We start from the raw sequence: 66,485 nt of genomic DNA, 5'->3' as shown, positions 1-66,485 counted from the left end.
CATTATGAGTGCTGTTGTGTCATACAGAGCCCAGCAGTGACATTATGAGTGCTGTTCTGTCACACAGAGCCCAGCAGTGACATTATGAGTGCTGTTGTGTCATAGAGCCCAGCAGTGACATTATGAGTGCTGTTGTGTCACACAGAGCCCAGCAGTGACATTATGAGTGCTGTTGTGTCATACAGAGCCCAGCAGTGACATTATGAGTGCTGTTGTGTCACACAGAGCCCAGCAGTGACATTATGAGTGCTGTTGTGTCACACAGAGCCCAGCAGTGACATTATGAGTGCTGTTGTGTCATAGAGCCCAGCAGTGACATTATGAGTGCTGTTGTGTCATACAGAGCCCAGCAGTGACATTATGAGTGCTGTTGTGTCACACAGAGCCCAGCAGTGACATTATGAGTGCTGTTGTGTCACACAGAGCCCAGCAGTGACATTATGAGTGCTGTTGTGTCATACAGAGCCCAGCAGTGACATTATGAGTGCTGTTGTGTCACACAGAGCCCAGCAGTGACATTATGAGTGCTGTTGTGTCATACAGAGCCCAGCAGTGACATTATGAGTGCTGTAGTGTCACAGAGCCCAGCAGTGACATTATGAGTGCTGTTGTGTCACACAGAGCCCAGCAGTGACATTATGAGTGCTGTTGTGTCATACAGAGCCCAGCAGTGACATTATGAGTGCTGTTGTGTCACACAGAGCCCAGCAGTGACATTATGAGTGCTGTTGTGTCACAGAGCCCAGCAGTGGCATTATGAGTGCTGTTGTGTCATACAGAGCCCAGCAGTGACATTATGAGTGCTGTTGTGTCACACAGAGCCCAGCAGTGACATTATGAGTGCTGTTGTGTCACACAGAGCCCAGCAGTGACATTATGAGTGCTGTTGTGTCATACAGAGCCCAGCAGTGACATTATGAGTGCTGTTGTGTCATACAGAGCCCAGCAGTGACATTATGAGTGCTGTTGTGTCACACAGAGCCCAGCAGTGACATTATGAGTGCTGTTGTGTCACACAGAGCCCAGCAGTGACATTATGAGTGCTGTTGTGTCATACAGAGCCCAGCAGTGACATTATGAGTGCTGTTGTGTCACACAGAGCCCAGCAGTGACATTATGAGTGCTGTTGTGTCATACAGAGCCCAGCAGTGACATTATGAGTGCTGTTGTGTCATACAGAGCCCAGCAGTGACATTATGAGTGCTGTTGTGTCACACAGAGCCCAGCAGTGACATTATGAGTGCTGTTGTGTCACACAGAGCCCAGCAGTGACATTATGAGTGCTGTTGTGTCACACAGAGCCCAGCAGTGACATTATGAGTGCTGTTGTGTCACACAGAGCCCAGCAGTGACATTATGAGTGCTGTTGTGTCACACAGAGCCCAGCAGTGACATTATGAGTGCTGTTGTGTCATAGAGCCCAGCAGTGACATTATGAGTGCTGTTGTGTCATACAGAGCCCAGCAGTGACATTATGAGTGCTGTTGTGTCACACAGAGCCCAGCAGTGACATTATGAGTGCTGTTGTGTCATACAGAGCCCAGCAGTGACATTATGAGTGCTGTTGTGTCATAGAGCCCAGCAGTGACATTATGAGTGCTGTTGTGTCATACAGAGCCCAGCAGTGACATTATGAGTGCTGTTGTGTCATACAGAGCCCAGCAGTGACATTATGAGTGCTGTTGTGTCATACAGAGCCCAGCAGTGACATTATGAGTGCTGTTGTGTCATACAGAGCCCAGCAGTGACATTATGAGTGCTGTTGTGTCATAGAGCCCAGCAGTGACATTATGAGTGCTGTTGTGTCACACAGAGCCCAGCAGTGACATTATGAGTGCTGTTGTGTCATACAGAGCCCAGCAGTGACATTATGAGTGCTGTTGTGTCACACAGAGCCCAGCAGTGACATTATGAGTGCTGTTGTGTCATAGAGCCCAGCAGTGACATTATGAGTGCTGTTGTGTCACACAGAGCCCAGCAGTGACATTATGAGTGCTGTTGTGTCATACAGAGCCCAGCAGTGACATTATGAGTGCTGTTGTGTCACACAGAGCCCAGCAGTGACATTATGAGTGCTGTTGTGTCATACAGAGCCCAGCAGTGACATTATGAGTGCTGTTGTGTCATACAGAGCCCAGCAGTGACATTATGAGTGCTGTTGTGTCATACAGAGCCCAGCAGTGACATTATGAGTGCTGTTGTGTCATACAGAGCCCAGCAGTGACATTATGAGTGCTGTTGTGTCATAGAGCCCAGCAGTGACATTATGAGTGCTGTTGTGTCACACAGAGCCCAGCAGTGACATTATGAGTGCTGTTGTGTCATACAGAGCCCAGCAGTGACATTATGAGTGCTGTTGTGTCACACAGAGCCCAGCAGTGACATTATGAGTGCTGTTGTGTCACACAGAGCCCAGCAGTGACATTATGAGTGCTGTTGTGTCATAGAGCCCAGCAGTGACATTATGAGTGCTGTTGTGTCATACAGAGCCCAGCAGTGACATTATGAGTGCTGTTGTGTCACACAGAGCCCAGCAGTGACATTATGAGTGCTGTTCTGTCACACAGAGCCCAGCAGTGACATTATGAGTGCTGTTGTGTCATAGAGCCCAGCAGTGACATTATGAGTGCTGTTGTGTCACACAGAGCCCAGCAGTGACATTATGAGTGCTGTTGTGTCATACAGAGCCCAGCAGTGACATTATGAGTGCTGTTGTGTCATAGAGCCCAGCAGTGACATTATGAGTGCTGTTGTGTCATACAGAGCCCAGCAGTGACATTATGAGTGCTGTTGTGTCACACAGAGCCCAGCAGTGACATTATGAGTGCTGTTGTGTCACACAGAGCCCAGCAGTGACATTATGAGTGCTGTTGTGTCATACAGAGCCCAGCAGTGACATTATGAGTGCTGTTGTGTCATACAGAGCCCAGCAGTGACATTATGAGTGCTTTCAGCCCTGCTATCAGTGCCCAACTACACAAATGGGTCTGGGGGCTCCTCAGCTGCACTCTGCCAGCACTGTGCAGTGTGCTGCAAGGAATGGCCTCCCCACGCTGCCTGGGCTGCTGCTGGGCTGCTGCTGAGCCTCGCTGTCCTGCAGGATGAGGGACCTCTCTGCGTCGGAGAAGCAGGAACACGTGAAACTCCAGAAGCAAATGGAGAAGAAAAACACGGAGCTGGAATCCCTGCGACAGCAGAGGGAGAAACTGCAGGAGGAGGTGAAGCAGGCGGAGAAAACGGTCGATGAGCTGAAGGAGCAGGTGAGTGCTGGGGGGGATGGCTGGGGTGCTGAGCAGCAGTGTGGGGCACTGGGCAGCAGGTGTGGGGCTCAGCAGTGGATGTGGGGCACTGGGCAGCAGTGTGGGGCTCAGCAGTAGATGTGGGGCTCAGCAGTAGATGTGGGGCTCAGCAGTGGATGTGGGGCTCAGCAGTGGATGTGGGGCACTGGGCAGCAGGTGTGGGGCTCAGCAGTGGATGTGGGGCACTGGGCAGCAGTGTGGGGCTCAGCAGTAGATGTGGGGCTCAGCAGTGGATGTGGGGCTCAGCAGTAGATGTGGGGCACTGGGCAGCAGGTGTGGGGCTCAGCAGTGGATGTGGGGCTCAGCAGTAGATGTGGGGCTCAGCAGTGGATGTGGGGCTCAGCAGTGGATGTGGGGCTGAGCAGTAGATGTGGGGCTCAGCAGTAGATGTGGGGCTCAGCAGTGGATGTGGGGCTCAGCAGTAGATGTGGGGCACTGGGCAGCAGGCGTGGGGCTCATCAGTAGATGTGGGGCTGAGCAGTAGATGTGGGGCTGAGCAGTAGATGTGGGGCTCAGCAGTGGATGTGGGGCACTGGGCAGCAGGTGGGGGCACCTGTTGGCTCGGAGCCCTTTCTGCAGTCACTGTTGCAGCCCGTACTTGGTGACACGGTTGGGGCTGCCCGGTGCTGGGCTGGCCGTGCAGCAGTCGGGCCCCCAGCAGCCCTGAGGTGGGGCTGTGAGTCGGTGCTGCTTCCAGGTGGACGCTGCTTTGGGCGCCGAAGAGATGGTGGAAACTCTGACAGAGAGAAACCTGGACCTGGAGGAGAAAGTCCGGGAGCTGCGTGAGACCGTTGGGGACCTGGTAGGTGGGGGCACTGGGTGGGGGGCGGTGGGACCCCACAGCGGGTTGGGAGCTGCTCTGTGCTGCCCAGCAGCGGCGCCACGGCACATCAGCGCCTCTGCAGGCATTGGAGGCCAGGCTGAACGTGGCTCTGGGCAGCCTGGGCTGCTGGTCGGCGACCTGCACCCATCATGGGGTTGGAACCGGATGAGCATCGCGCTGCTGTGCAACCCAGGCCGTTCTGTGGTTGATTCTGTGCTTCTCTGTCCCTCCTCCCCAGGAAGCCATGAACGAGATGAACGACGAGCTGCAGGAGAACGCCAGGGAGACGGAGCTGGAGCTGCGGGAGCAGCTGGACATGGCGACGGCGCGGGTGCGCGAGGCGGAGAAACGCGTGGAGGCCGCCCAGGAGACCGTGGCTGATTATCAGCAGACCATCAAGAAATACCGGGAGCTGACGGCGCACCTGCAGGTACTGCTGGAGGCCCTGAGCACGGGGCTGAGCCTGGCTGTGTCCACAGAGGGCTGGCCGTGAGCTGGGGCTGCGTGCTGCTCTGCTGCCCGGCTGCGTCCGGGTGTGGAGCCTTCAGTGCAGGAAAGGCAGGGAGCTGCTGGAGAGGGAGCAGAGGAGCCACAGGGATGAGCAGGGGCTGCAGCATTGATCACAAAGCCAGGCTGAGGGAGCTGGGCTTGTTCAGCACGGAGAAGAGAAGCTGTGGGGTGAGCAAAGTGCAGCCTGCAGTGCCTGAAGGGAGCCTGCAGCCAGGAGGGGAGGCAGCTCTGTGCAAGGGGAGATGGCAGCAGGACGAGGGGAAACGGCTGGGAGCCGAGGGAGGGAAGAATGAGGTTGGATGTCAGGGGGAGTTCTTTAGAGAGAGAGAGGTGAGGTGCTGGAACAGCTGCAGAGAGGCTGCGATGCCCCGTCCATCCCTGGAGGTGTTGGAGGTTGGATGGGGCCCTGGGCAGCCTGGTGTAGCTTTAGATATGGAGGTTGGTGGCCCTGCGTGCAACAGAGGGTTGGAGCTTTGTGATCCTTGAGGTCCCTTCCAACCCAACCATTCTGTGACTCTGCTGCCCTGCAGAGGTTCTGTGCTGTGCTGGCTGTGCCCACGGCTCCAGGCAGTGCTGGCTGTCCCTCTGCTGCACGGGGAGCATCTGCTGGAGCCCATACTGAGCACATGGGTGTTTCAGCATTCGCTCTGCTGAGCTCTGCTGCTGCAAACTTGGGAACCTGGAGCAGCTGGAGCACCGTGGGTCACCCAGCACAGCTCTCAGCTCTCCTTGGCGTTGCTGGTGGCTCAGAGATGGGTGATGAGTCCATGGGGCTCCTCGGCTTCCACACAGCTCAGCAGCATCAGCTGTGTTCCTCTTTCTCACCTTCCCCCACTGCTGTTGCACAAGGAGCCCCCGGAGAGCAGCCCTGCAGCTGCTGTGGGTGCGCAGGGGCCGTGGGGCTGCGTGGTTTGAACCTCTGTGTGAGCGCGCTTCTCTCCGTGCTCAGGATGTGAACCGGGAGCTCATGAGTCAGCAAGAGGCGTCCGCAGAGAAGCAGCAGCAGCCTCCTCCCGAGATGTTCGACTTCAAGATCAAGTTTGCAGAGACGAAGGCCCACGCGAAGGTAGGGCAGCAGGAGCGCCGGGTGCCGGCTGCAAACCGTCCTCGGGTGCTTCCTGCTGCGTGGAGCTGTGGGGTGCTGGGGGGGCGCCCTTCTCCTGAGAGCTGTACAGCCCTGAGCCTGTTCTGTGCTGCTCTGTGCTGCTCTGCACTGCACTGCGCTGCTCTGTGCTGCTCTGTGCTGCTCTGTGCTGCTCTGCTCTGCTCTGTGCTGCACTGCACTGCTCTGTGCTGCTCTGTGCTGCTCTGCTCTGCTCTGTGCTGCTCTGTGCTGCTCTGCTCTGCTCTATGCTGCTCTGTGCTGCTCTGTGCTGCACTGCTCTGCTCTGTGCTGCTCTGCACTGCTCTGTGCTGCACTGTGCTGCACTGCACTGCTCTGCACTGCTCTGCACTGCTCTGCTCTGCTCTGCGCTGCTCTGCTCTGCACTGCACTGCACTGCGCTGCTCTGCACTGCACTGCACTGCTCTGTGCTGCTCTGCACTGCTCTGCACTGCTCTGCTCTGCGCTGCTCTGTGCTGCTCTGCTCTGCTCTGCTCTGCGCTGCTCTGCACTGCACTGCACTGCTCTGTGCTGCTCTGCACTGCTCTGCTCTGCTCTGCTCTGCGCTGCTCTGCTCTGCACTGCACTGCACTGCGCTGCTCTGCTCTGCGCTGCTCTGTGCTGCTCTGCACTGCTCTGCACTGCTCTGTGCTGCACTGCTCTGTGCTGCTCTGCACTGCTCTGTGCTGCACTGCTCTGTGCTGCTCTGCGCTGCTCTGCACTGCACTGCTCTGTGCTGCTCTGTGCTGCTCTGCACTGCTCTGCGCTGCACTGCACTGCTCTGCTCTGCTTTGCTCTGCTCTGCTCTGCGCTGCTCTGCTCTGCACTGCTCTGCTCTGCTCTGCTCTGCTCTGCACTGCACTGCTCTGCTCTGCACTGCACTGCTCTGCACTGCTCTGGTCTGTGCTGCTCTGCTGCTCTGTGCTGCACTGCTCTGCTCTGCTCTGCTCTGCACTGCACTGCTCTGCTCTGCACTGCACTGCTCTGCTCTGCTCTGCGCTGCACTGCTCTGCACTGCACTGCTCTGCTCTGCTCTGCACTGCACTGCTCTGCACTGCACTGCTCTGCTCTGCTCTGCTCTGCACTGCACTGCTCTGCACTGCTCTGGTCTGTGCTGCTCTGCTGCTCTGTGCTGCACTGCTCTGCTCTGCTCTGCTCTGCACTGCACTGCTCTGCTCTGCACTGCACTGCTCTGCTCTGCTCTGCGCTGCACTGCTCTGCACTGCTCTGCTCTGCTCTGCTCTGCACTGCACTGCTCTGCTCTGCTCTGCACTGCACTGCTCTGCTCTGCACTGCTCTGCACTGCACTGCTCTGGTCTGTGCTGCTCTGTGCTGCTCTGTGCTGCTCTGCACTGCTCTGGTTTGTGCTGCTCTGCGCTGCTCTGTGCCGCTGGCTCTCAGGCAGCCGTGCACCATCAGCACCCTGCGCCTTTTCCTCCGCGCTGCTCTCAGCTGCCGCCCCGTCCTGCGGCGCTGCGTGGGGTTGGCGTGAGCCGGGCGCCGGGTCGGAAGCACTGAGCAGCTCTGCGCTGTGTTGCTGCAGGCCATCGAGATGGAGCTGCGGCAGATGGAGGTGCAGCAGGCCAACCGGCACGTCTCCCTGCTCACCTCCTTCATGCCGGACAGCTTCCTGCGCCACGGCGGGGATCACGACTGCATCCTGGTGCTGCTGCTCATCCCACGGCTCATCTGCAAGGTGGGCTCCCCGGGGCTGGAGGGGCCGTCCTGCAGCCGCTGTGCTGTTGGGCTTCACCTTCCGTCCTGGGATTTTGAGTGTTTATTTGTGTGAGGACCTTCAGCGGGGCCTGGGAGAAGGAAGAGGTGGAGGGAGAGGAGGAGGAGAAGGAGGAGGAGGGAGCAGAGGTTCCTGCCCTGGCTGCCAGCTGCTTGCAGCACTGGGGCTCAGCCTGACCTTTTGGGCAGTGCCAGCATTCCGCCAGCACGGGCGCGGTGGGGGCTCCCAGCCGGTTCCTCTCCGCGCTCAGAGATCCTCCCAGGAACGGTGCTTTTTGGGGACGGAGGTGCAGGGGATCCACCCCGTACCCAGCAGACCAACTCAGGGCAGGCGCAGCACGACTCCTGAAGCTTTCCCCTTCCCCACAGGCGGAGCTGATCAGCAAACAGGCGCAGGAGAAGTTCGAGCTGAACGAGAACTGCGCGGCGCGCACGGGGCTGCGGGGAACGGCAGGAGAGCAGCTGAGCTTCGCAGCGGGGCTGGTGTATTCGCTGAGCCTGCTGCAGGCCACGCTGCACAAATACGAGCAGTGAGTGCACGGCCCGCCCCGCTGCCCCATCCCCAGCCCCCAGCCCCCAGCCCAGCCGTCCGGCTCCCATCGACGCCGCATTGCTGTGCGGTGCCGCGGCGTGGGGATGGCGGTGAGGGGCTGCGCTCGTCCTGCAGGGGGCAGCTCCCAGGAACGGGGCTCGCCGAGGCAGAGCTCTGGGAGATTCCTTTGCTGCTGAACGCTGTGCGCTGCTGCGAGGTGGCGGATCTGCCTCCAGCGCTGCGTTCTGCCCCCAGAGGCTGCGTTGCGCCGCGCCGGGGGCTGCCTCACGGAGCTCCCGTTTCGTGCTCTGCTTTCCTGCGGGCGTCTTGACTTCTGCCCAGCTGTTGTGCTCCCCAGGGAGCTTGGAAGTCGGCTCCCAAACAGCACAGCCCCGCTGCTGTCACAGGTGAGCTGACCGTGCCTGCGTTCCCCCCCCCCCAGAGCCCTGAACAAATGCAGCGTGGAGGTGTACAAGAAGGTGGGGATGCTGTACCCCGAGATGAGCGTGCACGAGCGCTCCCTGGACTTCCTGATCGAGCTGCTGCACAAGGACCAGCTGGACGAGACGGTCAACGTGGAGCCCCTGACCAAAGCCATCAAGTACTACCAGGTGGGCGCCGTGCACCAGCCTGCCTTGGTGCTCCAGGGGGCATTTCACCCCTGCAGCATGCGGCCTTTGAGCCCGCGGCCGCCGGCTGGGGCTGTGCTGCATCCCGGGAGGTGCAACAGAATTCCCCTGCGCTGGGATTCTGCACCTCTGTGCTGTCGGTGGGTGGTTCAGAAGGGCCCCCCTTAATGCAGCTCCTTGTGAGGGCTGGGTGCTCGCAAGGCCTGCGCTGCTCCTGCTGAGTTTTCGCTTCCAGTTAAAAATGAGGGCAAACTCAGCCTTTGTGGGTTGGCTTTTTTTAATGCATTTCCACACTTGGTTCGTGTGCCTGCATGTGTGGGAGCACTCAAGGGACGCCGGTCTGTGATGATCTCTTTTCGTGCAGCACCTGTACAGCATCCACCTGGCCGAGCAGGGTGAGGACTGCACCATGCAGCTGGCCGACCACATCAAGGTGAAGTGCTGCAATGCAGCCGCTGCCCCCCGCATCCCATGGGGGTGGCCTGGGAGTCCCTGCAACCCCCCCAGCCTCGCTGGCTGTTCCCTGGCAGCTGCTGCTGCTGGCACAGCCGTGGGACAGGGGGGAGGTGTGGGCTGTGGGCCCTGCAGGGTCCCTCGCATCCAGGAGCTCCTGGGCTCCGTGTGGAAGCATCACACCCCACGGGGTGAAACCAAACCTGTTTGGCCCTCAAACTGTTCTCCTGGAAAGCCTGGGGTTGCAGCAGCATGGGGTGCAGGGGGTCCGACCCAGCACTGCAGCCCAGAGCACCGTGCTGCCCTGCGCTGCTGCTCACGGCGCCCGCTTTGTGCCCACAGTTCACCCAGAGTGCCTTGGACTGCATGGGGGTGGAGGTGTGCAGACTGCGCGCCTTCCTGCAGGTAGGAGGGAGCGAGGGGTGGGCTGCGCTGGGTGCCCCCATCCCCAGCAGATGGCTGAGCTCCTTTTTCCTCTCTTAGGCCGGGCAGGAGGCGTCCGACCTGGCCATCCTGCTCAAGGACCTGGAGACGTCGTGCAGCGACATCAGGCAGTTCTGCAAGAAGATCCGGCGCCGCATGCCGGGCACGGACGCACCGGGCATCCCAGCAGCGCTGGGCTTTGGGCAGCAGGTGGGCTGCGTGCTGTCTGTGCTCAGGGGGGGTGCCTGGGCTTCATGGCCTCCCCTCCATCCTTGAGTTTCCTCCTGCTTCCCCCACGTTTGCCCTCCTCCCAGTGATGGCTGCTAAACGTCAGCCCTGTCGGAGCCCGGCCAGGGGCTGCTCTGCTCCATGGCTGCAGTGCCTGGGGTGGTGCGGCCCCTTTGCTTCCCCCCCTCAACCTCCCTCTGCCCGGCCCCAGGTGTCAGACACGCTGCTGGACTGCCGTAAGCACCTCACCTGGGTGGTGGCCGTGCTGCAGGAGGTGGCCGCTGCCGGCGCGCAGCTCATCGCCCCGCTGGCTGAGAATGAGGGGCTGCAGGCAGTGAAGCTGGAAGACTTGGCCTTCAAAGTCAGCGAGCAGGTGGGCAGCTGTGCTCTGCCTCCCCGGGTGCCCTGCTGCAGCGAGGGGACCGAATCCCTGCTGCGCTGCAGAGCCTGGAGCAAAGCGGGATGGGAAATGCTGCACCGCAGCCGGCTCTGCCCTGCAGCCCCTGTGGATGTGACACGGTGTGGGGGGGCGGCAGGGGGCTGGGAGCTCTGCTGAGGGCCTCCTGCCCTGCCACTTCCCCCCAATTCCTTGTAGATCTACGGCACTCAGGGCATCAACCCCTACGAGTGCCTGCGCCAGTCCTGCAGCATCCTTATTGCCACCATGAACAAGATGGCCACGGCCATGCAGGAGGGAGAATACGATGCCGACCGGCCACAGAGCAAGGTGGGCCGGGCTGTGGGGTGGGCTGCGGGCTGGGCTGCAGGGGGGGCTGCAGGGGGGGCTGCAGGGGGGGCTGCGGGCTGGGCTGCAGGGTGGGCTATGGGGTGGGCTATGGGGTGGGCTGCGGGCTGGGCTGCAGGCTGAGGGGTGGGCTGGGCTGCAGGGCGGGCTGTGGGGTGGACTGCGGGATGGGCTGCGGGCTGGGCTGCAGGGTGGGCTGCAGGGGGGGCTGCGGGCTGGGCCGCAGGGTGGGCTATGGGGTGGGCTATGGGGTGGGCTGAGGGGTGGGCTGTGGGGTGGGCTGTGGGGTGGGCTGAGGGGTGGGCTGTGGGGTGGGCTATGGGGTGGGCTGAGGGGTGGGCTGAGGGGTGGGCTGAGGGGTGGGCTATGGGGTGGGCTGAGGGGTGGGCTGAGGGGTGGGCTGTGGGCTGGGCTGTGGGCTGGGCTGCAGGGGGGGCTGCAGGGGGGGCTGCAGGGGGGGCTGCGGGCTGGGCTGCAGGGTGGGCTATGGGGTGGGCTATGGGGTGGGCTGCGGGCTGGGCTGCAGGCTGGGGGGTGGGCTGGGCTGCAGGGCGGGCTGTGGGGTGGACTGCGGGATGGGCTGCGGGCTGGGCTGCAGGGTGGGCTGCAGGGGGGGCTGCGGGCTGGGCCGCAGGGTGGGCTACGGGGTGGGCTATGGGGTGGGCTGAGGGGTGGGCTGTGGGGTGAGCTGTGGGGTGAGCTGCGGGGGGGGCTGTGCTTGGCGCCCTGCAACCCAATTCTATATCGTCTCCCTCCGCTCCCCTCTGCAGCCCACCCCACCTGCTGAGCTGCGGGCAGCCGCTCTTCGGGCTGAGATCACCGATGCTGAGGGGCTGGGGCTGAAGCTGGAGGACAGGGAGACGGTCATCAAGGAGCTGAAGAAGTCCCTCAAGATCAAGGTGAGCCGTCAGTGGGGCAGCCAGCCAGCGGAGGGCAGCAGGGCTGCTGTAGTGCTCAGCGTTGTGCCCCCGCTGCCGAGCTGCTGCCTGTGGAGCTGCTGCTTCACACCCCATCCGATCCTCAGCAGTGCTGCAGCCCGGTGCCTCGCTGTGGGCGCTGCTCTGGGCACCGGCGTTACGGCAGTGTGGGATTTCTGGGCAGCCCCTGTTAGGGACCTGCAGAGAGCTCTCCCCTGTGCTCCCCCAGGGCTCTGAGCTCTGCTTTCTTCCCCTGTGCTGCAGGGTGAGGAGCTGAGCGAAGCCAACGTGCGCCTCAGCCTCCTGGAGAAGAAGTTGGACAGCGCGTCCAAGGATGCCGACGACCGCGTGGAAAAGATACAGACGAAGCTGGACGAGACCCAAACACTGCTCAAGAAGAAGGAGAAGTAAGCGTGGGGTGGGGGCTGCGGGGGCTATGGGGCTGTTAGGGGTCCCCTGTGGCCCAGAGCCACCCATTCTGCTCGAGGCGATGTGGGGCGATCTGTGGGGCGGCACGGGGCGAGCCGTGGTCAGAGCTGTGAGCGCGTGGGCTTCTGCAGGGAGTTTGAGGAGACCATGGACGCCCTCCAGGCTGACATCGACCAGCTGGAATCCGAGAAGGTGGAGCTGAAGCAACGCCTGAACAACCAGTCCAAGCGGACCATCGAGGGGCTGCGCGGGGCCCCCGCCTCCGGGGTCGCCTCCATCGTGTCGGGCATCGCAGGAGGTGCGTGGCAACGAGCAGCTGTGGGGGCGCTCACAAAGGGAGGGGGAGTGCAGCGGTGCCCCCCGGGGGGCTCTGCTGTCCTTGGGGACGTGGAGCCCTGGATGTGCCGTCAGGGTCGGGGTGATGGGGACAGGAGGTGCTGGAGCGGTGGTGGCGCCGTGGGGAGGGCCGGCAGCTCCGTTTGGGGGCAGTGAGGGCAGCTGGGGCGTTGGCAGCTCTGTGTCCCTCAAGTGGTGGCAGGCAGAGCTCCATGCAGAGCTGGCATTACCGGTGGTGCTGGCTGCAGGGCAGCGCGTGGCAGAGCCATCAGCTCCCTGTGGCCGAGGGCCCTGCAGCACTGTGGCGGCTCCTGGCCCATCCGGCCCCCCATGCTGGGTGATGCCATCGCAAGGAGGGCACGGCAGCATCGCCCTCTCGCTGCACCACGACCACCAGCAGCTCGCTGGGGAGCAGATGGCGGCTGCCTTTGGGTTGCAACCTCTCCCTGTGTCACTGCAGCCATGAGCTGCAGCTCCGGGCATCCCGCAGTCACTGCAGCAGGGGCACGGAGTGGCACAGGACACGGCTGGGGGCACAGCTGCTCTCAGCTGCCAGCCCCAGTCCTCAGCATAATTCCTCTTCTTGTCTCTCCTCTGCCTCCTCTCCCTGCACTGCAGAGGAACAGCAGAGAGGTACGGCAGCACGGCAGCGCGGCGCTCCCGGCAGTGCATGCAGGGCGGCGGGCACACAGCATGCTGGGGGTGGGCAGCAGCTGCAACGGGGGAGGGTCGCAGTTGGGGGCAGAGGGCTGCACCGAGTGTGGGACTGCAGGATGCGGGGCGACGCGACTGCAGCGACGGTCCCTGCAGCGCCCGCAGTGCGTCCCTGGGAGACGGGCAGCGGGAGCAGCTGGGGCTGCTGTGAGCACGGCGTGGTGCGAGCTGTGCCTGAGCAAGACCTGAGCTCAGCCCCGGTGCCTCGGGCGGCCCAAATCGTGGGGCCGAGCCCTCGGTGTGCCCAGCACCCCCCGTGCTGCATGGCTGACGCCGCGTGCCTTCCTGCAGGCGTGGGAGCTGGGCAGGCAGCCGGGGGCGGCAGCACGGGGCCGGTGCAGGTGAAGGATTCCCCCCTCCTCCTGCAGCAAATCGAAGCGCTGCAGCTCTCCATCAGGCACCTCAAGAACGAGAACAACCGCCTCAAGGTGAGCACGGGGCGGCGGGACGTGGGGCTGGCGGAGCCACCCTGCCACGACCCCCAGCTGGGGGGCAGGATCTGGCAGTGCTGGGCGCATTGGTGCTGAGTGGAGCTCTAGGAGGAAACAGAGCAGCAAAGAACTTCATTAAGCAAATAGCGTTTTGCTGGCAGTAATTCACAGACGTGTAATTATGCAGCTGGTGATGCGTGGCTGCAGGGCTGTGATTTGACCTGGTGTAGGGAACCTGCTTTGGCAGGGGGTTGGACTCGATGATCTCTGGAGGTCCCTTCCCTTCCTGCTGCTGTGGGGGAGCCCCAAGCCCGGCAGGCACTGAGCTGCACTGCAGGGCCACCCCCCTCCATCCCCTACCCCACAGTGTGAGGCAGCACTGCCACCACGGGTCCCCCACCGTCGGGAGCTCCGCCTGCAGCTGTTTCTGAGCGCCACTTTGTCTTCTTCTCCTTGCCTTTAACGCTCATTTTCCCTGTTCCTTTCCTCCCAAACACCCAACCTGCTCCCATCACCCCCTGCCCCAATCACCCCCTATTCCTCACCCCCCCTCCCCGCCGTCCGTTCCACTGCTGTCCCCTCGCAGGGCGCACAGATGAAGCTGGAGCTGGCCGGCCTGAAGCCCCTGCAGGTGGCCAAGGTGTCCCTGCCGCAGAGCAAGCATGGGGAGGGCCCGGCCACGCTCACGCTGTACCGCAAGAGCACGCAGCTGCTGGAGACCCTGTACCAGATGAGCACCAACGCCAAGGTGGTGGACACCAAGCAGACCAAGTCAGGTGAGCCCAGCGGGGACGCGGTGAAGCCGAGCCCGAGGGCTGTGAACGCCGTCGGTGCCATCCTCGTGCCGGGGGGAGCAGCGGCACCGTGCGGAGCCCCTGCCCGCCCCTCAGCCGGGCCGGCCGGGCGCTGGGACCGCTCACGGTGCCGCGCAGCCCCCCGTGCAGCCCCGCCGTGCTGGGGGCGTTGTAGCGCCGGGGATGGCACGGCGCCGGAGAGGCGCTGCTCGCTGCTGCAGCTCAGCCTCCCCAGGAGCCCCACGGCCGCCAGCCTCCCCTGGCACCCCGGGGTGCTCTGAGTGCAGGGCTTGGTGAGGGCCGCGGCCACGCGTTCACCCCATACCTCCGCAGGACGCAGCGCGGCCGCGCGGCTGTTGGAGCAGACGGCCCGGCTGTGGGCCGTGAAGGGCAGCATCGAGGCGCTGCGGGTAAGGAGTGCGGGCAGCGCCCGGGCGGGGGATGGGGGGAGCGGGGGCTGCGGGCGGTGCTGGAAGCGGCGGCTCTGCGCAGGACGAGGCCATGCGGGAGATCGTGCAGGAGCAACCGGGCGCCGGCGTCCCCACCAGCTTCGGCGCGTTCCCCTCCTCGTCCTTCCTGAAGGTGAGTTGAGCGGGGCCTCGTGGGGTTCAATGGAGCTCGGACCCCCCCGGCCCCACCGCCGCCGCTCTCTCCCGCAGGCGCAGCGCGAGAAGGAGCAGGGCCTGACTCGTTTCGGCCGCGTGTCCATCCCGTGCGCGCCGGGACACGGCCGGGAGCAGCGCGTGCTGCTCACCCCGGAGCTGCTGCTCCAACTCCAGCGGCATTTCGTGGTGTAGGAGCCCCCCGGAGCACCGCGTGTCCCCCCCGGCAGAGAAACCCCCCCGTTCCCCTCCCGCCCAATAAAGCCTCGTGCAGCCACGCAGCTCCACGCCTTCTTTCGGCCGCACCGCGGTTGGGGTGCCGGGGGGGAGGGCTGCTGGGGGGCGGGAGGTGCCGGGGCTCCGGCCACGTGCGGCACGGCGGGAAGGGGGGCAGGAGCACACGTGCGTGCAGCGAACCGAGCGGAACGCGGGGAAAGCGCTGCGGCCGCTCCCATTGGCCGGGAGTGGGAAGAGGCGGGCTGTAGCTGCAGTGCGCGTCTCTGATTGGCCGAGAGAGTAAAGGTGGGCGGATCCGCGTCTGTCGCTCGCTCATTGGCTGCGGGCGCCCTTCTGGAGGAAGCCTGCGCTGATTGGTTGGCGGGAGGGGCGGTGCCGCCGCCGATTGGCTACGTGCGAGCGGGGCGGGTTTCCGATAAAGCGGGCTTCCGGTGCGGTGCTCTCAGTTCCGGGCGGCGCTGGCGGCACGATGGTGAGCGCGGGGCCTGCGGGGCCGAATCCGCCCGCATCGGGCCGGGGTCGCAACGCCGGGCGGGGGAGGCGGGCGGGAGAGGGCCGGGGGGCCGCGGGCGCGGATCGGATCGGATCGGATCGGGGCCGCCTTCGTCGCAGCGGGCGCGAATCGGGGCCTGGCGGGCGTCCCGGGCCCGCGCTGACGGCGGCGCTCGCTCAGGTGCTGCTGCACGTGCTGTTCGAACATGCCGCCGGGTACGCGCTGTTCGCCGTCCGCGAGGTGGAGGAGATCGGTTTGCTGCTGCCGCAGGTACGGGCCGGGCCGGGATGGGGGTGAGGGTGGGGGTGCGGCGGCCCCGCGTGCCGCCCCGGGCCGTGACCGCGTCCCGCCGTAGGTGGAGGAGAGCGTGCTCACCGTCGGCAAGTTCCACAACGTGGTGAAGCTCGTGGCCTTTTCCCCGTTCAAATCCGCGCAGAGCGCCCTGGAGAACATGAACGCCGTCTCCGAGGGTGAGCGCGGCGCGCGGCTCCCCCGTGCGGCTCCCGGCCCGCCCCGCTGAGCGCCGCTCCGCGTCCCGCAGGGATCCTGCACGAGGATCTGCGGCTGCTGCTGGAAACGTCGATGCCGGCCAAGAAGAAGAAGGCGCTGCTGGGGGTGGGAGACGCCAAAATCGGGGCCGCCATCCTGGAGGAGTTGGGTTATCAGTGCCAGACCGGCGGCGTGGTGGCTGAGATCCTGCGGGGTGAGTCGAGCTGCAGGGCACAGGGCTGCGTGTGGGGATGGGGATGGCGGTAGGGATGGGGCCGGTGACGGTTTGTCCCCCTGCAGGGATCCGCCTGCACTTCCATGCCCTGGTGAAGGGCCTCACGGCGCAGTCGGCCTCCAAGGCGCAGCTCGGCCTCGGCCACAGCTACTCCCGGGCCAAGGTGAAGTTCAACGTGAACCGCGTGGACAACATGATCATCCAGTCCATCAGTCTGCTGGACCAGCTGGACAAGGACATCAACACCTTCTCCATGCGCGTGCGGTGAGCGGGGGGCCGGGCTGGGCAGGGTGGCGCTGCGGAGCCTCCCCACGCTTACCGCAGGTGGCTGCATCTCCAACCGCCTGCAAAGAACGGGGAGGGAGAGCACGGCCTCGGGTAACACCCCGGCTGGGGCGGCGGTGCTGCGGCCGGATTGTGACCGGGGGGACACGGGTGGCCAGGGGGCTGTGGGGTCGGTGCGGGGGGTCGGTGTGGGGGCAGCGCCTGTGCTGATGCTGTCGTGCAGCGAGTGGTATGGGTACCACTTCCCCGAGCTGATCAAGATCGTGTCTGAGAACTACACCTACTGCCGGCTGGCCAAATTCATCGGCAACCGCAAGGAGCTGAGCGAGGAGAGCCTGGAGGGGCTGGAGGAGATCGTCATGGATGGCGCCAAGGCTCAGGCCATCCTGGAGGCGTCCCGCTCCTCCATGGGTGAGTGGGGTTCTGCGCAGCCTGTGGAGCTCCTGGCGGAGCTTGGCTCCCTGACGCTGCTTTCCGCAGGGATGGACATCTCCCCCATCGACCTCATCAACATCGAGAGCTTCTCCAGCCGCGTGATCTCTCTGTCCGAGTACCGTAAGGGCCTGCAGGAGTACCTGCGCTCCAAGATGAGCCAAGTGGCCCCCAGCCTCTCAGCCCTCATCGGGGAGGTGGTGAGTGAGTGCGTTCCCCCCTCCCCCCCCAGGCCGTGGAAGTGATGTCTGAGCGAATCTGTCAATCCACTGAGCCGCTGTGCTGACAATCCTCATTGCTGATCCCGGCTGGGTGCTGCCTGCCCCCCCCGTGGCCCCGGTGCTCCGAGGGCAGCCGTAACCCCGCGTCCCTTCGCAGGTGGGCGCCCGCCTCATCTCCCACGCCGGCAGCCTGACGAACCTGGCCAAGTACCCGGCCTCGACGGTGCAGATCCTGGGGGCTGAGAAAGCCCTGTTCAGGTACTGCCGCAGGGTGGTCGCGGTGATGGCGGCTCCCTGGGCTGCCGGCTGCGATGCGCCGGGCTGCTTCGGCCTCGGCCGCGTGTGAGCTGCCGGCCCCAGCCCCTGAGCGACCGCCGCGGCGCAGCAGCTCGTGCCGAGCGCTGTGTGAGGTCAGAGGGTGGGGAGCGGGGCAGCGGCCCTGGGGGGTGGAGGGGCGGCAGCTCCCGTCAGGGCACCTCGGCCCTGGGCTGCCCCCGATGGCACGCTGGGTTTCTGGCAGGGCTCTGAAGACACGAGGGAACACCCCCAAGTACGGCCTCATCTTCCACTCCACCTTCATCGGGCGCGCGGCCGCCAAGAACAAAGGGCGCATCTCCCGCTACCTGGCCAACAAATGCACCATCGCCTCCCGCATCGACTGCTTCTCGGGTCTGTGGGGCTGGGATGGGGGGTGGATGGGGGGCTGGGATGGGGCTGGGATGGGGGGTGGATGGGGGGCGGGATGGGGGCAGGGGAAGCGGCCTCTGCTGTGATGGGAAGATTTTTCGTCAGCAGCATTTCACGGAGTGAATGTTGAGTTCTGTGGGCTGAGCGGAGGCTGGGATGGGGGGAGGTGGGCGCCGAGCTCGGGTGGATGAGGGGGGCTGAGGCCAGCTGTCCCCACAGAGGTTCCCACCAGCGTCTTTGGGGACAAGCTGAGGGAGCAGGTGGAGGAACGGCTGGCGTTCTACGAGACCGGAGAGCCGCCCCGCAAGAACCTGGACGTCATGAAGGAGGCTGTGGTGGAGGTGAGGCTGCGGGGAGGTGGGGCTGCTGGGTGGGCATCGTGTCGGACGTGATGTGAAGCACCCACCTGACCTGCTGTGGAGGCAAAAAGCTGATTTAATGAGGCTGATCCGACGGCTGTGCTGGCAAGGGGGGGTGGTGGGAGTCCGGCCCTGCGCTGAGCGCTCCTCTGCTGCCTGCAGGCCAACGAGGTGGTGGCTGAGGTCAAAAGGAAGCAGGAAAAGAAGGAGAAGAAGAGGAAGAAGCGGGAGAAGCGGCGCCTGGAGGCTCTGGCTGCAGCTGCGGAGGAGATGGAGAACTCTGTGCAGGAGGCAGAGGTGAGGGCAGAGGCTCCGAGTGCCCTTTGGGGTGGGTTGGTGGTGGCCTCGCTGTGCAGTGGGCTGTTCAGCAGCGTCTGCTGCTCTTGCTCCACTGCCCTGCAGGACTGGGGGATGTTTGGGCCCCAGCCCAGCTTGGGGGGGGTTATAGAATCATAGAATCACCCAGGTTGGAAAAGACCTCAAAGCTCCCCCAGTCCAACTGTTCACCTATTGCCAACAGCTCCCATCCAGCCTTGCCTTCAACACCCCCAGGCTCGGTGCCTCCCCCACCTCCCTGGGCATCCATTGCAGTGCTGCCCACCTTTCTGACCAGCAATTCTTCCTCACGCCCAGCCTGAATCTCCCCTGCCGCAGCTTGAAGCCGTTCCCTCTGCTCCTATCGCTGATGGCACGAGAGCAGAGGCCGACCCCCAGCTCCCTTCAGGCAGCCATAGAGAGCAGTGAGCTCTGCCCTGAGCTCCTCTTCTCCATGCTGAACATTCCCAGCTCCTTCAGCCTCTCCTCAGCCCTGTGCTCCAGACCCCTCACCATTTTGTTGCCCTCCTTTGAACACGTTCCAGGCCCTCCATGTCTTTCCTGCAGTGAGGGGCCCAAAACTGCACACAGCACTCGAGGTGCGGCCGCACAGAGCTGAGCACAGGGATGGATGCTCAGCTCCCTGCTCTGCTGGCAGCGCTGTTTCTGATGCTGGCCAGGCTGCCATTGCCCTTCCTGGCCACCTGGGCACACTGCTGGGTTGGTTGCAAGGAGCCAGTGTTTGTCTCTGTGCTCCATAGGCTGAGCCCTCACTGTGTGTTTTCTCTTAGGAAAACAACATAGAGCCAAAGAAAAAGAAGAAGAAGAAGAAGGAGCAGGAGCAGGAAGCTGCCACAGAGCCAGAGGAGAACGGGCTGGAGGAAGAGGCCTTGCCCAAGAAGAAAAGGAAACTGCTGGCAGAGGGCGCCCCTCTGGAGAAGAAGAAGAAGAAGTCCAAGGACTTGGAGGAGGATTAAAGTGAGGGGCAGTGGGAGCGGGGCCGTGCTCCAGCACTGCGGACTCAGAGGCCAGTTTGGTTTGGCTGCAGCTCCTCAACCCGCCGTCCGATTGCCGGCAGCTGCGTGCCCAGCACTGCAGGCATTGGGCAGCAGCTCTGCTCTGCTCTGCGCCCCGTGGCCGCGCTCAGCCGGGGCTCCTGCTGCCTTGCAGAGCCCTGCAGCGGCTGCAGCTGCGCGCCGTCCGTGGCTGCCAGAGGGCGACAGCCTGTGCAGTGTGACCGAGCCTCAATAAAGGGCTCGGGTTGGTGTTGAGCTGCGTTCCTGGTCTGCTGCTGCCGCCGCTGGGCCTCTCAGAGGGCCCAGGAGCCCCCAGCGCGGTGCCCGGTAACAGCACTGCACCCCACAGCGGCACGGAGCTGCTGGAGCACATGGCACAGTGCTGTGCTCTGTTCCTGCAGCCAGGAGGAGCTGCTGGTGGCACACGAGTGGGGATGGAGCAAGGAGATGAGAGGGCGAGGCTGCCCACCCCCCCCCCGCCGCATCGTTACATTGCAGAGGCTGCTTTATTACAGGGAAGCAATAAATTACCGAGCAGGCAGCGGGAGCGGCACGGCTGCCAGAGGCCGAGCAGCAGCCCTACGCATCCAGGGCCCCAATCACAGCGTGGGTGAAATCCAGGGACGTGGCGTATCCGCCCATGTCTGCTGTGCGCACCTGCAACAAAAGGCGGCGTCAGTGAGGAGGGAGAGGCGCTGAGCTGCCGTGGGCTGCGGCCGTTCCTCTGCCCCTCCGGGGTCGGGCGAGCGCCGCTCCGTGTGCGCCGTCCCTACGAATCTCTGCCCATGCTTACAGCTCAGCCTCGCCGCTCTCTGCCTTGCAGAACCCCAACCGCGGCCCCCTGCCCCAGCGGAACGAAGGGCTGCAGCTTCCTCTGCTCCCAGCAGCTGCGCCAAGAGACGGCTGAAGGAAGAGAGGAGCGCTGGGCTGCTGCAGGAGGGGCGTTGCGTCCCAGCTGCAGCCCAGGGCCGGCCCTGCTCCGATGGGGTGATTTGGGATGCAGGCAGCAAGCGGGGCTGTGGGGAAACGGCACCCGGGCCGGGTGCAGGATGGGGGGAGCACAGGACCCATTTATTTGCATACAAAACACGAAGCACAGTTCGCTAAACGCGGGTCCCAGACGCTCGCTCGCACACGCAGCTGCGGGGCAAAGCCTCCCTTGGTCCCATCAAGAGCTCCTGCAGCCTCATCCCCCTGCAAGGCCAGCAGGGCTCAGCACAGGCTGACCCCCACCTTGCTATGGCTGGGCACAGGAGGGAGCTGCGAGCGGCTGCTGCCCTGGGAAGGGGGGGTTGAGCTGACAGCCTTCAGCAAGGAGCCACTCGTAAGGACAGGGCGCAGGGCCGACCCTGGGCAGCTCGTGAGCAAACCTCACATCTCCCTTTGCTGCACGTAGCACTGCATCTCACGGGACGCTCCGACCAAGCCAACAGCTGCCCTCGCACACCCCCAGCGCAGGGCCTCAGCCCTGGGGTCCTATTTATTGCTAAAGCCTCTGGGGGCACGGAAAGACGTCGGCAGGACCCCGGGTCCCGCTGCTGTGCAGAGCTGCCTGCCTGGGATGTGCCTGGGGGCCGCCACCTCCTCTGGCACCGCTCGGCTGTGGGGAGAAGGGAGACGTGGCCACCGGGGCTCCGGGTGGGCATTGGGCTGGGGAAGAGGAGAGCCCCCTCCTCCCCTGAGGCCCAGGGCGAGGGCAGGGGAAGGAATGGCTGCGGGGCTTTAAACTACGGTGGGGGAGGCCGCTGCAGGGCGCAGTGAGGTCCCAGGGCTCGCCGCGGGCGAGTGGGGCTCCTAGGCACCATAGTGGGGGTGCAGGTTGTCAATCACAGACTTGACGAAGTCAGAAGTGGTGCAGTAACCTCCCAAGTCTCGCGTCCGAACCTAAAAATCCAACACAGGGAAGGGGAGAAACAAGGGAGAAACGTGATTGTGAACTGAGCGAAACCACTGAGAGAAGGGAGAGGACAGGAGAGGAGAGGAGAGCAGCTTCCCTCTGTGCGCCCTGCCACAGAGCCCAGAGGGGGGCAAGCCGCGAAGAGGCCACCTGACGTCCCCCAGCCCTGCTAGAGCATCCCAAGGCAGCAGACCCAGACAAGCAGAGGGGCTGACTGCAGCTGGCTACAGCTCACTACAGCTCACTACAGCTCTACACGACAGCTACACACGCAGGGGTTTGATTCGGTCCCTCGGGTGGAGAAGGGGAGGTGAGAGGTTGGCGCCGTCCCTAAGGGACAACGCGGCGCCGCGCTGCACCACCAGCTCTCCCGCACAGGACGCGGCACGCGCACGGCTCACCCAACACTCACTTTTCCCACTTTGATCACCTTCTTCACCGCGTCCGAGATCAAGTTGGAGTGGAATTCCAAGCTGTGGAGAGGACGGCGGCCGCGGCTCAGCGCCAGCCCCGCTCCCAGCTCCGCTCCAGGCTCTGCTCCCAGCCCCGCTCCCAGCTCCGCTCCCCGCCCCGCTCCCAGCTCCGCTCCCGGCTCTGCTCCCAGCCCCGCTCCCAGCTCCGCTCCCGGCTCTGCTCCCAGCCCCGCTCCCAGCCCCGCTCCCGGCTCTGCTCCCAGCCCCGCTCCCAGCTCCGCTCCCCGCCCCGCTCCCAGCTCCGCTCCCGGCTCCGCTCCCAGCCCCGCTCCCAGCTCCGCTCCCCGCCCCGCTCCCAGCTCCGCTCCCGGCTCTGCTCCCAGCCCCGCTCCCAGCCCCGCTCCCGGCTCTGCTCCCAGCCCCGCTCCCAGCTCCGCTCCCCGCCCCGCTCCGAGCTCCGCTCCCGGCTCTGCTCCCAGCCCCGCTCCCAGCTCCGCTCCAGGCTCTGCTCCCAGCCCCGCTCCCAGCCCCGCTCCCAGCTCCGCTCCCGGCTCCGCTCCCCGCCCCGCTCCCGGCCCCGCACGCAGCGCCGCCCCTCTCCCCGCCCCCGGCCCGTACTTGAGATGCCGCAGCATGTTGGCGGCCGACAGCAGCATGGCCGTGGGGTTGGCGATGTTCCTGCCCACGGCCTGGGCAAAGGGGTGCCGGGCTCCCTGCGGGAGGACAAGCGGGTGACGGAGCGGCCCCGACGCCGCCGAGAGCGGCTCCAGCGCCGCCGGGAGCGCGGCCGCTTCCTCACCATCTCGAAGACGGCGTACTCGGCGCTGTAGCTCTCCCCGGGCACCACGCCTGCACCGCCCACCAAACCGGCCGCCAGGTTGTCGATGATGTTCCCGTAGAGGTTTGGCATCACCAGGACGTCGAACTGGTAGGGATTCTGCACCAGCTGCGCGGAGGGAAGGGAAGATGTGAGCCCTGCGCAGCCGACAGCAGGAAGGCAGGGGCTGCGAGTTGTGCAACAGCAGAATCACAGGCACAGCCTGAAATGCGCTCAGTAACGGCGGGGAGCACAGCTGAGACTGATCAGATGCCGCGGGCCCAGCCCAAGCATCAGCTGCAGGCCCCAGACATCAGCCCTGCAGCTCCTGCCCTCAGCTGGTGGAGAGTAGGGAAAGGCCCGGGGTGCCCAGTTTGTGCTCCCTCCTGCAAGCAGCAGACCTCGGGCCAGGACACAGGGAAGCACCCAGAGCTGGCAGCTGACAGCAGCAGCACTTCTCAGGTGTCAGCTTTTTGTCCCTTGGCCCAGCAGGCAGAGCAGCAGCTGGAGGTTCAGAACGGCTCTGGGTAAGGAAGCGGGATCCTCACCTGCATGCAGCAGTTGTCAATTATCATGGTGTCAAACTTGATCTTGGGGTAGAGCTCTGCCACTTCCTCACAGCACTGCAGGAAGAGCCCGTCACCCAATTTCCTGAGAGACAGAGGACACACCGTGAGGGTTCTGCAGGACAGCAGTGAAATCACTACAAAGTGAGAATCCAACAGCAGTCGGTGTCCCAGCACAGCAGGGAGGGGGGCAGGCAGCCCCAGGGCAGCTCGTGCTGCAGAAACAAAGCGGTGAAGTCACAGCCCAGGGGAGCACACAGAGCTGCCTCCCATGCAGGAGCTTTTTCCTGCTCAGCTGACAGCTTTCAGGCCTCAGTAAGGCCAGCGCCAGCCATGAGGCCGCGCAGAGGGGAAGAGCAGCTGCCAGGAAATGCCCGGCCTCTCTGGAGCCACGCCAGCATCTGGCATCGCTGCGAGGGGACCGAGAGCAGCAAGGCCTGCAGGCGGCCGTGCCCCACAGCACTCACATGATGTTGGCTTTGTGCACGGCCGTCACCTTGGAGCGGCCCTTTTTGGTGGCGTAGTCAAAGGCGAACTTGGCGATGCGCTGCGACTTGGCCCTGGTGATGATCTTCAGGCACTCGATGACCCCCTTGGCGCTCTGCACGTGAAGGGAGGAGTGAGCAGCTGGAGCTGTGAGCAGCTGGACACATCCTGCAGCCCTGCCTCACCCAGCCGCGCCGCCAGCAGCCCGGTGCCCTGTGGCACCGACCAGGAGCCTCCACCTACTGCTGGATCGCTCAGCGACAGCTCCCTCAACTTCCACAGGGCCTTTTTTTCAGGCCTGACCCCTCCTGCAGCCCAGCAGCGTGCCTGCTGCTGTCTGTGTGCACCCAGATCACCAACTGCTTGCGCCCATCTGCCAGTACTGGGCACTGCTGGGCGTTGCTGGGCACTGCTGGGTGTTGCTGGGCACTGCTGGGTGTTGCTGGGTGTTGCTGGGCAGTGCTGGGCACTGCTGGGTGTTGCTGGGCACTGCTGGGTGTTGCTGGGCAGTGCTGGGTGTTGCTGGGTGTTGCTGGGTGTTGCTGGGCACTGCTGGGTGTTGCTGGGCACTGCTGGGTGTTGCTGGGCACTGCTGGGTGTTGCTGGGCACTGCTGGGTGTTGCTGGGTGTTGCTGGGCAGTGCTGGGTGTTGCTGGGCACTGCTGGGTGTTGCTGGGCACTGCTGGGTGTTGCTGGGCACTGCTGGGTGTTGCTGGGCAGTGCTGGGTGTTGCTGGGCACTGCTGGGTGTTGCTGGGCACTGCTGGGTGTTGCTGGGCACTGCTGGGTGTTGCTGGGCAGTGCTGGGTGTTGCTGGGCACTGCTGGGTGTTGCTGGGTGTTGCTGGGCAGTGCTGGGTGTTGCTGGGCACTGCTGGGTGTTGCTGGGCACTGCTGGGTGTTGCTGGGCACTGCTGGGTGTTGCTGGGCACTGCTGGGTGTTGCTGGGTGTTGCTGGGCAGTGCTGGGTGTTGCTGGGTGTTGCTGGGCACTGCTGGGTGTTGCTGGGTGTTGCTGGGCACTGCTGGGTGTTGCTGGGCACTGCTGGGTGTTGCTGGGCAGTGCTGGGTGTTGCTGGGCAGTGCTGGGCATTGCTAGGTGTTGCTGGGCACTGCTGGGCATTGCTGGGCAGTGCTGGGCAGTGCTAGGTGTTGCTGGGCAGTGCTGGGCAGTGCTAGGTGTTGCTGGGCAGTGCTGGGCATTGCTAGGTGTTGCTGGGCACTGCTGGGCACTGCTGGGCGTTGCTGGGCATTGCTGGGCAGTGCTGGGCATTGCTAGGTGTTGCTGGGCACTGCTGGGCACTTCTGGGCACTGCTGGCTGTTGCTGAGCACTTCTGGGCATTGCTGGGTGTTGCTGAGCAATGTAGGAAGCCCTGTGTGCCCAGGCACTGAGGAGAGGCCCACAGCCCACCACATCCCCCCCCGTGAGGCCAGCAGCAGCTCAAGGTGGCTCTCGTACCTCGTGCTCCAGAGAGCTGTACTCCCCCTCCGTCTGCTCACGGATGATGACGAGGTCCAGGTTGTTGTGACGTGTCTTATAGCCCGGCAAGCTCTTCACGTGGACGACGTTTGCAAACAAGTCCAATTTGCGCCTGCAACAGGAGAGCAGCAGTCAGCACTCGACCACGAGCTATTCCTGGAGCAGGGGCTGCTCCTGGCAGGCGCTGGGGGTGTCAGCAGGGCACGGTGCGAACTGCAAGCTGTCCCCTGGGGTGTCACATAGCCACTGCTCCAGCTACCCTTGATCTCAAGGACGCAGAGCTGGCTCTGGCCGCCCCGTGTCAAGGCGGCTCGCTGCGCCCACTGCTCTGCCACCTCCCTCCCCTCCGAAGGCCCCCAGGCAGTGGGGTGGCACTCAGAAGAGGCAGCTCCCAGCCGCAGCTCCTCAGGATCTCTGGCTCCCCAGTGACACGTGGACCCATCTGCCCTGCACTCTCCTTCAGCCCCGCTTCAGTGCCACAGCGCCAGGACCGGTGCAAAGCCGTTTCTTGGTGCTGTGTCCCTTCCCAGCCCCGGCAGCCAAGCAGGTGCTGGGCTCACCTCAGTCTCATGTCGTAAGAAGCCAGCTCTCCCTTGTACTCCATGGGGGTGTGGATCTTGCCTGCAGGGACAACAGCGAGCAGTAAGAACACAGAGTGCACTGACAGCTGCTCGGGACAAATCCGAACCCAGGTGAGAGGGTAGCAGGGAAGGGAGGCTTTCCACAAAGCCCAGGACAGGACAAAGATGCAGTTGCATTACACAGACCCAGAAGAGGCCCTTTGTTTCTGCAGGCCACGCCAGGAGGTCTCCTTTCAGAAGCAGAAGTTGGATATAACCTCTGCATTGATGAGCTACACAAGTAAACTGCTTCTTTGTTAAAGAGAAGCATTTCTTCACTTCTGCCCTCTGAAAGCACCTACAGCTTCTGAGATTGGTGCAGCTCTCCTTGCTGGACAGGCAGTGAGCGCAGCTCCTCACCTATAAGGGCCACTTTGCTCTCCTTCATGGAGTCCACCACCTCGTCCAGCTTCTCCTCCGAGGCCATGTTCTGCACCTCACTCAGGTGGTGCTCATCGAAGACCACGGGCACGCTGGCAGCCTGCACCACACACAAAGGGCAACAGCCTCAGCAGGGTCCTTTCCAACACACTACAGGAGGCAAACGACCGCGGGGCTCAGAGCGTTGAGGCACGAAATCCCACCAGGCAGAAGCTCCTGGGGGAGGAGAGCGAACCGAACGCAACGTGCTGCACCTCAGCTCACTGCCTGCATCTCAGCTGGGCCTGAAATGGCGGCACAGTGGTGTTGCTGCCACCTCTCACATCAGCACTCCCTGCCCTCGGGGTCGTTTCGGTTTTCTAACACAGCAGACAACCCTGTTTGTTCTCCATTCTGTGACCAACCCACTCTGCAGCAGAACGCCGCTCAGTTCTCCCTCCTGCCCTGACTCACAGCTGGCAATGCCTTCGCCATGGAGAACGAACCGTTTGCAAGAAGCAAGCTGAACCTTGGCAAGGGAAAGACCTCAGGCTTCTCACAGCCCAGGCTGCAGGATGCAGGCAGGCTGCCCCCCTGGCTCAGCAGCACCTCTAAGCAGTTCTGCAGCTGCCACCCTTGGCCCTGCTGCTCCGAGAGGCGGCAGACGTTACCTTGAACACCTCCTTGACGGCGTGCATCAGCTCCGGGCCCACGCCGTCCCCAGGCAGCATGGTGACCTGGAAGGTGCTCTCTGACTTTGCATTTTCTGACTGCAAGGAGAGAAAACGACACTGCCAGGTAATCCCACGCCATCCCCAGCCCGCATGCAGGAAGGCAGAGGAAGGTCGCTGACAGCACGCAGGACGTCTGCACCCTTTGCGCAGTCATTCATTACACAGCCCCTGCCCCACTGCCATCCCAGACCCTTCCTCACACAGCATCCCCTGCTCTGCTCCCCCTCTGCACACACAGGAGCACTCGCTGCTGCAGCTCACAGTGCACTGCTGCTTTGCTAAGTGTTCCTTCGCCTCTGCTTTCGTCTGCAGGATCACCTCATGTTCCCATGCGAAGCCCCGTCCTGCTGTGTGCTGACGCTGCCCTGCTGCTTTTTGCTAATTGCACACTTCATTAAAGCACCCCAAGCTTATTGCAGAATCACAGAATGGCCTGGGTTGACAAGGAGCACAGCGCTCATCCAGCTCCAACCCCTGCTGTGTGCAGGTCAACCAGCAGCCCAGGCTGCCCAGAGCCACATCCAGCTCTGCCTTGAATCCTGGGGCATCCACAGCCTCCTTGGGCAACCTGTAACAGTGCCTCACCACCCTCTGGCTGAAAAACTTCCTAACATCCAACCCAAACCTCCCCTGGCTCAGTTTAAAGCCATTCCCCCTTGTCCCATCGCCATCCACCCTTCTGTGCTGAAAACCAAGCCTGAATGTATGAAGCAGAGTTGGTCTCAGAGGTGATTCCTGAGCCACTCCCCATCACCACCATCACCACCATCGCCCTCCCACTCAGCTGGCACCTATTTTTACACAGTGCTTCTACTAATCCATGCCTCTTTAGCCCCTAATTCCCTGCAGAGCCGGCAGAGAGCTCACAGAACTGACTGCAGAGCATGGATGGTGATGGGAAGGGACAAAGTCACACAGAGACACAGAATCAGAGAATGGCCCAGGTTGGAAGGGACCTCAAGGATCACGAAGCTCCAACCCCCCGCCACACGCAGGGCCACCAACCTCCCCATTGCACAGCAGCCCAGGCTGCCCAGGGCCCCATCCAACCTCCAACACCTCCAGGGATGGACGGGGCATCACAGCCTCTCTGCAGCTGTTCCAGCCCCTCCCCGCTCTCACAGCACACAACTTCCCCTGACACCCAACCCCAAGCTGCCCTCCCTCGGCTCCCAGCCATTTCACCTCGTCCTGCTGCCATCTCCCCTTGCACAGAGCTGCCTCCCCTCCTGGCTGCAGGCTCCCTTCAGGCACTGCAGGCTGCTCTGAGCTCACCCCGCAGCTTCTCTTCTCCGTGCTGAACGAGCCCAGCTCCCTCAGCGTGGCTTTGCAGGGAGGTGCTGCAGCCCCGATCATCTCTGTGGTCACCAAACGAGGGAGCACAGCCCGAGCTGCAGTGCAGGGCAAAGCAATCTCGGTGCTGACCCTGTGCCTCATATCGCTGTGAGCCACCCGCACTGCGCTCCTCCCTCAACGCCTAATGGTAACGGCGGTGCATGATCTCCTATTGCTCTACGTTAACGACCCCCCAGTTGTTACAGACGGGACACAAAGACAGAAGTCGCTGAGGCCGTCAGACGGTGAACGACGGCGTTCCGGGCCGCAGATCCGGCCGCGCACTCACCTTGGCCCGCGGGATCTGCTGCAGTGCGGCGGAGGCGCCCAGAGGCCGGCAGAGGCCGCGCGGGGCGCGCAGGAGGCCCTGCGGGGAGAGCGGCGGTTAAACGGCGGCGGAGCGACCCCAGCGCATCGCGCTCCTCCCGGCCGACCCCGGAGCCCGCATCCAAACCCGGTCCCGCATCGCCACGCCGCGCCCCGCACCGCCCCCCGCAGCCCCTCACCGTGACCGCAGTCCGCCCTGCACTGAGCGCCGCCATCTTGCCGCCCCACAACGCCCCGCGCCTGCGGCAAGGCGGGTGGAGGTGGAGGTTACAGCGGCTCCGTCCCGTGCAGAGCGCCCCCTGGCGGCCGGGAGGACGCAGGGCAGGTATCTGCCGCGAGGCGCCCCAGCGCTCCCTGGGAGCCCGCGGGACCCCCCCAGCCCATCTCCACGCCACACCATTCCCTGCTCCCCCCCTCCCGGGGGTCGTTTCCGCACCAGGACGCAGCACAGCAGGCTCTCGCTCTTTATTGACCAAGAATTGAGGGGGGGGGACAGCAGGAGAGGGCAGGGAGCTGCCGGCAGCCACAGCACAGCGCTGCCGCAGTGCCCCCAGCCACGGACCCCTCCTTGCGGCAACGTGCTCTCAGCGAGGGGCCTGAGCTCAGGACAGGGGGAGCTGAGCTCCTGTCCCCCCAGCAGGAGGGGAGCACTGGGGTTCACTTCTTCAGGAGCTGGGCACGAGCCCGGTTCAGCTTCTCCATCACGGCGCTGTCAGTGGCGGCAGAGCACTTGGACAGGACGAGGTTCATCTCAGCCTCGTTCTTGTGCTCGATGGCAGCGTCAGCCGCCTGCTCCAGGTCCCTGGGGGCAAAGCGGGGGCTGAAGGCACCATTTCCCCCCCACGCAGTGAGATAAGGTTAGGGTGAGAAAACAGGGCTGTGGGTGCAGGGCTGCCCCCCCTGGCAGCAGAAGGATGAGTGTTTCCTTATCCCTCCAGAGCACCCCAAGCCCACAGCCCTGGGAGTGCTGCTGCACCACCATCCCCCTGCTGCCACGAGCCCCAGCCATGCCTCCGGCTTCTTCCTGCCCCCCCAGGCTCAGACAGCCAACGTACCCCACGAGGATGAAGGCCTTGACCCGCTGCTCAGGGGTGACACGGGGTGCGTACTTCTTGGCCTCATAGCGGTTGTGGTGCTTCACAGCAATCTCCACAAAGGGCTGAGGAGGAGAGGAGTGGGGTGAAGGGAGCCTGCTGTCCCACACCAGACTCCCCCCAGGGCAGCTCAGCCCCACGGCGCGGTCCAGCCCACAGCCTCCTCCATGACAGCACTGTGTGGACAGAAAGAAGGGCTGGCAGGGAGCGTGGACAGGTCCTCCTCCAGTGAGGAAAGCTCTTACCAGGTACCCAATGGGCGACTTCTTGCTCTTGGAGAACTTCTCCATCTCCTCCCAGTCCCCGCGGGTGGCCAGGGCACTGATCTTCAGCCACCAGTACCTGGGGACACCAGGAGAACAGCTCCTATGGCTGCCAGCACGCTGCAGCCCCCGCCTTAAGGCCCATGTGGGGCACCAGGAAAATCCAACTGTGCCCCCAAAGCTGTGACCCAGAGCTGCAGTCCAGCACTGCCCTCATTCCAGACCCACCGCTTGTCGGGGATCTTGAACTCCCTGTACAGCTGCTCAGCTTTCTTGTGGTGACCGTCCTGGATCAGAGTGGAGACAGTGTTGTGCAGAGAGAGGTCGAGGTAGGGCTTGTCAAAGTCCTCCTGGAGGTGTCGCTGGAGCCGCAGGAGCTTGATCTGATCCTCTGTGGCCTGTGGAGTAAAGCACCAGACTGAAGGGTCTCTGACCCAGCAAATGACAGCCCTGTCCCACCCGGTAACCCATACAGCAGCTGTGATCCCAATGAACCCAGAGCTGCCCAGCTGCACTGAGAGCAGGAGAGCTGCTCTTCGCAGCCCTGGTCACGCTCACCTTGGCAGCAAACTCGTTCTTGGCCTTGTAGTACTCATCCACAGCATTCTGCAGGGCTCCCACCCGCCCTTCGATGCGCTGGAGACAGATAACAGACACATCACCCCACGGCAACACAGATGCTGCACTGCAAGGGCACAGGGCAGGACCTCCACTGGGCTGAGGGGCTCGATGATGCCCTGCCGTGATCGTCACACAAGATAGGCAGAGGGCTGGACCCCTCTTCACCCTAGGGGGAGCTGGAGCTCTCCATCGCATACAGCAGGGGCTGATGACTTCCAACACAGGGCCCCAGGGCAACAAGCCCCAGCTCTTTCACTACGCTCCTCCCATGCTGCCAGACACAGACCTTCTCCGAGTAGCTGGAGTGAACGTGGAAGTTGCCGAGCTCCTGGTGGTTGTCATCCTGGTTGTACAAGTCCTTCAGCGTCTCTCGCTCCTGGTGCTTGCAAAACTGGGAAGCAAAAGGTGGAGGTGAGGGCTCGCAGGTACAGTGAGCTGCCATCTGCCGCATCACATGGCTCCCAGGTCCCCAGCCAAGGAAGTGGGGACTGTGGGCAGGGCACACAGGGGTTGGGGAGGGAAGATTTAGGCTGGATATCAGGGGGAAGTTCTTGACAGAGAGAGGTGAGGTGCTGGAACAGCTGCCCAGAGAGGCTGTGGATGCCCCGTCCATCCCTGGAGGTGATGAAGGCCAGGTTGGATGGGGCCCTGGGCAGCCTGGTTTAGTATTAAATGGGCAGGTTGTTGGCCCTGCGTGTGGTGCGGGGTTGGAGCTTCGTGATCCTTGAGGTCCCTTCCAACCGTGGCCATTCTGTGGGATGCCCTCAGCCAGGTTGCACACGGCTGGCAGCCCTCACCTGGCGGTAGAGGCTCAGAGCCACCGGCTGGTTCTGCAGCGTCATGAAGAAGGTGCCACGGTTCAGCTCGTTCTTCAGGTGCAGCACGACGGTGTAGACTGGGGCAGAAGGAGCATTTTAGGACAGGGACAAGGACATTTCCCCAGCACAGTTGCCCAGGGCAGCACTGCTGGGACACTCAGCCAGTCCTCAGCTCTGCAAGGGTTGCGAGCGTGCATCCACGTGCAGGGCAGAGCCCTTTGCTCCCCCCTTGTCCTGCAGGGCTCAAGCAGCTCCCACCGCCCCATCAGTACAAAGCCATGAACGGGCTCCCCCGGATTCCAAGTCCCTCCCAAGAGAGATTTGCTGCCTGGATGCGGGCAGACCCCTCGGTGTTGGGTTCTGCGGGGTCCCTCCTGCCTCAGGACCCCTCTGTGTGTGCAGGAGCCGCAGCCCTGCCCCTTACCCAGGTCCGTGTCCCCGCTCTCGATGGCTTTGCTCAGGGCCAGCTTGCTCCGCTTCATCTTCAGCAGCAGTGGGACCTGCTCCCCGGAGCGTGGCTCGTACTCCAGCAGCTGAAGCCACCACAGGGGGTGTCAGCACGCAGCCAGGGTCGCCCCGAGCCCTTGGTGCCACCACCCCAGCACGTGCCACAGACCTTAATGGCCAGCTCTGTCCTGCCGCAGTCGTACGCTCGGGCGGCGATCTCAGAGTAGGAGATGCCTGGCGTGTCACCCAGCTTCTGGTTGATGGCATAAGCCACCTCCTCGTCAGACTTGTCCTTCTGCTGCACCTAGAGCGGAGCGGAGCAGTCAGCACGGCCCCACGTGGCACAGGACCCCCCAGAGCTTTCCCTCCTTGCCTTGTAGCAGGCCCAGTGGGCCAGGATGCGGCTGACGCCCTGGATCTCCGGGAGGCGCAGGTACTCACAGATCCGGATGGCCAGGGGGTAGAACCGCCGCAGGACCAGCCTGGAGGGCACAGGGGGGCTCAGCAGCGTGCTGTGCGAGCAGCCGTGCAGCTCAGCCAGCCTCAGGGGGGTCCCAAGCTCTCAGAGCTCACTCAGCCACCGGCCGGGGGAGCAGAGACTGCACAGATACCGCAGCAGGGCTGGGCACGGCCTGGGCTGCTCAGGGCTATCAAGCCCGGTTTGGAGCAAGCCTTACCTGTCCAGCAAGACCTCGATGGTGAGTCGTTTGTATCTGCACAACAGTCAAGGGCATCTCGGACCCTGCAGAGCGCAGGCAACGCGTGCTGGGTGCCCACCCCCTCCTGGCAGCACCTCCACGGCTGGCACTTGAGCGCAGGGCTGGCTCAGCTCCACGACGGGGGCTCAGCATCACAGGCTGGGCACAGCAGCGTGCAGTGAGTGCAAGAGGCTGACCCTGCTCTGGGGCCCAGGGTGCAAGCTGCAGCCGAGCACCGCGGGGCCGGCTGATCTGAGGCCGGCTGATCTGAGGCCACCCCTCCCCATCCCGTTACATCCCAGCTCCCCGGCCAAGGCTGGCACGGATGGCAGGGGATTCGCACTGCCTGCCAGACTCCACAGTCGGCCCTCCTGCCTGCCCCACGGAGGATACTGGGTGAAGGTGAGGGGGATGCCGATCTGGTAGTCCCGGATGGAGTTGAGCACCCGCAGGTCCTGGCACATGCGCACAAAGCTCTCCGGGGGGAACTTGTCGATGAAGCACTTCCCAAAGGAGGCTGCCTGCAAGAGGAGACCAGTGTGGGATCTGGGGATGGACGGGCCGTGGGAGAGCCTCCAGCAGGAGGGGAACAGCTTCAGCCTCACCCAGAGCCCCCATGCCCTCTTCACTCACTCGCAGCAGGGACTTCTGGGTCTCCGGCTCGTGCTCGTAGCCGGCTGCCTCGATGCACTGGCTCACTGCTTCTGGGAGCAGTTTCTGGTCCTTGATCTCCCTCAGGTACTCATCTGCCTTTTGGCTCTCCTTCTGCAGAGAAGCACAGCCTCTAAGTGAGCTGTGGGATGTGAGACACTGCAGCCAGGGTGAGCGTCGGGTGCCTGGAGCCCCGGCAACCCAGGGACAGCAAGGGCTGCCTGCACTGCCTGCACAGCAGCACCGTGCCCCTGCAGGGACCTCCAGGCCACCCCTTTCCCATCACACTGGATGTAATGCTGGGTTTGCATAGGGGCAGCCCAAGGGAGGAGGCAGGTGTGCAGCAGAACGGGGTGCCAAACCTCGTACTCCTTCTGTGCCTCCAGCAGGAGTGCTCCTGGTGCCATGGAAGCGATTTTGAAGATTTCCTGGCTGGCTTCTGCAGAAAGGGGGTGAAAAAAAATAAAAGCCAGCATGAGAGGCTGCGCCAGCCCAGATGCACCCAGCCAGGTGCTGCTCCCACCCAACCCTTCTGTAAGCTCTGGGACCTGAGACCCTGTGCCAGTGCCCTCCCTCTGCAGGGCTGGGATGGCCTCACCTGGGATTTCGTGCAGGAACTCATGGGAGGTGCGGGATAAGATCCGGACCCCATCTGGCTCCGGCACCAGGTAGGAGTCCTCATCCAGGACAAATCTGTGCCTCCCGCTAAGGGCTCGTGGGAAGAAAGGGCTGCTCTACCAGCAGCAGGTCAGCCACAGGGATGGCATGGAACAAACCCCTGATCGCCCATCCCCAAAGGGCCGCGACTCATGACCCTTCTTTCCAGCCACTTTGGAGGAACTTTTGTCCCACTGTGACGGCTCTCAGCCTTGGGCAATCAGCGGGGGGCTCTGGCACAGCCCTACCAGCCGCAGGAGCTCTTGTGGCCAAGCTCTGCTCTCAGAGCTGGGAGGGAGGCGGGTTGCTCTCCGCCAGGAAAGTCAGAGAAGAGAACCAAGGGTCTGGGGGCCCCAACAGAGGAGTGGCTTCCACCAGTGGTGGCCCGAGGAGGTGCACAGCAGGAGCGACGGCCCGTCCTCCCCAAAGGATACCGGATGCACTCCGTGGAATTCCCAGCCACCATCAGCTGCCGGTCCCAGGCCAGCACCACGGCGCGCTGCCGGCTGCGGGGACGCGTGCACCTGCAGGGAGCCCCAGTGCGGTCAGGGAGAGCCCACCCAGCCCCATACCTGGAGTGGGGACCTGAGGGACGGCCCCTAGCACAGCCACGGAGCCAAACGGGGCCTGCAAAGGGCCGAGCACATGGAAGTGTGCAGAGAAGGTGCAGCCCAAAGCAGAGGGGGGGAAGGTCAGGAAGATGCTCACCAAACCATCTGCTTGGGTGCGGAGCGGATGGTGCTGTTGAACTCGCACAGCTTGTCCTGCAGAAGGAAAGAGAAAAGAAGAGTCGAGGAGGAGAAGGAGGAGCCATGCACCGAGGAGGCAGCAAGCTGCACAGGCATCCTGCAGAAGCACCTGGCCACTTCTGCAGCCCCAGAGGGAGCCAGAGCCGTGGCTGCTGCAGACAAAGGTCAAGGATGTCGTGCAGTAGTTAGACTGAGCATGAGAAACTTTCATAATCCCAGAACGGCCTGGGTTGCAAAGGAGCACAGCGCTCATCCAGCTCCAACCCCCTGATGTGTGCAGGTCACCAACCAGCAGCCCAGGCTGCCCAGAGCCACATCCAGCCTGGCCTCGAATGCCTGCAGGGATGGGGCATCCACAGCCTCCTTGGGCAGCCTGTATCAGTGCCTCACCACCCTGTGCAATAACCTTCCTCCTAACATCCAACCTAAACCTCCCTTTTCCCCTTGTTCTATCACTATCAACCCATGCAAACAGTCATTGTAGACTTTCAGCCACTGTTCTGGCAAGCAGCCCACCTGTACATAAAGCAAGTTGCTTGTGCTCAACTGAGACCAAAAAAATGAACAAAGTCCAAAGAACATTGATTTGCTTCAAAGAGTACGGAAGGCAACCAGCACATCACCAGTGTGAACCACAATGGACCACTTGTACCCAAGTGGCCACGCCAGCTACAGTAATATGGCTGAGCCTGCTACAAAACAATATCAGAACCACGAAGTTTGGGCATGGATGCAACAGAATCTGGTGTGGAAAAATTAGGAGCAGCCTGTTTATTTGGGAGGTATTTGGACGTAGAACGGAAGACACGAGGCCGGTAAAATGTGGATTTGGAAAAGGAAAAAGTGAGGAGTACTGTATAAAACTGGGTGCAAAAAGAGTGGGTTTTCTGACGGCAGAGCACAGGTGCCTGTGAACAGCAGCAAGATGGGGCTGCAGCGTCCACAGGCACGTAAGGAGAAACTGCTGGGATGCCATCAGGCCTGCGAGAGGCAGTGGGGGAGCACAGAGCAGGGCGGGCTCCCACCGACACCAAGCGGCGGGGAGGGAAAGGGGCGCTCACCTTCAGCGTGGCCAACCCCATCCAGAGGTAACCAGTGTCAGTGAAGAGCGCCAGGCAGCGGTAGTTGAAGGACACGGCCATCTGCAGGTAGGCCCCCGCCGAGGGGCTCATGCCAGGGGGTGTCTGGGGTGAGGAAAAGGACAGGGATGGTGAGGGACGCAGCCACGTGTTGGCACCGACGCCGCACGAGGGGCCGAGAGCTGCACAGAGCGTGGCCGTCCCCTGCCGTGCTGCGTCTGCCTCATCTCCACGGCTTTGTCCTCGGCCAGGGTGTGGGGAAAGGAGCCGCCAGGAAGCACTGCAAGCTGCAGATCGCCCCGCTCCCCATCGATGCTGCCGTGGCTTCACTCACCACCACAGAGCAGGAGGTGTTGTCCAGCAGGTACAGGTCCTGGCCGACCGCTAACAGGACGACGGTCACTCTGTCCTGGGTCAGCACAGCCCAGCAGGAGGGTGGCTTCTGCAGACCTGCAGGGACCAACGTCAGGGACCCTGTGCCAGGCAGAGCGAGGAGCAGCAGGGGAGGAGACTCACCTGGCACCTCGGGCATCCGGCGCAGCTTCAGGTCGTCGATGTTGGTGGTCAACGAGAAGCGGTGCGCTCCAGTGAGGATGGCCACGCCGGTGCCGTACTCCGTGTGGAAGACCTTCGCCTCCAGCACGTGGTTCTGCAGCACCTCCTGTGCCACGGGGAAGAAGGGCCCAGGTTGGGGCATCAGGGCACGGCACCATGCTGCTGGGAGAGAGGCACTGGGGTTCTGGGGGCAAAACTGTCCCAAGGAGGGCGGCCCAGCCCTGTGCCGTGCAGCCAGCAGCATCCCAGCAGATAAAGGTCGTGCTCCTGTGCTTGTGGGACACGTGCCAGCTCACACCCAAAGGAAGAGCTCTGCAGAGAGGCTGGGGGAGCTCTAGGCCCTACTGGGTTGGCATCATTCAGGGAGGCCTTGCAGCACTTCTCCAACACACAGATCCAACTTTGTGGACCTCACGGCGACGAGCTCCCAGCCCTTCTTTCCCCACCCCACTCACGTTGCCCATGCTGAAGTGACGCTTGAACTCGCAGAAGAGGTTGTAGATGAGAACAGTGCCATCCTCCTGGATGCACAGCAGGTCCTCGCTGGCTGTCCAGCCCAGCTGCACCAGCTGGCCACTCTTCCACTGCAAGCAGGAAACTGATCAGTGTCTGCTGCTCACCTCCTGGCTGCCAAGCTGCCCCTCCAGGGGATGCAAACGATGCCATTGGCTGCAGTTCAGCATTTGCAGTTCTGGTGCCCCTGACTGCAGCCCCCTGCAGGCACAACAGCTTACTCCTCCTGTATCTTCCCCAGCTCTAGACATTGGTAAGGGAGGACACTCCCACAGCTCCAGCGCTGCTTTCCCCATCCCCACCCCGTGCTCTTCTTCCCAGTCTGGGTGCCTTCCCTCTCCCTGCAGACTCCCAGCACCTTTGCAACGCAGCGCTGCTTTTGAGCAGCTGCCGAACCGAAGCTTTCAGGGGCTGCAAGAACTGCACAGTGGTGACTCCTGAAAGCTCAAGGTGCTGAGGATGCGTGGCAGCACTGTGCTTCCCTGCAGGCAGCCCAGAGGAGCTGCCCCAAGGCACACAGGCGAGCGGCACAGGCTGAGGTGGTGGCCGGTCTCACAGCCCAGCCACGAACCTGCAGCACCAGATGGAAACTCTGGGCACACAGAGCTCCACAGCCACCCTCCCACCCAGGCCCCAGTGCTGCCAGGGGCGCAGCTCAGCGCCCTCCAAGGGCTGCGGCCAGGGCAGGGCCATCTCGAGGCACATCGCGCACCTCTAGGAGGGGCACAGGGCACAGCCTTGGGGACAGGGTGGCAGCAGACCCCGCGCAGCTGGATTCCGCCAGCCCCGCTCAGGCACTCACCGGGACGCTGGCCAGGAGCAGCCCCGAGGCCGAGTAGATCTCCAGCAGCGGGCGGGCGCTGGAGGATTTCTCCTTCCTGGCGTTGTTCTTCAGCAGAGCTGCGGTTGGGACGGGGCGGCCCCTGAGCCGGCTGCGGCCCCCCGGCCATTGTTAGGCGCACCGTCCCGCCCGGCCCCGCGGGGTCCCGGCCCTACCTATGGGCCCGCCGTACGGGGCAGCTGCCACCAAGCAGTCCCGCAGCTCCTCCTTCAGGCCCCACTCCATGGTGTACAGCTCGAACTTGCTGCGGGCAGGTGAGCGGACACACGAACAGACACACGGACAGTGCAGAGCAATAAGGGGGGTGCTAGGGCCCGGAGCCCGGCCAGAGCCCGGAGCCCTGAACAAATCCCAGCCCCGCACCGGGCCCCGGGACCCCCCACGCCCAGGCCCCAGACCTGCCGCACAAGGCCCAGATCCCCCCCACGAGGCCCAGCCCCCCCCTCACCGGTAGAAGGCCTCTTCGCCCAGCGGGTTCCAGTTGGCCGTATAGCAGTCCATGGTGCCGGCCGGGGCCGAGCCCTCCCGGCGGCTCCGCTCAGCTCGGCTCGGTTCAGTTCAGCTGCGCTTCCGCCCGCTCCGTGACGACCGACGCTACGGCGGCCGCCATCTTGAGCGAGGGCAGGACCAGAGAGAAAAGGAAACGCCGCCATTTTGAGTGAGGGCAGGAACAGAGGGAAGGGGAAACGCCGCCATCTTGAGTGAGGGCAGGAACAGAGGGAAGGGGAAACGCCGCCATCTTGAGTAAGGCCGCCGCCGCCGCCATCCCAGCGCAGGCTCCGTCCCCTCCTGTCCCCAGCCCGTGTCCTGCTGACGGTCTCACCCAACCACCAGCTCACACCCCCCGTCCCCACTCACACCCCTGTGCACGGAGCTCAGTGGGAATCTGTTCCTATGTTCTGAGACAGCAGTGTTCCTGCCACCCACAGGCCCTGCCCTGCAGCTCCACACTGACACGGCACAGCGCTGCTGGTGGGGGCACAGTGTGAGGCCCAGCAGACCCCAAAAGCATCGACTGTGGGCAGCCATGGGGCAGTGATGCCATGCTGGACTGGGCAGGCCCTGGGGATGCACAGAGCAGCACAGCGCCATGCTGGGCCGAGCTCACGGTGAGGGGCCACGTGGAGGCACGGCGCTGCACACAGGAACGGCCACATGGCATCCACAACACGCTCATCACACCCTTCCCACAGTCTCTCTTTATTTCTCAGTGCTACAAGAACATGGAAGGCCCTATGGGCGGCCGGGCAGCTCGAGGCGGTACTGAAAGACCTGGAAGGAGACCAGGCTGGCAAGCAGCGAGGGACTGCTGGCACCCACCTTCCTGAAGCCCTGCTTCTCGTACAGCCGCTGGGCCACCACCTGCACTATGGAGGTGTACAGCATCACAGCTCTGTAGCCCCGCGCCTGGGCGAAGCGCAGCACCTCCCCGCACAGCGCCTTGGAGATGCCGTGGCCGCGGTGCTCCTTGCTGACCGACATCCGCTTCAGCTCTAGGGCCTCCCCGCGCTGAGCCGGGTCTTGCGGCGGGGCCACAGCCACCATTCCCACCACCGCCCCGTCGGCCTCCACCACCCAGAAGCAGGAGTCGGGCGCCCGCATGTAGCTGCTGTCGATGTCGCACAGATCAGTGATCAGCGCCTCCTGAACGTAGGACGTGCTGAAGGAGCGCATCACGGGCCAGGTGGCCGCCAGCACCAGCGCCACGGCTGCCAGTGCCAGCAGCCAGCTGCCAGCTGCGGCACGCACGGCCGTGAACAGGGCCAGCAGCCCCAGCTGCACCCGCGTGGAGCGCAGCATATGCCTGTAGATGGCCGGGGCGTGCTCGATGATGCCATGGGCAAACAGGGAGCGCACGGCAGCGTAGTCCTCGTCGCGGTACAGCCGGATGCGGTACGGAGCCATGGGCACTGGGGCCTGCAGGTCAGAAGCAGAGAATGGTTGGGGTTGGAGGGAACCTTCGTAGAGTCGCATTGTGGTTTGAGCTGGAAGGGACCTTCATAGAAGCCAAAGGATGGCTCAACCCCCTCCCAAAGAACACGGCCACCCGCAGCTCCATCAGGCGCTCAGAGCCACACCAGCCTGACCTGAATGCCACCAGGGATGGGGCACCCAACACCTCTCTGAGCAATCTGTGCCTCACCCCAAGCAGCCCGAGCTCAGGGCTGGAGCTGCAGCTGTGCCAGGGGGTCCCTGGGCAGGAAGGAGGAGCAGCGGGCAGGGGGCTGCAGGTCTCCCTTCCCGGGGGGGCTCTGGAGAAGCTCCCCCTGCCATCCCCTGGTCGGGACACAGGAGGAGGCAGCAGGGCCCGGGGTGCCCAAAGCCCTGAGGGCTGCAGGGTGGGACGAGGGGGGAAGCAGCGCTGCCCAGACAGGAGCCGGCGGTGACGGCGGGGGCAAAGGGGCACGGGGAGGGAAGCGGGCACCGAAGGATTGCAACGGGGGCAAAGGGGCACGGGAGAGGCAGCAAGCGCTGCAAGCAACGAGGAACTGCTGGGCTTTGTGCCTGCGCTCGCGGGGGGGCCGAGCCGCTTCAGCGCCGGGCATTCAGAGCCCGTGCCGAGGTCGGGAGCCGCGGACGGGGCCGAGCCCGGGGATGCCGCAGCCCCGGGGTCCCGCCGGGGCCCAGCGCTGCCCTACCGGAGACCCCGCAGACGGACCCGGGCTTCCCTCAGCTCCGCCGCCCCCCGGTGCGCCCCGCACGGCGTGTGCGTGGCTCCGCGCAGCCCGAGCGCCGTCCCGCACCGCCCCCCCGCTCTCCTTTCCCTTCCCCCCTCCAGCAGCCGCTCCGCCGCCGGATCCCGCACGCTCCGTCCCGCACCCTTCTTGCCGGGAGCGGCGGCGCGGTCCTTACCGGTGCGCAGGGCCGGGCAGCGGCGGACGGGCAGCGGCGGTCCCGCAGCACCGAGCCGGGCCCGCAGCCCCGCGAGCAGCCGGGATCCCGCAGCGCCCCCGCGGGGACCGGGGTCGAGCGCAGCGCGGCGAGCGATGCTCGGGCGGCGGGGGGAGTTCGGCCCACGGGGAGCTGCGACCCCCCAGCCCCACGTCCGCCCCCCGGAGGCTTTGCCCAGCTGCGGGAGTGCTGCGCTGCGGGTTCGCCGTGCGTAACAGGGCTCAGCACCTTTAAACCGACGAGCAAAGGCCGTCACTGCCGAAGGAGCAGCGGGGAAGGCGGGGTGGGGAGGTGGGTAAGCAGACAGTGACCCCGCGGGCAGCGCTCCGATGTTCTTTGATTATCGCAGCGTTCAGGGGATCAGGCACGAATCCGACCCCAGCTCAGCGAGGGGACACGGCCCGGGTCCCTGTGTGGGTCCCAGCTCAGCTGGGGGGTGTTGGGTTTTTGAGGCTTCCCAGGGAGGCTGAGCCCCCCCTGGGGCTGAGAAGCAGCAGGGCTGGGGCTGAGGGTGGGGGGCACGTCCCCAGCCTGGCACCACGCAGCACAAGGGTCCCCGTGTCCCCATAGGGTGTCACCAGTGAGGCTCAGCCTTGTGGTATGAGGGTCCTCCTGGGGCATCGCCCACATGGCTCAGCTACATGGGACGAGGGTGCCATGGGACGTCCGTATGGCTCACCCACATGGGATGAGGATCCCCGTGGGTCTCGGTCCACACAGCTCAGCCTCATGGCACAGGGGTCCCCGTGTCTCCATAGGGGTTCACCAGCACGGCTCATCCAAAGGATCCCCGTGGGGCACCGTGCACACAGCTCAGCCACATGGGATGAGGAACCCGTGGGTCACAGCCCAGCATCTCGTCCTGCAGGCAAACGGTGCCATTTGCAAACCTGCCTGACTCCCTCTAGCCTCCGCACCCACTGCCCTGCATCCAGATGGGGCGCAGCCCCTGCCTGATGACCCCGAGGATGTCGGTGAGGTTCATCCACCTCCAGCCACTGCCCCACGTCCTCCTGCCCCGCACACCATCCGCCTTCCCCTGCCCACACTGCGCTGACACAGCACAGCAGTGCTGGTGGGGGCACAGCAAGAGGTCCGGCAGGTTCCCAAAAGCCCCCCAGCACCAACAGTGTGTGGCTGCAGTGCGGTGACCCCATTCCGGGCTACGGAGGAGCCGTGCTGGGCTGAGCTCACGGCGTGGGCATGAGCCACATGGAGGCACGAAGCCACACATGGGCACAGCCACGACACACGTCCCCCACCACATCCTCATCTCCAAATTGGAGGGATGTGGATTTGATGGGTGGGCCACTGGATGGATAAGAAACTGGTTGAAAGGCCGCAGACAGAGGGTGCTCAGCAATGGCTCTGTGTCCAGGTGGAGGCCGGTAACGAGCGGCGTCCCCCAGGGCTCTGTGTTGGGAGCGGTGCTCTTCAACATCTTTATCAATGACAGCGATGTAGGAACTGAGTGCACCCTGAGCAATTTGCTGATGACACCCAGCTGAGCGGTGCGGTCGACACGGTTGAAGGAAGGGATGCCATGCAGAGGGACCTGGAGAGGCTGGAAAGGCGGAACCAGGTGAACCTGGTGAGGTTCAACACGGCAAAGTGCAGAGTTTGGCACTTGGGCCGGAGGAATCCCAGGCATCCATACAGACTGGAAGGAGCCGTGCTTGAGAGCAGCCCTGTGGAGAAGGACCTGGGGGTCCTGATAGATGAAAAGCTTCATATGAGCCAGCAGTGTGCTCTTGTGGCTCAGAGAGCGAATGGGATCCTGGGCTCCATCAGCAGAGGGGCGGCCAGCAGGGACAGGGAGGTGATCGTCCCCCCCTGCTCTGCTCTTGGGAGGCCCCATCTGCAGCACTGCGTCCAAGTGTGGAGCCCGCAGTACAAAAAAGACAGGGAGAGGGGCCAGAGGAGGGCACAAAGATGAGCAGGGGACTGGAGCAGCTCCACTATGAGGACAGGCTGAGGGAGCTGGGCTTGTTCAGCATGGAGAAGAGAAGCTGTAGGGTGACCTCAGTGCAGCCTTTCAGTACCTAAAGGGAGCCTGCAGACGGGAGGGGAATCAACTCTGTGAAAGGGTTGATATGTGTAGAATGAGGGGAAATGGCTTGAAGTTGAGGGAGGGGAGATTGAGGTCAGACATCAGGGGGAAATTCTTTACCCAGAGAGCGGTGAGGGGCTGGAACAGCTGCTAGAGAGGCTGTGATGCCCCATCCTTGGAGGTGTTCGAGGCCAGGTTGGATGGATAGCCTGGTTTAGCGTTAAACGTGGAGGTTGGTGGCCCTGCATGTGGCAGGGGGTTGGAGCTTCGTGATCCTTGAGGTCCCTTCCAGCCCTGGCCATTCTGTGATTGATTCTGTGCACATCCACAGCACGCTCATCACACCCTTCCCACGGTCTCTGTTTATTTCTCAGCGCTACAGGAACAGGGAAGGCCCTATGGGCGGCCGGGCAGCTCGAGGCGGTACTGGATGACATAGAAGCAGATGAGGCTGGAGAACAGAGACGGGAGGGGGCAGCAGGGCCCGGGGTGCCCAAAGCCCTGAGGGCTGCAGGGTGGGACGAGGGGGGAAGCAGCGCTGCCCAGACAGGAGCCGGCGGTGACGGCGGGGGCAAAGGGGCACGGGGAGGAAAGCGGGCACCGAAGGATTGCAACGGGGGCAAAGGGGCACGGGAGAGGCAGCAAGCGCTGCAAGCAACGAGGAACTGCTGGGCTTTGTGCCTGCGCTCGCGGGGGGGCCGAGCCGCTTCAGCGCCGGGCATTCAGAGCCCGTGCCGAGGTCGGGAGCCGCGGACGGGGCCGAGCCCGGGGATGCCGCAGCCCCGGGGTTCCGCCGGGGCCCAGCGCTGCCCTACCGGAGACCCCGCAGACGGACCCGGGCTTCCCTCAGCTCCGCCGCCCCCCGGTGCGCCCCGCACGGCGTGTGCGTGGCTCCGCGCAGCCCGAGCGCCGTCCCGCACCGCCCCCCCGCTCTCCTTTCCCTTCCCCCCTCCAGCAGCCGCTCCGCCGCCGGATCCCGCACCCCTCCGCTTCCCTTACCGGTGCGCAGGGCCGGGCAGCGGCGAGCGATGCTCGGCGGCGGGGGGAATTCAGCCCACGGGGAGCTGCGAGCCCCCAGCCCCACGTCCGCCCCCCGGAGGCTTTGCCCACTGCTGCGGGAGTGCTGCGCTGCGGGGCCGCCGTGCGTAACAGGGCTCAGCACCTTTAAACCGACGAGCAAAGGCCGTCACTGCCCAGTGGAGCTGGGGGTGGGAGTCGTGTGTGGGGGGGTGGGGGGGTAGGCACACACTGTGATCCAGCGGGCAGCGCTCCGATGCTCTTTAATTACTGCAGCGTCAAGGGGGGCAGGCGCGAATCCGCACGTCGAGGGGACACGGCCGGGGGTCCCTGTTTGGGTCCCAGCTCAGCTGGGGGGCGTGGTGGTGTCGTGGTCCCCCAGGGAGGCTGGGGCCCCCCGGGGCTGAGGAGCAGCGGGGCTGAGGGTGGGGAAGCGGGCACGTCCCCAGCCTGGCACCACGAGGGTCCCCGCGCCCCCACGGGGCATTGCCAGCCAGCATGACTCAGCCGTGCGCTATGGGGATCACGGGGCACCGTCCACACGGCTTGAGGATCCCGTGGGAAGTTCGTACGGCTCAGCCAAACGGGACGGGGATCCCCGCCGGGCTCCGTTCACACCGCACATCCTCACGGCACAGGGATCCCCGCATCCCCAGGGGCGTCACCAGCACGGCTCAGCCTCGCGGGATGAAGGCCCCCGCGGGGCAGCGTCAGCCGCACGGCACGGCCGTCCCCGCATCCCCGCGAAGCACCACCGGCGCCGCTCAGGGCAGCTCGTAGCGGTAGGTGGTGACGGTGCAGTTGGCCAGGCGGCCGTAGGCGGTGGGCAGGACGTAGCGGCTCTGCCGGCGGAACCCCAGGCGTTCGTAGAGGGCTCTCGCCTCGTGCTGCAGCATGATGGTGTTGAGCACCACGGCCCTGCAGCCGCGCTGTTGCCGCGCGAAGCCCAACGCCGCGCGTCCCAGCGCCGTCGCGACGCCCCGGCCGCGGTGATCCTTGCGCACCGCCATCCGCTTCAGCGCCAGCAGCCCGGCCTCCCCGGCCGGCCGGACGCCCACCGTGCCCACCACGCGGCCGTCCGCCTCCGCCACCCAGAAGCGGGCGCCGGGTTCGTCCATGTAGGCGCCGCGGATGTCGCTCAGGTCGGCCGCCAGGCAGCGCTCGATGTAGGCGCGCCACGCGCGGCCCAAAGCCTGGCGGCCCAGCGCCAGCAGCAGCGTCAGCGCCAGCACGGGCAGCAGCAGGGAGCGGGCGCTGGCCAGCAGCAGGCAGAAGACGCAGCCCAGCACCAGCAGCACCCAGGGCTGCCGCAGGACGTGCAGGCACAGCGCCGGCGCGTATTCGCTCATGGCGGTGGCGAAAACCTCCCGCGCCGCCTCGTAGTCCTCGTCGCGGTACGGCCGGATCCGGAACCCCGCCATGCTGCGCTGCCCTGCGGCGGGAGACGTCAGACCCCCCCCCCCCCCCGTTCCCCCGGCCCGTGGTGTGCGGCAGGGCGGATGCTGAGTGACCGTGGGGCGAGGGCACGGCTTACTGTGGGCTGGGAGGAGTGCCAGCACTGCCCGGCCCAAGGAGCCCCCGTGTCCCATGGAGACCCTCGTGCCCCACAGAGCCCCCATGACCCATACAGCCCCCGTGCCCCATAGAGCCCCTCATGCCCCCTACACACCCAGAAAGCCCCCACGACCTACGGAACCCCTCACCTTATGGAACCCCCAACACTCCGGAGCCTCTCCACTCCCCCTCTGGAGCCCCCATGCCCTATTAAACCCTCACACCCCATGGAGCCCCCTGTGCCCCACGGAGCCCCACAACCCCGCAGAGCCCCCACCGTGCCCCTATGGAGCCCCCTGTGCCCCACTCACCCCAACCGCCCCCCACGCTCCACGCAACCCCCTCGCCCTGAGGAGCCCCGACCCCTCAGTGCCCCCCACACCTCCCGGCGCCCACGGTCCGGCCCTGGGCACCACCGAGCCCTGCCCCCCCCCCCCCGCCCTCCCACCCACGTGCGGACCCCACGCCCCTGCGTGCCCCCGATCCCCCCCCGCTCACCGCCTCGCCGCGCCCTCCGCCCTCCACCATCGCCAGCCCGGCGCTGCGGCGCCCGCTTCCCATTGGCCGCCGCTCTGCCTGCGGTCCCGCCCCTCCTCCGCCAACAGCCAACGGGCGCCGAGCGGGGGAGCGAGGGAGGCGGGCACGCGGGTCACGTGAGCGGGGTATGAATGGGAGGGCAGGGGGAGGGGCGGGGCCCGCGCAGTCGGAGCCGCCGTTGGCCGTCAGGGAGAGGGCGGGGCCAATGGGAGGCGTGTCGCGCGGAGGGGCGGGGCCCGAGGGAGCGCGGGGCCGCGGGTTCGATACCCGCTGCGGGCGGCTCAGGGCGCGCGGCGCTGGGCGCGCAGGCGGCGCAGGCGGTGGCGGTGCAGCCGCAGCTGGAGGTCCGGCGGGCCCCGGCCCCGCAAACGCCGCCGCGCCAGGCGGAAGCTGCAGGGCGTGGGAACGTTCTCGAAGGAGACGCGGCACGGCCGTGTGGCCGCCTCGTAGCCCTCGGCCCGCGCCGTCACCTCGTACTCGCCGGGGTTCAGCAGCCGCCAGTAATCCCCATCCACAGCTGTGAGGGGAGGGCAGGGCCCCGCTGGTGACGTCCCATCTCCATCTCCATCCCATTTACCCCATCCCCTCCGTCCCTACTCCCTTGATCCCACCTATCCCATTTATCGCATCCCGCCTCACCCCATCCCCACCCCGTCCCTGTCCCTGCCCTCCTCCCCATCTCCGTCCCGCTGTACCTGTCCGCACATCGTGGTTGATGCCATCCACAGAGATGATGGCGTTGGCGATGCCCTCCCCCGTCTCTTCATCCCGAACCACCCCCTTAATGCCACGGTGCACCTAGGAACCAGAGGGCCAGGGGTCGGGGGGGCACCTCACACTGCACGGCACCCATGTGGGGCACCCTCAGCTGCACCAGGGCTGTTTGGACCCAATGCAAGCCCTGGAGCATGGCCTGGCACCACGGCACGGCCCCATGGCACACAGCAACCCTCTGAGCACACACACCTCCTGCTGCCCCAGCCCCAAGCAGGGAGCAGGGAAGGTGCTGCAAAGCCCAGGGGATACCAGGGGACCCCCGGCCATCCCCTGCAGCCCCCACCTGCTCCATGTAGAGCAGCAGCGACTCGCGGTTGTTCTCCCACTCGGTCGGCAGCTCGGAGACATGGGGGAATTTGTCGCACGAGAGCTCCACCGTGATCTCAAAGCAGTTGGTGTGCAGGTAGCTGAAGTCATTCATACCTAAGGGAGGGCGGCGGTGCATCAGGGGGGGCAGGGGGGCTGCGGGACCCCCCCGGCCTCACACTCACTGCCGGGCACTGTGTGCCAGTTGGCCCCGTTGATGATGTTGCCGGAACGCATGAAGTCGTCGTAGTGGCAGAGGCGGCGCTCCTCGCTGGCCATGGCCAGGTTGGAGGTGGCGTAGACGGTGGCCAACCAGCGGAACACGCCGTCATCCGCCGTGGGGGTCAATTCCTGAGCCTTCCAGTAGGTGCGGGTCATGTCAAAGGGGTAGGTGACCACCAGCTCCCCGCCATGCAGGTTGGCGCTCAGCACAAAGGGGTAGCGCTGCATCCAGTCGATCACCGCCCGCGTCTCTGGGGCCACCTGTAGTGACACCGCATCGTAGGGGCACAGCTGGGACCCCCAGCCCAGCCCTGTGCCCCGGGGGTCACCTATGGTGACACTGTGTCATCGAGTCACAGCTGAGACCCCCCCACTTCAGCCCTGTGCCCCCAGGAGTCACCTGTGTGATGCTGCATCGTGGGGGCACAGCTGGGACCCCCAACCCAGCCCTGTGCCCCCGGGAGCTGCTTGTGGTGACACTGCATCATAGAGGCACTGCTGGGACCCCCAATCCAGCCCTGTGCCCCAGGAGCCACTTGCAGTAACGCTGCATCATGGGGGCACAGCTGGGACCCCCAGACCAGCCCTGTGCTCCGGGGGTCACCTATGGTGACACTGTGTCATCGAGTCACAGCTGAGACCCCCCCACCTCAGCCCTGTGCCCCAGGGGTCACCTGTGTGATGCCACATCATTGGGGCACAGCTGGGACCCCCAACCCAGTCCTATGCCCCAGGGGTTACCTATGGTGACACCGTGTCATCGAGTCACAGCTGAGACCCCCCCACCTCAGCCCTGTGCCCCCAGGGGTCACCTGTGTGATGCTGCATCGTGGGGGCACAGCTGGGACTCCCAACCCAGCCCTGTGCCCCAGGAGCCACTTGCAGTAACGCTGCATTGTGGGGGCACAGCTGAGACCCCCCCACTTCAGCCCTGTGCCCCCAGGGGTCACCTGTGTGACGCCGCATCATTGGGGCACAGCTGGGACCCCCAACCCAGTCCTATGCCCGCGGGAGCTGATTGTGGTGACACTGCATCACAGAGGCACTGCTGGGACCCCCAATCCAGCCCTGTGCCCCAGGGGTCACCTATGGTGACACCGTGTCATCGAGTCACAGCTGAGACCCCCCCACTTCAGCCCTGTGCCCCCAGGGGTCACCTGTGTGATGCTGCATCATGGGGGCACAGCTGGGACCCCCAACCCAGCCCTGTACCCCAGGGGTCACCTGTGTGATGCCACATCATTGGGGCACAGCTGGGACCCCCAACCCAACCCTGTGCTCCAGGGGCCACCTGTGCTAACGCTGCATCGTGGGGGCACAGCTGGGACCCTCAACTCACCCCTGTGCCCCAGGGGACTCCAGTGGTGACACCGCATCGTGGGGACACCCCCAGGACCCTCACAGCATCCCCGCGCCCCACAGCGCCGTGCCCTCACCGTGGCGTTGGCGAAGGTGTAGTACTCAGGGATGGGGATGTAGTGGTTGGGGAACTGGTGGGGCACCAGGTCGTTGTCCTCAGCGTCCCACAGCGCCGTGTTGAGGTCGGCGAAGTTGTGGTTGAGGTCGATGCCCTCATAGGTCCAGCGGCCCATGGCCCAACCCGACAGCTCCGAGCCCTATGGGGCGCGCGGGGTCAGCCGGTGGGCAGCGGGATGAGAGCCTGGGGTTTGGGTTTGGGGCCCCTACCAGGCGGTAGGCGGTCTCGTAGCCGTCGGGGTTCATGGAGGGCAGGAGGTGGATGCGAGTGCCGGTGACCAGCTGCACCACGCGGGGATTGCCGCGCCGGAACTCGCGGCACAGGTATTCCATCAGGTTGAGCAGCAGCTCCCGGCCCAGCACCTCATTGCCGTGCATCCCAGCCACGTAGCGGAACTCGGGCTCGCCTGTGGGTACGGCCCGTATCGGCTCTGGGTCCCGACCCCCCCCACCAGCCCCACATCCCACCCCACTTGACGTACCCACTTCGTGCCGCCCCGGGTTGTCGGAGATCTCCATGACGTACATCTTGAGGCCCAGGTAGCTCTTCCCGATGCTGTAGATGCGGGTGATGTTGGGGCACTCCTCGTTCACCCTCTTCATCAGCTGCGGGGAAAACACTCGCGCTGGGCTCTGGGGGCAGCCAGGCCTGCAGGGACCACGCTGGGGGGGGGATGGATCCCAACTCACCTTCCTCATCTCCTTGTAGTTGTGGTGCCGGAAATCCAGCTTGTCGGTGGGCGCAGGTTCATTGGGCCACTGGTAGATGTTGTTGGGGTCTGCGGGGCGAGGACAAGGGCAGGGTGAGGGACACCCGGAGCAGCCCCCCACCCCGTGCGCCAGGCCCGCTCCCACCTGGCATGGCACAGCCCAGCACTTCGGCCCGCAGGCACACGGTGCCGTTCTCGAACCAGCTCTGGGGGTTGATGCGGATGTACCGTGCCACCGCCGGGCACGGCAGCGCGTTCAACACCGGCGTCTCAGGGTCTTTGTTGGCTGGGAACACCTGGGGGGGATCCCAAACCCTGTGTGAACGCGGCACCGGGGGGTGCTGGGATGTGGGGATGGGGCAGAGCCGCCAATGGGGACCAAAGGGTTACGGGCTCTGCGCTGCGTGGCCCCATCCTCCCCTGGCCTCGTTCCAGCCCCTAATGAGGAGCGGACACGTGGCAGTGAGCTGAGCCCGGCACGGAGGGACCCGAGTGGGGCAGAACCGTGGGGCTGGGGTATCACACTGCTCCGTGCCCCCCTGCAGCACAAGGACCCCCAAGGGATGAGCACGGGGACCCCAAACCGCTCCCGGCAATGGGGCCTCATCCCGACTCCTGGCTCAGCCGTGACCCAGGGACCCCGACCCCGCTGTCAGCCTCTGTTCCTCCCATGGTTGTGGAGGGACCCACCTGCAGCCACCCACCCGCACGGCTCCCACACGCCTCCCTGGGCCCCACGCTGCCCTGTTCACCTCTGGGCGCAGCACACAGTGCCACGAGGCCCCGCTCAGCTCCGCGTGTCCCCCCGCGCCCCCGGCCCCCCCCCCAGCGGGCAGCAGCACAAGCAGCCTTTGTACGGAGGGGAAGTGCTGCAGGATGCACTGCGGGATGGGAGGCCAAAGGCAACAGCAGAGCCCGGTGCAGCCGTTAACCCGCCGAGCCCCGCCGTGCGGGACGGGGTAAAGATGGGGCTCCTACCGCCTCCTCGGTGCCGTTGCGACACGGCTGCCACGTGTGCGTGTCGTTGCTGAACTGCACCTTGTAGGAGGTCACCCAGTCGTACCTGCGGGGGGGGGGGGGGCACGGTGTCGCCAGCGCCCAGACCCCCCCCCCCAAAGCCCCCCATCCCGTGCCTTACGTCCAGATGGAGTTGAGCCCCTGCGTGATGACCCCGGTGAAGTTGGTGAGGCGTCGCGCGTCCACCTCCAGCCACTGCCCCGCGTCCTCCTGCCCCGCACACCAACCGCCGTCAAAGAAATCCCCGTCGTAGAGCCCCGACTGCGGGTGGAGGGCGCAGGTGGGATCGGGGTCCAGACTGGGGCAGCTCCACAGCGACCGGTTGGGCCTGGAGACCCTCGTGGGGTCACGGTGGAGCTCCCTGCTCCGTGCGGAGCACAGCGAACCCGGCAGGGAGGGGTGCAGCACAAACCTGATGCACGTGTGCCATGCACACACGCCATGCACGCCTCAAACACGCCTCAAATACACGCCATGCACACCTCAAACACACCTCAAACACACGCCATGCACACACCTCAAACACACCTCAAACACACCTCAAACACACCTCAAACACACGCCATGCACACACGCCATGCACACACGCCATGCACACACGCCATGCACACACGCCATGCACACACGCCATGCACACCTCAAACACGCCTCAAACACACACCATGCACACCTCAAACACACCTCAAACACACGTCATGCACACACCTCAAACACACCTCAAACACACCTCAAACACACCTCAAACACACGCCACGCACACACGCCATGCACACCTCAAACACACTGCACACGCCACGCACACGCCACGCACACGCCACGCACACGCCACGCACACGCCACGCACACCTCAAACACACCTCAAACACACCTCAAACACACCTCAAACACACGCCATGCACACACGCCACGCACACACGCCACGCACACACGCCACGCACACACGCCACGCACACCTCAAACACACCTCAAACACACCTCAAACACACGCCATGCACACACACCCTACCTGGATGTTGAGCCGCCCTCGGTGGGCTCCCAGCCCGTAGCGTTTGTCGCTGGAGGAGCGCAGCTGGGAGTCCTGAACCCGCAGGGACTCCAGCCCCAGAGGGGGGCACGCTGGGGGGCAGAGGGGCACGGCACGCTCAGTGAGCCCACGGTGATCCCCACTGCGCAAACCCCGTTTCCCACTGTCCGTTCATCCCTTCCATGCAGGGTGGCGGTGGAGCAGCAGCACTGCACCCCTTCACCATGCAGACCCATGCCTCCCACACGGGGGGGGGGTCAGGATGGCATCACTTCGGTGGTGCCCTTGGGGGTCCCCACTCCCCCCAGTACTCCTGCAGCCTCACGCACCCCCTCCCCTGTGCTTCCCGGCTGCAGGGGCTGCGTCTGCACTCAGCACGTGTGCACAGCACAGGGGGGTGCGCGTGGTGCAGGGCTGTGCACACACACAGGTGCACACACACACGCATGTGCATGCACACACACACGTGCACCCATGCAGCCCCCCGCCCCTCCATGCCGTGTACATACGCTGCTCCTGGGGGGCAGGAGGGCTCTTGGCTGGAGCTTTGGGTCTCTTCTTCAGCACTTTCTTCCGCACCACTTTGACCCTCACCAGCTTCTTCTTTCTGGGCACGGGGGCTGCGGGCACACAGATGGGGATGGGGGGGTCGGGAGGCTCTCAGGGCCCCACGGTGGGTCCAGGCTGGGGGGGGGGCTCAGCAGGGGCAGTGCCCACCACACAAATGCACAACCCTGGGTAACCCAGCACCCAGGTGCACACGCACAGATGGGCTCCCATGGACACACACACGGCTCTGGAGCTCACAGGGACACCCTGGGACGTCCCTGCACCATCAACCAGGGCAGCACTGCAGCCTGGTGCACACACACACACACACACACACACACACACGCACACACATGTGCACACACACACACACGTATGCACACACATGTATGCACACACCCAGCCTGGCAGCAGGATGGAACAGAGAGCATCCGAGGAATGCAGCCTTGGCACTGCACACACACACACACACACACTCTGCACTCACACCCATCTGCACACCTGCTCACACTCACACACCGTGCACACACACATTAACTCCCCCCCCCCCCGCACACGCTGTGCACACCCAGCTGTGCTCACACTCGCACACACACACATTTGCACTCCCACTCTTCCTCCCCCCTCCCCACCCCCGGAGCTCCCCCTACCTTTGGGCCCTGGCCCCCCTCGGGTGGGGGCTGCGCTGCTCGGCCCCCCCCGCTCCGTTCTTTTCGTGGGGGTCGGCGCCGTGCCCTTCGGGAGGGCCGTGGCGGTGCCCTTTGTGGGGGCTGCGCCCCTCGGGGTGGTCGCAGCGGAGCCCTTCGGGGCGGCTGTGCCCCTCGGGGGGGCCGTAGCCCTCGGGGTGGTCGCAGCGGAGCCCCTAAGGGGGGTCGTGGCGGCGGCCGTCGGGGGGGCCGTGCCCCTCGGGGTGTTCGCAGCGGAGCCCCCGGGGCCTCCCATCTCCGCGGCCTCTGGTCGGAGCGCGGTGCCGGGGGGCGCCGGGGGGGCGGCGGCGGCGGCGAAGAGCAGCAGCAGAGCGAAGGGGGGGGGCGGCATGGCGGGACGGGACGGGACGAACGGAGCGCAGCTCAGCGCTCAGCCCCGGCCCTCCCCTCTCTCCCTTCGCGGCCCCCCCGCCCCGTCCCCGCCTCCGCCCCTCCTCGCCCCCCACCCCGCTGCGCTCTGCGGGACTCGGCCCTGCGCGGGGCTCGGAGCGGCGAGGGAGGCTCGGCGGAGCGCGGTCGAGGGGGGGCAGCGATGCGGGAATGCGGGGATCGGGGGGAAACAGGGAGCGCATCGATGGACCCCCGCCCCGGGACCCCTTTTCCTGCGCTCTGCTCCCGTCCCTGCCCGTTCGGCGCTGGGGGAGCCGATGGAGCCCCCGCCGCCCCCCTCCCCGGGACCCCGCCGCTCCGTGCGGCTGCCGGGGCAGCGCGATGCCCGTTCCTGCGGCCGCCCCGTCCCCAGCTGCGCCCCACATCCCCGCTCCTTTTCTCCACGGGGTTTCGTTCCGCCCTTCCACAACTGTTTCTGATTACACAGCATTTCTGCGCGCCAACCCTTCCCGCTCCGGATCGACGCCGTCGGTGCTTTGCCGTTCCTCCGCCGCTCTCCCGTCGTCCCCCGGCTGCGGGGTGATCGTTCCAGCTCTGCACCCGGAGACCCCGAGCCCCCCCGCCCCGACCCCACGGCCGAGCACGGGCCACTCACCACGCCGCACCGGTGCTGCCGGCTGAACCCGGGCACCCACGAGGCCGCGCGTGGAGCCGAGCCCCACAGCCGGCTCCGCCTGAGCGCCCGCCGCCCCGACCCGGCCCTGGCAGCGAGGGGTGCCGGGGGACGCGTGGGGGACCCTCTCCACGTTGTGCCCTGGAGCGTGGGGGCATTGCTGTGCCCCCCGTATTGGTGGCCACCCAGGGGGCTGTGGATGTGCCGTGCTGTGGCTGCATCCCCTGCTGCCACCCCCGTGTGCCGTGGCACAAACCCACGGCGCAGTGTGAGAACCAGGCACCACGGTGCCCAGGGGAGCCCAGAGCCACGGCAGAGGGGAACCTGGGGGAATTGGGCGCTACGTGGGGCAGAGCCCACGTGCCGGGTGCCGAGGTGGGTGCCTGCACACAAACTGCCCCTACCTGTGCCCTCAAGTGGGTCTGGGGGAGGGAGAGGATACCCAGGGCTCCCCACAACCCTTCCCCAGCCCTCGGTGCGTGCGGGGAGCTGAGCGTTGCTGCAACGCCTCGCTGCAGCCCCGTTTGTTTTCCCTTGCCCCAACCCAGCTCCCCCCCCCCAAAAAAAAGCCCTGTCATCCCCAGCCCCGTCCTGCCCCCACGCACGATCCTCTGAGGAGCCACTGCTGCGCTGCTGCCATCTGCCCATGACCTCATTTTCCACCCCTAAAGGCCATTCCTGGGCCTGACCTTCTCTTGTGGTTTATTAGGACTGTTACAGCCTCCAGCAGCTGGGCTGGGCTGAGGGGGGAGGCAGGGCTGGGCTCATGCTGGCCTCGTGGCCAACAGCACCCTTTGGTGGCCAGGAGAGCTGCTGGAGAGGAACCAGAGGAGCCACAGGGATGATCAGGGCTGCAGCATTGATCACAAAGCCAGGCTGAGGGAGCTGGGCTCGTTCAGCACAGAGAAGAGAAGCTGTGGGGTGAGCAAAGTGCAGCCTGCAGTGCCTGAAGGGAGCCTGCAGCCAGGAGGGGAGGCAGCTCTGTGCAAGGGGAGATGGCAGCAGGACGAGGGGAAACGGCTGGGAGCCGAGGGAGGGCAGCTTGGGGTTGGGTGTCAGGGGAAGTTGTGTGCTGTGAGAGCGGGGAGGGGCTGGAACAGCTGCAGAGAGGCTGTGATGCCCCGTCCATCCCTGGAGGTGTTGGAGGTTGGATGGGGCCCTGGGCAGCCTGGTGTAGCCTTAGATATGGAGGTTGGTGGCCCTGCATTGATGGGGGTTGGAGCTCCGTGATCCCTGAGGTCCCTTCCAACCCGGGCCGTTCTGTGAGAGCTGTGGGAGCTCCGTGTCCAGCAGCAATGGGGTCGTGTGTGTGGCCAAGAGCCCCATGCTCATGGGTGGGTGGGTTGGCTGGAAAGGGTTGGTGCAGGTGGGGATGGGTTGGCATGGGCTGGATTGACATGGAGAGACATTATTTGGGATCTGTTGGGGTGTGTTGGGATGGGTTGGGATGGGTTGGGGTGGGTTGGGATGGGTTGGGATGGGTTGGGGTGGGTTGGGATGGGTTGGGATGTATTGGGATGGGTTGAGGTGTGTTGGGATGGGTTGGGATGGGTTGGGATGTGTTGGGGTGGGTTGGGATGGGTTGAGGTGTGTTGGGATGGGTTGGGATGGGTTGGGGTGGGTTGGGATGTGTTGGGGTGTGTTGGGGTGTGTTGGGATGGGTTGGGATGGGTTGGGATGGGCTGGGATGGGTTGAGGTGGGTTGGGATGGGTTGAGATGGGTTGGGGTGGGTTGGGATGTGTTGGGGTGGGTTGGGCTGTGTTGGGATGGGTTGAGGTGTGTTGGGATGGGTTGGGATGGGTTGAGGTGGGTTGGGATGGGTTGGGATGGGTTGGGGTGTGTTGGGATGGGTTGGGATGGGTTGGGCTGTGTTGGGATGGGTTGGGGTGGGTTGGGATGGGTTGGGATGGGTTGGGGTGGCTTGGGATGGGTTGGGATGTATTGGGATGGGTTGGGGTGGGTTGGGGTCTATTGGGCTGTGTTGGGATGGGTTGGGATGTATTGGGATGGGTTGGGGTGGGTTGGGATGGGTTGGGCTGTGTTGCGATGGGTTGAGGTGTGTTGGGATGGGTTGGGGTCTATTGGGCTGTGTTGGGATGGGTTAGGCTGTGTTGCTCCCACTCTTTGATGCTGCCCCCCCCCCCCCCCCTCAGCACAAGCTGAAAGCCGGGCACGGCCGGGCTCGCCGGGTGCCCCCCCCCCCCCAACAGCGAGACATCTGCACGCGGGAGCACAGCTTTATTCGCGTCCATCTGGGCCGGATGGCAGGAAGCGCTCGCTGCGCTCGGAGGCAGCGCCCGCCCCGCGGGCTGCGCGGAGGGCCGGCAGGGCGGTGACTCAGCCCCACGTGGAGGCACTTTCGAGGTTTCTGCGGCCCTGGCATCGCTCCGCTCCGTCCTGGCACGGCCGTTGGGCCCCGCGCCCGGAGCCGAGCGCCCGGCACGCAGCGCAGCTCCGGAGCCGCGTTCCGCCCCTGTCGGCGCTCGCAGGGATTTCATGGATTTCCACACGCTGCTGGACCGCGGTCAGGCGGCCGCATCCGCACCGCCGTCGGCTGCCAGCCTCGGCCCTTAAAGGCGCCGGGACCCCGAGAGGGGCCGAGCCCCGACCTTGGCTGTGGGTCGGAGCCGATGGCGCGTCCCAGACCCGCAGGTGGCAGCGATCCTGGGGGGGGTCTGCCGCTCCCACGGGGCTGGTGAGACCCTGCGGAGCCCCGGTGCCTGTGGGGAGCCCCATAAGTGAGCTCCGTGTGGGAATGGCCGGGAGCCACGCGCCATGTGCCCTGTGCCCTGTGCCTGTGTCCTGGCATGCTGCCCCCGCTGCCCCCGCTGCCCTTCCTGTCCCCGCTGCCCTCGCTGTCCCCGCTGCCCGCACTGCCCGCACTGCCCAGCTGGGAGCTGAGCCCACAGCCGAGCTCAGGGCTGCCAGCCAAGGCAAACACTTCGGCAGCCCCTGCTGGCCGCGGGGCTCGTGCCCAAACCGCCGGCGGTGCCACGGAGGATCCTATGCGGTGACCGAGCGGCTCCTCCCCTGTCCCCACAAGTGCCGTCCTAACATGAGGTGACCGCAGCCGTGGGGTCCCGCTGCGACCCCGGTCCCGAGAAATCCAGGTTCCGTGGCCGCCCCTTCCCAGGGAGCGGCTCGCCCCGCACGGCCCCGTTGTGACATCGGCCCCCGCTTTGTCCCGTCAGGGCGCTGAGCTGAAAGGGATGCGGCCGGGGACGGGATTGGTGCCGGTGCCCTGATTGGAGCAGAGCGCGGTGAGTGCCGGCCCCAGCGGGTCTGTGGTGCCGAGGGGGGGTCGGAGCCCCAGGAGCAGCTCCCGACCAGCGCTGTGGGCGATGCCCTACAGGCCCGTATCCCCGCAGGACCCACGAGGACCATGGAGCTGCACCACGCGAGCGAGGTGCTGCTGGAGATGCTGGCGTGCGTCGTCCTGGCCTATCACCTGTCCCACGCCAACGTCTTCTTCTTCTACCTGCTGCTGCTCCTGCCCCTCATCTTCCTCTTCGAGGAGCCCATCGGGATGTGAGGGCGGCTGCAGTGCCGCTCGCCGAGCAATAGAGATCCGTGCCCGTCTGTGCTGCGTGCTGGTGGCTGCGGGGTGGGGAAGGGCCGCCCCTGAGGCATGCTGCGCGCCCCTGCGAACCCGGGCACCCGGGACAGGGATGGGGACGGGAGAGGGGTCCTGACCACGGGTGGGGACGGGCTGGGACGTAGGGATGGGCGGGGACACGGGGCAGGAAGCAGCCCCAGAACGGTGCGGGTGGGTGCAACCGCTCTGCCCCTGCAGCCGCGCCACCCTCAGCTGCGCCGCCCCGGTGCTGCTCCAACCTCATCCGTGGCACGGCCCCAAATGCCCCGGGGACCCTCAGCCCTTTGGGGTCCTGAAAGGGAGATCCGAAGGGGGAGCCCTGGGGAGCGGGGCTGGGATGTGGGGAAACTCCACGTGTGGGCATTGGGGTGGTGAGCGGCTGCTGGGTTTGGATGCGGCAGCACACGGCGCTGGGACGCACGCTGTGGGGGCACTGCGTGGCACACACACGGCGGGTGGCACCGACGCCACGGGGACGTGGAAGAGGGCACGGGTGGATGCCGTGGGTGCTTTTCCACCAGTGGGACACCTGCACGGTGGCACCATGGAACACAGGCACTGTGGGACAAGGACACTGCGGGACCTGGGGCACCGTGGGACGTGGGCTGAAGGGACACAGCTGGACACCATGGGACGCACGCAGCCGGTGTGCAGCAACAGCCTGGGATGTGAGAGTGATGGACGTGGACAGCATGGGACACGGAGCCATTGGACATGGATGGACACCATGGGGCACACATGGATGGTGCACAGTGACACAGGGACATCAGTGGGGTGTGGACACCGTGGGACATGGGGAACCATGGGGCACGGACCAAGGGGACACGGATGGACAGCACAGAATTGTGCTCAGCCAGCATACAGAGGCACACATGGACACCATGGGACATGGGACACCAATGGGAGACCAGGGGACACGGATGGGCACCATGGAATGTGCACAGCTGGAGCACAATGGCACATGTGGACACCATGGGGCAGGGGGCATTGATGGGACACAGGGACATCAATGGGGTGTGGACACCGTGGGACATGGGAACCAGGGGACATGGATGGACAGCATGGAATGGGCTCAGCCAGCATACAAAGGCACACATGGGACACCAATGGGACATGGGGCACCAATGGGACACGGACCAGGGGACACGGATGGGCACCATGGAATGTGCACAGTTGGAGCACAATGGCACACGTGGACACCAATGGGACACCAATGGGACACCAATGGGACAGGGGACACCGTGGGACATGGACTGAAAGGACACAGCTGGACACCATGGGACACACACAGCTGGCTCACAGGGACAGCCCGGGACATGGGACTGCTGGACATGGGGCACCAGTGGGACACGGAGCCAGGGGACACGGATGGACACCACGGAACGCGCACAGCTGGGGCACGACGGCACACGTGGACACCATGGGATACGGGACACCAAGGGACACCACGGGACACCAGTGGCACAGGGGACACCAACGGCCCAAAGGGACACGCCGGACCCCCCGGAGCGCAGACAGAAGCACGGACACGCGCGCCCGGTGCCACGGCACTTTATTGGCGGAGCGGCAGCGCGGGGCCGCGGGTCGGGCGCGGCGTGGCGGCGGCGGCTCAGTAGCGGCGGCGGCGGCGGCGGCTCCCGTAGCGGCGGCGCCGTCTCCCCACGGAGCGGGCGGAGCGCCGGGCGCTCCCGTAGCGGCGGCGTCGGGAGCTGCGGCGGCTGCCGGAGCGGCGGCGGCGGCGGCGGCGGCGGCGGGGGCTGCTGCTGCGGGTCCTGCTGCGCCGGTAGCGGGCCATGCCGGGCTGCGGTGGGGCGGCGCCGCGGCGGAGCCGAGCCGGGCGGGACCGGGAAGTGCCGCTCCGCGCCCCGCGCCGCTTTTATAGGCGCCCGCGGGCGCGGCCCTCTGTGACGGCCGGCCGAGTCACTGAGCAGAACGCGCCCGGTTCGGCTCATGTACGGCGGAATGGGGGGGGGGGGGAATCGAGGGGGGGGGGGTCATGTATGGGGGTCCTGGCAGGGGCGGCGCCGTGGCGCGGAGCGGGGGGACCGCGTGGCACCGCGGCGACGGGGATGGCGCGGGGCAGCGGCGACGGCGCGATTACAAGGCGTCGAAAGGAGCCCGGCCCGCATCGTCGCTGTGCGAGCTCTCGATCGGCCCCTGATGCCCCGCCGCCCCCCACAGCCCCCCTATGGTTCAGGCCCGTGGCCACTGCTGGGGACGTGGGACGCGCTGAGGCTCGGGCTGCGCTCAGCACCGAGGCTGGCATTGGCACTCATTGGGCCGCAGGTGAAATTGACCCCATGGCACCAGGATTGGAACCTTCTCCCCAAATCCTTGGCGTTGCCCCAGGCGATTTTATTTATTTCCCTGGGCACGGGACCCTCCTCCTCCCCCCCCTTATTACTGCAGGTGCCGCCGTCTGCATCCATAGCAGAGCCCTCTGGGGTAAGGAAGGAGTGAAAAGGCTTCGGGCGATGCCGCAGCGATCCGGTGCGAACAACGGGAACTTCAGCGAAAGAAAGCACAAGTCCATTGGAAAGGGAAAGGCTGCTAAAGAAATGCGTGCGGCATTAAATGAGCGCTCGTTAGCACAGCGCAACGGGAATCCTAACTCAGCAAACGGCGCTCGGTGGCCTTCAGACCGTTCCCGGTGTGGATTTTCTCTTCGTTAAACACGGATCGTGCGATCGTGCGACCGGAGGGGGGGGGGGAAACGGGAGTCAGAAGCACACGGTGCCGCCCTGGAAGGCAACGCCAGCACCCTACACCAGGACAGGGGTGCACCTGGAAGGGCGTTCATTGAGATTAAGCTCAGAAAGCAACGCAGAGAGCAGTAGCTCAGCCCTCCTGATGGTCATTGGGTCTGTAAAAGGGGGCTGTCGGCACCTCCACCCACACCAGGACTCATCCCCTGCAGCTCTGCACCCCTCAGCCTGGTTCCTGGGGCTGCATTGCTGGACCGGGCACCAAAGGGGGCTCTGGTTTCTGTGATGCCCCCTTTGCAATAAGCCTGTTGTACCTTTCCATTCCTCCAGCTCTCTTGGACTGCACAGCACATGAAACCACCGCTCAGTGCTGGTGTCTGCAGCCGTACGCTGCACACCGTGGTCACTGCTGATGAGCTGAGGATCCCAAGTGATGCTGGCAGCACAGCAACGCCTGCACAGCGCTGGCTGGGTTTGCCTTTGGCACAGGACAGGCTGTGCTGACACACAGAGCTCCTACCTGCCCCTCAGATCAAGGAAGGCGACCCACATCACCCATCTGCCATCGCTGCCGTGGAAGGGGGTCCTGCAGAGAGATGGGCTGCAGCTTCCAGCAGGGCCTCATCCTTGAGCCAGCACCACATCCCTGCCTGGACAACGCAGGGTGGCCGGGTGGGCAGCCCCCATGCTTTGGCTGCTACCCATCTCTTCAGTCCTGCGGTGCAGCCATGGGATGATCCGAGCCATCCGACTCCAGCCGGGGCTCCAGCACTGCCTGCTGAGTGCAAGGGCTGCTGCCCTGAGATGAGCTCACACCTGAGCTCTGCCCTGCACCCAGCCACACTCCCTGTGCCGACCCACTGCTGGGCTCTCTATGGCACAAAAGCACTCATAATGCCACTGCTGGGCCCTCATAATCATAGAATCATAGAATCACCAAGGTTGGAAAAGACCTAAGAGATCATCCAGTCCAACCGTTCACCTATTCCCAACAGCTCCCACTAAACCATGTCCCTCAGCACAACATCCAGCCTTTCCTTGAACACCCCCAGGCTCGGTGACTCCACCACCTCCCTGGGCATCCATTGCAGTGCCTGACCACCCTTTCTGAAAAGTAATACTTCCTCATGTCCAGCCTGAATCTCCCCTGCCGTAGCTTGAAGCCATTCCCTCTGCTCCTATCACTGATGACACGAGAGCAGAGGCCGACCCCCAGCTCACTACAACCTCCCTTCAGGAAGTTACAGAGAGCCATGAGGTCTCCCCTGAGCTCCTCTTCTCCATGCTGAACATTCCCAGCTCCTTCAGCCTCTCCTCATCAGCCCTGTGTTCCAGACCCCTCACCAGCTTTGTTGCCCTCCTTTGAACACGTTCCAGGGCCTCAATATCTTTCTTGCAGTGAGGGGCCCAAAACTGGACGCAGCACTCGAGGTGCGGCCTCACCAGTGCTGAATATAGGGGAACAATCACCTCTCTGCTCCTGCTGGCAGCGCTGTTTTTGATGCAAGCCAGGCTGCCATTGGCCTTCTTGGCCACCTGGGCACACTGTGGGCTCATGTTCAGCCCAGCATCAATCAATACCCCCAGGTCCATTTCCTCTATGCAGTCCTCCAGCCACACCGCCCCAAGCCTGCAGCGTCGCCTGGGGTTGTTGTAGCCGAAGTGCAGGACCCGGCATTTGGCCTTGTTGAAACTCATCCTATTGGCTTCAGCCCAGCTCTCCAGCCTGTCCAGATCCCTCTGTAGGGCCTCGCTACCCCCAGGCAGATCCACGCTTCCAGCCAATTTGGTGCCATCTGCGAATGTACTGAGGGTGCACTCGATGCCCTCATCGAGGTCATCTATAAAGATATTGAAGAGGACAGGCCCCAGCACCGACCCCTGGGGAACACCGCTCACCACCGGTCGCCAGCTGGATTTGACTCCATTCACCACCACTCTCTGTGCCCGGCCCTCCAGCCAGCTCTTCACCCAGCCAAGAGTGTACCCATCCAAGCCTCGGGCTGCCAGCTTCTGCAGGAGAATGCTGTGGGAGACAGTGTCAAAGGCTTTTAATGCCACCCGTGGGCCGAGCGTGGGTCACCAACCCACACAGAGGGGCTTTCGGTGCTGTAGGAGCCAGGAATGCTGGAATCTCATCTACACCAGCACTGGGCAGCACCTCAGCTTTACCTGACAGCTGGGAATTCATGCGATGGCCCCTCTGGGGGCTCACAGCCCAGCCTTTCTCTGGTGCAACGTGCAGCCGATGGAAGCCATTTTCGAACGCCGCCTCCGGTCGCACGCCAGCATCAGAGCAACGCGGCGGCGCACGGCTGGCAGCAGCTGCCCTTCCTGCAGTTTCTCAGTCACGGATGCTGACAAAACGCAGGTGAAAGCACGCAGCCCAACACCCCCCCCGTTCACCCTGGATGAGGTGAACAACGTTTCCCTTCCACCCAAAGGCCCCTCCTGTCCTCGCCTCCACCCCAGCAGCCATCCAGATGCATCCCTCCAAGCAAAAAAAAGCCCAAGGAGGGACGTGGGGACTCCGCTGCCTGCTCCCCCATGAACCAAACCCAGCAGAATGCAGGTGGTCACTGTGTTTCCCCACACGGCCCTGCTCCCAATACGCTGGAATTGGGGTGATGGACCCCCCATCCTCATGGCTGGGAGGTGCCCGACCCCCAGCTTTAACCACATTTGGGGCCCATTTGTCCCCAGCCCATCTGTCAGCCTTTGGGCCCCAGGGTTCCTTCAGATCACCACGAATTGTGGCAGTTCCCACCCCTGCACCCACAGACCCCAACTCACTGCGTATTACCCCAGGCCCAATTTTCCCATCACAGACCCTACAGCCCCCCGGAGGCCCTGGGGACCCCCGGCTCTCAGTTCTGCCATCCCCATTTCTTTGTCCTCAGATGGCATCCAAAAATGCCAGCTCAGTGCTCTCCTTCGCAGGAGGTCTGGAAAGAAATACCTGTGCTGGTCTAACAGCATCAGCCCACAAAGCTTCTATTAACGGGCAGACCCATTAATTACCCAGCAGCCAATCTGTGCTTTCTGTCCTGGTACAGCACTCGCTTTACCTGTGGCTGCTTGCATTCCTTCTCCTGTTCCCCCCCCCCCCCGAGATTCTTCCCCTCAATCCATCCCAGCTCCATCCTGCTTACAGCAGGCTCCATTCCCACGCACACCCAAACCCCACAGCTCCCAAGGCTCAGATCTCCACTTATGGGGCAGCCCCCACTTCTGCCTTCCCCTCTGCTCCCCCAATCGCTGCAGCACCTTCACACCACTCCCATTCACCCCGGATGATATGAACAACGTTTCCCTTCCACCCAAAGCCCCCTCCTGTCCTCACCTTCACCCCAGCAGCCATCCAGATGCATCCCTCCAAGCAAATAAAGGCGATCAGCAAACCCTTGGGGCCACGCCACCCACCCCTATGGCTGCTTTTGCCATTTCTGGATCTTCCCATTCAAATGCAGGAAGGTTCTGAGAGCGGAGCACTGCTCCCTCCGCCCCAGGATCGCTATTTCTCATAAGTCCTTCATATGCCCCCCACCTCCACCATTATTTCTGCCCCATCTGGGGCTGTCGGTGGTCCTATCTCACCTGCCAGCACAACCCCAGGTCCTGGTGGATGCATTCTCTCCCACTCCCTCTTTGTTTCCCATTAAGCAGCACATTCCAATAGACCCCACCTTACCCCTGGAACGAACACTGGGGCCCCAAAACTGATCAAACCGTTCTGCTAACCCGGTAGGATCCCCCACCAAGGGCTGCGTTCCCTTCTCAAAGCCTCTCTGCTCGCTGCTGCTAAGGGGGGGCGCTCACATCCCCAGCACCACGGGCACGGCCCTGGGAAGGCACACAGAACCATCAGCAGGGATCATTTCGGGTGAGGGGACATTCAGGACACACTTATGGCACCGCCCGAGATCCTCCTTCAACTGACGTCCCTCTTACAGGGATGGCACCGATGTCGGAGCCGAGCTCAGGGTGCAGCACAAAGAGCCCCGACCACACCGGCTCCTCTTCCGTGGTTACCGGGGTCACGACAGCACCGGGGCGGTGAGGAGGAGGACGCTGATCGGTGGGACGAAGAGGCGACTCACCCAAGGGTTCCCGTCCGCCGGGCTCCGGTAGCCCCGCATGGCAGCCACGAACCGACACCAACCTGACCGCCCCGACGGGGCAAGTGGGCTTCGGCGGAGCCGCGCACCCTTATATAGCCCGTCCGAAACACGTGACCCACGTCCCAGCTTCTCATTGGTCGAGCACTATTAAGCCCCGCCCCCCGCAGCTGGCTGCGCCGTTGGCGCTGCGCCTCCGCTGTGTGCGTGCTGTGCGCCGTGCGCTCCGTGTGCCATCGCTGTGCCATCCGTGTGCCATCGCTGTGCCATCCGTGTGCCTCTGTGCCATCCGTGTGCCACTCCTATGCCATCCGTGTGCCTCTGTGCCATCCCTGTGCCATCCCTGTGCCTCTGTGCCTCTGTGCCCCTGTGCCATCCCCGTGCCAGTCCCTGTATCAACCCTGTGACATCACCCTGTGCCAGGTGCCATCCCCCCGTGCCATCCCCGTGCCATCCCTGTGACATCATCCTGTGCCTCTGTGCCATCTCTGCATCATCCCTGTACCATCCCCGTGCCATCCCTATGCCATCCCCCTGCCATCCTGTGCCATCCCCTGTGCCATCCCTGTGCCATCCCCGTGCCACCCCTGTACCATCCCCGTGCCATCCCTGTGCCATCCTGTGCCTCTGTGCCACCTCTGTGCCATCCCCGTGCCATCCCTGTGCCATCCTTGTGCCATCCCTGTGCCATCCTTGTGCCATCCCCGTGCCATCCCCGTGCCATCCCTGTGCCATCCCTGTGACATCATCCTGTGCCTCTGTGCCATCCCTGTACCATCCCTGTGCCACCCCTGTGCCATCCCCGTACCATCCCTGTGCCATCCTGTGCCTCTGTGCCACCTCTGTGCCATCCCCGTGCCATCCCTGTGCCATCCTTGTGCCATCCCTGTGCCATCCTTGTGCCATCCCCGTGCCATCACCGTGCCATCCCTGTGCCATCCCTGTGACATCATCCTGTGCCTCTCTACCATTCCTGTACCATCCTTGTGCCATCCATGTGCCATCCTGTGCCATCCTGTGTCATCCCTTGTGCCATCACTGTGACATATCCTGTGCTTCTGTGCCATCCCGGTGCCACCCCCATGCTGTCCCTGTACCATCCCCGTGTCGCCCCCTGTGCCAGCCCCCTATGCCATGTGCCACCCGCTTGTGCCACGTGCCATCCCCCTGTGCCATCCCTGTGCCATCATCCTGTGCCTCTGTGCCATCTCTGTACCATCCCTGTACCATCCCCGTGCCATCCCTATGCCATCCCCGTGCCACCCTGTGTCATCCCTGTGCCATCCCTGTGTCATCCCTGTGACATCATCCTGTGCCTGTGTGCCATCTCTGTACCATCCCCGTGCCATCCCTGTGCCACCCCTGTGCCATCCCCGTGCCATCCCTGTGCCATCCTGTGCCTCTGTGCCATCCCCGTGCCATCCCCGTGCCATCCCTGTGCCACCCCTGTGCCATCCCTGTGCCATCCTGTGCCTCTGTGCCACCTCTGTACCATCCTTGTGCCACCCCTGTGCCATCCCAGTGCCATCCCTGTGCCATCCTGTGCCTCTGTGCCACCTCTGTGCCATCCCCGTGCCATCCCTGTGCCATCCTGTGCCTCTGTGCCACCTCTGTGCCATCCCCGTGCCATCCCAGTGCCATCCCTGTGCCATCCCTGTGACATCATCCTGTGCCTCTCTACCATTCCTGTACCATCCTTGTGCCATCCATGTGCCATCCTGTGCCATCCTGTGTCATCCCTTGTGCCATCACTGTGACATATCCTGTGCTTCTGTGCCATCCCGGTGCCACCCCCATGCTGTCCCTGTACCATCCCCGTGTCGCCCCCTGTGCCAGCCCCCTATGCCATGTGCCACCCGCTTGTGCCACGTGCCATCCCCCTGTGCCATCCCTGTGCCATCATCCTGTGCCTCTGTGCCATCTCTGTACCATCCCTGTACCATCCCCGTGCCATCCCTATGCCATCCCCGTGCCACCCTGTGTCATCCCTGTGCCATCCCTGTGTCATCCCTGTGACATCATCCTGTGCCTGTGTGCCATCTCTGTACCATCCCCATGCCATCCCTGTGCCACCCCTGTGCCATCCCCGTGCCATCCCTGTGCCATCCTGTGCCTCTGTGCCATCCCCGTGCCATCCCCGTGCCATCCCTGTGCCACCCCTGTGCCATCCCTGTGCCATCCTGTGCCTCTGTGCCACCTCTGTACCATCCTTGTGCCACCCCTGTGCCATCCCTGTGCCATCCTGTGCCTCTGTGCCACCTCTGTGCCATCCCCGTGCCATCCCAGTGCCATCCCTGTGCCATCCCTGTGCCATCCTTGTGCCATCCCCGTGCCATCCTGTGTCATCCCTGTGCCATCCCTGTACCATCCCTGTACCATCCTTGTGCCATCCCCGTGCCATCCTGTGCCATCCCCGTGTCATCCCCGTGCCATCCCGCTGTGCGTGTGCCCTGTGCCCGTGCAGAGGGACGCTGTCACAACGTATCACAGAGGGACAGCGGCCGCGTGCCCCCGTTTGGGGCTGGGAGCAGCAGTGCGGGCAGCACCGGGGGTCGGGGGGGAACGGAGGGGAACGGACGGCGCGAGAAAGGACGGGAGCTGGGCGGTGCGGTGAAGATGGCATTTATGGCACCGGAGCCGCGGCGTCCCCGGGGTTGCGCTCAAAGCTCTCAGCCGCAGCGGCCCCTCCGGTAGTAATACACCGTCGAGACGCGGACGCCTACGGAGAGAAGAGAC

At 64.5% G+C, this 66,485-nt stretch overlaps 7 protein-coding genes across 8 annotated transcripts in view; 2 read left to right on the top strand and 5 right to left on the bottom strand.

Annotated features, from left to right (window-relative positions):
- Nucleotides 1-14,942, top strand: part of DCTN1 (dynactin subunit 1) — a 39,184-nt gene extending 24,242 nt beyond the window's left edge. For both annotated transcript variants that reach the window (XM_079534712.1, XM_079534711.1), the window contains 21 exons: nt 3,101-3,260; nt 3,997-4,101; nt 4,361-4,552; nt 5,582-5,698; nt 7,278-7,430; nt 7,838-7,998; nt 8,443-8,611; nt 8,994-9,062; nt 9,425-9,487; nt 9,566-9,715; nt 9,945-10,106; nt 10,329-10,460; nt 11,249-11,377; nt 11,660-11,802; nt 11,956-12,122; nt 12,779-12,793; nt 13,166-13,302; nt 13,892-14,081; nt 14,433-14,509; nt 14,592-14,681; nt 14,759-14,942. In XM_079534712.1, the coding sequence (XP_079390838.1) occupies nt 3,101-3,260; nt 3,997-4,101; nt 4,361-4,552; nt 5,582-5,698; nt 7,278-7,430; nt 7,838-7,998; nt 8,443-8,611; nt 8,994-9,062; nt 9,425-9,487; nt 9,566-9,715; nt 9,945-10,106; nt 10,329-10,460; nt 11,249-11,377; nt 11,660-11,802; nt 11,956-12,122; nt 12,779-12,793; nt 13,166-13,302; nt 13,892-14,081; nt 14,433-14,509; nt 14,592-14,681; nt 14,759-14,896 (2,719 nt within the window). In that variant the 3' untranslated portion in view covers nt 14,897-14,942. The remainder of the gene's footprint in view (nt 1-3,100; nt 3,261-3,996; nt 4,102-4,360; nt 4,553-5,581; nt 5,699-7,277; nt 7,431-7,837; nt 7,999-8,442; nt 8,612-8,993; nt 9,063-9,424; nt 9,488-9,565; nt 9,716-9,944; nt 10,107-10,328; nt 10,461-11,248; nt 11,378-11,659; nt 11,803-11,955; nt 12,123-12,778; nt 12,794-13,165; nt 13,303-13,891; nt 14,082-14,432; nt 14,510-14,591; nt 14,682-14,758) is intronic.
- Nucleotides 14,943-15,407: 465 nt separating this feature from the next.
- NOP56 (NOP56 ribonucleoprotein) lies at nt 15,408-19,527 on the top strand (the record flags this gene model as incomplete). Its single annotated transcript, XM_079534192.1, has 11 exons — nt 15,408-15,701; nt 15,787-15,901; nt 15,973-16,134; nt 16,221-16,419; nt 16,664-16,851; nt 16,921-17,072; nt 17,251-17,351; nt 17,614-17,762; nt 18,000-18,121; nt 18,302-18,436; nt 19,246-19,527. The coding sequence occupies 11 exons, from the start codon at nt 15,408-15,410 to the stop codon at nt 19,429-19,431; spliced, it is 1,803 nt and encodes a 600-aa protein (XP_079390318.1). The 3' UTR covers nt 19,432-19,527.
- Nucleotides 19,528-21,264: 1,737 nt separating this feature from the next.
- IDH3B (isocitrate dehydrogenase (NAD(+)) 3 non-catalytic subunit beta) lies at nt 21,265-28,718 on the bottom strand (the record flags this gene model as incomplete). The annotated part of the gene is made up of 12 exons (XM_079534970.1): nt 21,265-21,354; nt 21,780-21,840; nt 22,399-22,493; nt 22,580-22,726; nt 23,146-23,248; nt 23,631-23,764; nt 25,107-25,239; nt 25,688-25,748; nt 26,108-26,228; nt 26,779-26,877; nt 28,466-28,543; nt 28,683-28,718. The coding sequence occupies 12 exons, from the start codon at nt 28,716-28,718 to the stop codon at nt 21,265-21,267; spliced, it is 1,158 nt and encodes a 385-aa protein (XP_079391096.1).
- Nucleotides 28,719-29,086: 368 nt separating this feature from the next.
- On the bottom strand, nt 29,087-37,990 carry VPS16 (VPS16 core subunit of CORVET and HOPS complexes; the record flags this gene model as incomplete). Its single annotated transcript, XM_079534915.1, has 24 exons — nt 29,087-29,305; nt 29,559-29,662; nt 29,843-29,939; nt 30,089-30,258; nt 30,419-30,496; nt 30,768-30,872; nt 31,279-31,376; nt 31,724-31,832; nt 31,916-32,050; nt 32,120-32,228; nt 32,424-32,459; nt 32,838-32,965; nt 33,078-33,209; nt 33,458-33,534; nt 33,694-33,788; nt 34,187-34,276; nt 34,461-34,516; nt 35,563-35,685; nt 35,915-36,030; nt 36,097-36,241; nt 36,591-36,719; nt 37,451-37,548; nt 37,645-37,733; nt 37,938-37,990. 24 exons carry the CDS (start codon nt 37,988-37,990, stop codon nt 29,161-29,163), a joined length of 2,517 nt encoding a protein of 838 aa, XP_079391041.1. The 3' UTR covers nt 29,087-29,160.
- A 692-nt stretch (nt 37,991-38,682) lies between these two features.
- On the bottom strand, nt 38,683-39,394 carry LOC306946122 (putative N-acetyltransferase 8B; the record flags this gene model as incomplete). Its single annotated transcript, XM_079535072.1, has 1 exon — nt 38,683-39,394. The coding sequence occupies one exon, from the start codon at nt 39,392-39,394 to the stop codon at nt 38,723-38,725; it is 672 nt and encodes a 223-aa protein (XP_079391198.1). The 3' UTR covers nt 38,683-38,722.
- Nucleotides 39,395-44,212: 4,818 nt separating this feature from the next.
- LOC306945858 (putative N-acetyltransferase camello) lies at nt 44,213-44,869 on the bottom strand (the record flags this gene model as incomplete). Its single annotated transcript, XM_079534688.1, has 1 exon — nt 44,213-44,869. One exon carries the CDS (start codon nt 44,867-44,869, stop codon nt 44,213-44,215), a length of 657 nt encoding a protein of 218 aa, XP_079390814.1.
- Nucleotides 44,870-45,820: 951 nt separating this feature from the next.
- On the bottom strand, nt 45,821-52,658 carry CPXM1 (carboxypeptidase X, M14 family member 1; the record flags this gene model as incomplete). The annotated part of the gene is made up of 14 exons (XM_079534717.1): nt 45,821-46,056; nt 46,235-46,337; nt 46,600-46,739; nt 46,808-47,105; nt 48,281-48,460; nt 48,531-48,727; nt 48,803-48,926; nt 49,011-49,099; nt 49,176-49,326; nt 50,009-50,093; nt 50,169-50,308; nt 51,054-51,163; nt 51,581-51,691; nt 52,271-52,658. 14 exons carry the CDS (start codon nt 52,656-52,658, stop codon nt 45,821-45,823), a joined length of 2,352 nt encoding a protein of 783 aa, XP_079390843.1.
- Nucleotides 52,659-66,485: the final 13,827 nt, after the last annotated feature.

Source organism: Tetrao urogallus (genome assembly GCF_951394365.1).
Source record: "Tetrao urogallus genome assembly, chromosome: 4".
NCBI classification, from domain to species: Eukaryota; Metazoa; Chordata; class Aves; order Galliformes; family Phasianidae; genus Tetrao; species Tetrao urogallus.
This window is presented reverse-complemented; position numbering and strand designations above follow the sequence as displayed.